The following is a 71,878-nucleotide window of genomic DNA, read 5'->3' as shown; positions in this document are numbered from 1 at the left end:
ACTAGAGAGATATACCTGCTGGAGCGTGTGCTACAGGTGGGAGATGCTATGGTGACCAGCGAGCTGAGATAAGGGGGGACTTTACCTAGCAGGGTCTTGTAGATGACATGGAGCCAGAGACTAGAGAGGATGACTGGTGGGTTGTACAGTACTATTTAACATGAGAGAGTAGAGACTAGAGAGGATGACTGGTGGGTTGTACAGTACTATTTAACATGAGAGAGTAGAGACTAGAGAGGATGACTGGTGGGTTGTACAGTACTATTTAACATGAGAGAGTAGAGACTAGAGAGGATGACTGGTGGGTTGTACAGTACTATTTAACATGAGAGAGTAGAGACTAGAGAGGATGACTGGTGGGTTGTACAGTACAGTGAATGTTTGATTCTGTGAGAAATAATTTCCAGGAGAATCCAGCTGGTCTCTTTCAAACATTTATCCAGAGCACAAACTGATCTGGGACCAGGATACAATAAATCAAATAATTATCTCCCCTCCCCCAGACTTTACTGGAGACGACCACCAGTCTGTTGAACCATGACCTCCACTGGTCCCTGTCTCACCTGCGAGCGGCGGTCAGCAGGGGGCTCCACCCCCGTCAGGACCACTGTAACATCTGCCTGCAGCAGTACAGGAGAAGTCAGGACAGCCCAGATGACATCATCATATTCAGGTCATCACCACAACACTCACATCCACATGTGTTCTCTACCACCACTGTCATGACATCATCATATTCAGGTCATCACCACAACACTCACATCCACGTGTGTTCTCTACCACCACTGTCATGACATCATCATATTCAGGTCATCACCACAACACTCACATCCACGTGTGTTCTCTACCACCACTGTCATGACATCATCATATTCAGGTCATCACCACAACACTCACATCCACGTGTGTTCTCTACCACCACTGTCATGACATCATCATATTCAGGTCATCACCACAACACTCACATCCACGTGTGTTCTCTACCACCACTGTCATGACATCATCATATTCAGGTCATCACCACAACACTCACATCCACGTGTGTTCTCTACCACCACTGTCATGACATCATCATATTCAGGTCATCACCACAACACTCACATCCACGTGTGTTCTCTACCACCACTGTCATGACATCCTCATATTCAGGTCATCACCACAACACTCACATCCACGTGTGTTCTCTACCACCACTGTCATGACATCCTCATATTCAGGTCATCACCACAACACTCACATCCACGTGTGTTCTCTACCACCACTGTCATGACATCCTCATATTCAGGTCATCACCACAACACTCACATCCACATGTGTTCTCTACCACCACTGTCATGACATCCTCATATTCAGGTCATCACCACAACACTCACATCCACATGTGTTCTCTACCACCACTGTCATGACATCATCATATTCAGGTCATCACCACAACACTCACAGTACTGTGTTCTGATAGAGGAGGAATGGTGTCAGATCTGTTTACAGTACAATGTTCTGATAGAGGATGAATGGTGTCAGATCTGTTTACAGTACAATGTTCTGATAGAGGAGGAATGGTGTCAGATCTGTTTACAGTACAATGTTCTGATAGAGGAGGAATGGTGTCAGATCTGTTTACAGTACTATGTTCTGAACCTGTCACCTCACTGAACATTTCCCAGGCTGGTGCTGTAGTGGAGGAGACATCACAGGTAATGCTGTTAACACCTTTTGTGTGTGTGTGTGTGTGTGTGTGTGTGTGTGTGTGTGTGTGTGTGTGTGTGTGTGTAGCTGCGGCCACCTGTACCACTGCCAGTGTCTGCAGAGGAAGGGGAGTGGCCACGCGGAGCCCAGGTTGCTGCAGGTCTGGAGCTGCTACAAGTGTATCTCCTCACAGAGAGGGAGGGGCGGGGACAGGGTCACCACGGAGACCGGGAGGGGGCGAAGCACCTCCCTCGCACAGGTCAGTCAGTGACATCACACAGAATATGACCTCAGACCTGTTAATGGGGTTGGTTGGTTGTGTGTTATTTTATAGTAGCTGCTCGTGAGAGGGGAGAGACAGGCTATGTGCACACTGCCCACAAAATGAGGTGGAAACTGAGCTGCACTTCCTGACCTCCTGCCTACACACATACTAGACACATATTTCCCTCAGATTACACAGACCCACAAAGAATTCGAAAACAAACCCAATTTTGGTAAACTCAGAAGTTTACATACACTCAATTAGTATCTGGTAGCATTGCTTTAACTTGGTATGGCTGCAATCCCGATATCGGGATAAGTGTCATCAATAACCGCTGAATAGCATAGCGCTACATACAATAAATATTACTACAAATATTTATATTCATGAAATCACAAGTGCAATATAGGAAAACACAGCTTATCCCTTTGTTAATCCACCTGTCATGTCAGATTTTGAAATTATGCTTTACAGCGAAAGCAATCCAAGCGTTTGTGTAAGGTTATCGATCGCATGACAAAACATTAAGTACACTTAGCATTAGGTAGCTCGGTCACGAAAATCAGAAAAGCATTCAAATTAATCGTTTACCTTTGATGACCTTCGGATGTTTTCACTCACGAGACTCCCAGTTACACAACAAATGTTCCTTATGTTCCATAAAGATTATTTTTAGATCCAAAATACCTCGGTTTGTTTGTTGAGTTATGTTCAGAAATCCACAGGAAAGAGCAGTCACGACAACGCAGACGAAAATTCCAAATAGTTTCCATAATGTCCACAGAAACATGTCAAATGTTTTTTATAATCACTCCTCAGGTTGTTTTTAAAATATATAATTGATAATATATCAACCACACATGTCTTTCACAGTAGGAGAGGGGAAAACAATGGCTGTCCAAATTCTGTTGCGCGAGCAAAAGTTATGTGACCACTTGACGCCATGTTATCGTTCTGGCTCATTTTTCAAAATAAAAGCCTGAAACTATGTCAAAGACTGTTGACACCTTGAGAAAGCGATAGGAAAAGGAATCGGGTTCATATCCCTGTAAATCCAGCAAAGGGAGGCTATGGAACATGGAGATTTTTAAAAAAGAAGCCACTTCCTGTTTTGATTTTCCTCAGGGTTTCGCCTGCAATATCAGTTCTGTTATACTCACAGACAATATTTTGACAGTTTTGGAAACTTTAGAGTGTTTTCTATCCAATACTAATAATAATATGCATATATTAGCAACTGAGACTGAGGAGCTGACCGTTTACAATGGGCACCTTTTCATCCAAGCTACTCAATACTGCCCCTGCAGCCATAAAAAATATATTTTTTAAAACTTGGGTCAAACGCTTCAGGTAGCCTTCCACAAGCTTCCCACAATAAGTTGGTTGAATGTTGGCCCTTCCTCCTGACAGAGCTGGTGTAACTGAGTCAGGTTTGTAGGCCTCCTTTTTGTAGGACCACGCTTTTTTAGTTCTGCCAACAAATTTTCTAGCAGATTGAGGTCAGGGCTTTGTGATGGCCACTCCAATACTTTGACTTTGTTGTCCTTAAGCCATTTTGCCACAACTTTGGGAGTATGCTTGTGGGGTCAATGTCAATTTGGAAGACCCATTTGCGACCAAGCTTTAACTTCCTAACTGATGTCTTGAGATGTTGCTTCAATATATCCACATCATTTTTCTCCCTCATGATGCCATCCATGTTGTGAAGGGCACCAGTCCCTCCTGCAGCAAAGCACCCCCACAACATGATGCTGCCACCCCCGTGCTTCACGGTTGGGATGGTGTTCTTCAGCTTGCAAGCCTCCCCCTTTCCTCCAAACATAACGATGGTCATTATGGCCAAACAGTTATATTGTTGTTTCATCAGACCAGAGGACATTTCTCCAAAAAGTACGATCTTTGTCCCCATGTGAAGTTGCAAACCGTAGTTGGCATTTTTATGGCGGTTTTGGAGCAGTGGCTTCTTCCTTGCTGAGCGGCCTTTCAGGTTATGTCGATATAGGACTCGTTTTACTGTAGATATAGATACTTTTGTACCTGTTTCCTCCAGCATCTTCACAACGTCCTTTGCTGTTGTTCTGGGATTGATTTGCACTTTTTGCAACAAAGTATGTTCATCTCTAGATGACAGAACGCATCTTCTTCCTGAGTAGCATGACGGCTGCGTGGTCCCATGGTGTTTATACTTGCGTACTATTGTTTGTACAGATGAACGTGGTACCTTTAGGCATTTGGAAATTGCTCCCAAGGATGAACCAGACTTGTGGAGGTCCACAATTTTTTCCCGATGTCTTGGCTGATATCTATTGATTTTCCCATGATGTCAAGCAAAGAGGCACTGAGTTTGAAGGTAGGCCTTGAAATACATCCACAGGTACTCCTCCAATTGACTCAAATGTTGTCAATTAGCCTATCAGAAGCTTCTAAAGACATGACATCGTTTTCTGGAATTTTCCAAGCTATTTAAAGGCACAGTCAACTTAGTGTATGTAAACTTCTGACCCACTGGAATTGTGATACAGTGAATTACAAGTGAAATAATCTGTCTGTAAACAATTGTTGGAAAAATTACTTGTGTCATACACAAAGTAGATGTCCTAAATGACTTGCCAGAACTATAGATTGTTAACAAGACATTTGTGGAGTGGTTGAAAAACGAGTTTTAATGACTCCAACCTAAGTGTATGTAAACGAGTTTTAATGACTCCAACCTGAGTGTATGTAAACTTCTGACTTCAACTGTAACCTTTAGAGAAGCAACACACAGCCAGACAACTGTCCTGCTAGATAACCTTTAGAGAAGCGACACACAACTAGACAACTGTCCTGCTAGATAACCTTTAGAGAAGTGACACACAACTGTCCTGCTAGATAACCTTTAGAGAAGCAACACACAACTAGACAACTGTCCTGCTAGATAACCTTTAGAGAAGCGACCCAAACTAGACAACTGTCCTGCTAGATAACCTTTAGAGAAGCAACACACAACTAGACAACTGTCCTGCTAGATAACCTTTAGAGAAGCGACACACAACTGTCCTGCTAGATAACCTTTAGAGAAGCAACACACAACTAGACAACTGTCCTGCTAGATAACCTTTAGAGAAGCAACACACAACTAGACAACTGTCCTGCTAGATAACCTTTAGAGAAGCGACACACAACTGTCCTGCTAGATAACCTTTAGAGAAGCAACACACAACTAGACAACTGTCCTGCTAGATAACCTTTAGAGAAGCGACACACAACCAGACAACTGTCCTGCTAGATAACCTTTAGAGAAGCGACACACAACCAGACAACTGTCCTGCTAGATAACCTTTAGAGAAGCGACACACAACTAGACAACTGTCCTGCTAGATAACCTTTAGAGAAGCAACACACAACCAGACAACTGTCCTGCTAGATAACCTTTAGAGAAGCGACACACAACTAGACAACTGTCCTGCTAGATAACCTTTAGAGAAGCAACACACAACTAGACAACTGTCCTGCTAGATAACCTTTAGAGAAGCGACACACAACCAGACAACTGTCCTGCTAGATAACCATTAGAGAAGCGACACACAACCAGACAACTGTCCTGCTAGATAACCTTTAGAGAAGCGACACACAACCAGACAACTGTCCTGCTAGATAACCTTTAGAGAAGCAACACACAACTAGACAACTGTCCTGCTAGATAACCTTTAGAGAAGGCGACAACACACCAGACAACTGTCCTGCTAGATAACTTTAGAGAAGCGACACACAACCAGACAACTGTCCTGCTAGATAACCTTTAGAGAAGCAACACAACACTAGACAACTGTCCTGCTAGATAACCTTTAGAGAAGCGACAAGCCAACTAGACAAACTGTCCTGCTAGATAACCTTTAGAGAAGCGACACACAACTAGACAACTGTCCTGCTAGATAACCTTTAGAGAAGCGACACACAAACTAGACAACTGTCCGTCTGCTAGATAACCTTTAGAGAAGCGACACACAACTAGACAACTGTCCTGCTAGATACCTTTAGAGAACGACACACAACTAGACAACTGTCCTGCTAGATAACCTTTAGAGAAGCAACACACAACTAGACCACTGTCCTGCTAGATAACCTTAGAGAAGCGACACACAGAGCTCTCTTCCTCTCTCCATCTGTCTGTCACTTCATTCTGTTTTCTGATGGTCACCCTCTCTTGTTGTTTTAGACCAACGTGATGTCCAGGGAGCTAGGGGAAGATGGAAAAAGGTAAGGACTGTTGTGGGTAACCTCTCATAGGTAGCATCCAGCCAGCCCATCTGTCTGTCTTACACTCTCTATCTCTCTCTCTGTCTGTTTTCTCCGTCTATTTAAATTCAATTTATTTATTGTCATGGAAACATGTTTACATTGCCTGTAGCAAGTGAAGTAGATAATAACAAAAGTGAATATAAACAATACAAAAATAGCTTTGTTCTTTCTCTCTCTCCTTCTCTCTCTCCTCTCTCCTCTCCTCTCTCCTCTCTCCTCTCTCCTCTCTCCTCTCCTCTCTCCTCTCTCCTCTCTCTTCTCTCCTTACTCTCTCTCCTCTCTCCTCTCTCCTCTCTCCTTACTCTCTCTCTCCTCTCCCTTACTCTCTCCGTCCTTCTCTCTCCTCTCTCCTCCTCTCTCCTCTCCTCCTGCATCTCCTCTCTCCTCGCAGCCTCTCTCCTCTCCCCTCTCTCCTCCTCCTCTCTCCTTACTCTCGCTCCTCTCTCCTCTCTCCTCTCATTCCTTAACTCTCTCTCCTCTCCTCCTTACGCTCTCTCCTTACTCTCTCCTTCTCTCTCTCCTCTCTCCCTCTCCTCCTCTCTCCTTTCTCTCTCTCCTCTCTCCTTTCTCTCTCTTCCTCTCTCCTTACTCTCTCCTCCGCTCTCCTTCGCTCTCTCCTCTCTCCTCTCTCCTCTCTCCTTACTCTCTCGTCCTCTCTCCCTCTCTCCGCTCATCTCTCTCCTTTCCTCTCCTCGCTCTCAGTCCTCTCTCCTTCTTTCTCTCTCTCTCCGCTCTTCCTCTCCTCTCTCCTCTCTCCTTCTCTCTCTCGCCGCATCTCCGTTCTCCTTACTCCCTCTCTTCCCTTCCCTCCTGCTTACTCGCTCCTCTCTCCTCTCTCCTTTCTCCTTTCTCTCTCTCCTCTCTCCTTTCTCCTTTCTCTCTCTCCTCTCTCCTCCTCCTCTCTCCTTTCTCTTCTCGTCTCCTCTCTCTCTCCTCTCCTCCTTCTCCTTACTCTCTCTCCTCTCTCTTTCTCTCCTCTTCCTCTCTCCCTCTTCCTCTCTCCTCTCCTCTCCCTGTCTCTCTCCTCCTCCTCTCTCCTTACTCTCTCCTTCTCTTCTTCTCTTCTCCTCTCTCCTTACTCTCTTACTCTCTCACTCTCCTCTCCTCTCTCCTTCTCCTCTCTCCTCTCCGCCTCTCTCATCGTTTCTCTCGCCTTCTCCTCTCTTCCTTTCTCTCTCTCTCTCTTCCTCTCTCCTTTCTCTCCTCTCCTTACTCTCTCCTTTCTCTCTCTTCTCTCTCCTTTCTTCGCTCCTTTCTCTCTCTTCCCTCCTGCTTACTCTCTCCTTTCTCTCTCTCCTCTCTCCTTACTCTCTCCTTTCTCTCTCTTCCCCTCTGCTTACTCTCTCTCCTCCTTTCTCTCTCTCCCTTCTCCTTACTCTCCTCCTTTCTTCTCTCTCTTCCCCATCCTGCTTACTCTCTCTCCTCTCCCTCCTCTCTCTCTCTCCTTCTCTCTCTCCTCTCTTCCTCTCTCCTTTCTCTCTCTCCCCTCCTGCTTACTCTCTCCTTTCTCTCTCTTTCCTTCCCCTCCCCTGCTTACTCTCTCCTTTCTCTCTCTTCCCCTCCTGCTTACTCTCTCCTCTCTCCTTCTCTCTCTCCTCTCTTCCTCTCTCCTTACTCTCTCCTTCTCTCTTCCCCTCCTCCTGCTTACTCTCTCCTTTCTCTCTCTCCTCTCTCCTTACTCTCTCCTTTCTCTCTCTCTTCCCCTCCTGCTTACTCTCTCCTTCTCCTCTCTCTCCTCTCTCTACTCTCTCCTTTCTCTCTCTTCCCCTCCTGCTTACTCTCTCCTTTCTCTCCTCTCATACTCTATTTCTGTCTTTCACCTACTTAGTCTATATCAACAGCCCTTCCCCCCAGGAGAATATAAAGAACAGTGATTAGTTTTGTTGGTGTTTTCTCCAGCTAGATATGTGTCTGACTGTAGCAGACCATTCTGCCATCTGAATGGCGTGTAATTGGTTTATTCAAATTAGTTGTCTAGTAAATAAATATCCAAACACTGAGTGGCTGAGTTTAATGAAGGTTCTGGAAACACTCTCTCACTCTCTGAGCGACTGAGTTTAATGAAGGTTCTGGAAACACTCAATCACTTGTCTCTCTCTCTCCCTCTTTCTCTCCCTCTCTCTCTCCCTCTTTCTCTCCCTTTCTTTCCCTTTCTCTCTCCCTCTCTCTCTTTCTCTCCTCTTTCTCTCTCTCCTCTCTCCTCCCTCTTTCTCTCCCTTTCTCTCTCCCCTCTTCTCTCCCTCTTTCTTTCTCTCCCCTTTCTCTCTCTCTCCCTTTTTCTTTCTCTCCCTCTTTCTCTCTCTCTCTCTCCCTCTTTCTCTCCCTCTCTCTCTCCCTCTTTCTCTCCCTCTCTCTCTCTTCTTTCTCTCCCTCTCTCTCCCTCTTTCTCTCCCGCTCTCTCCCTCTTTCTCTCTCCCTCTCTCTCTTTCTCTCCCTCTTTCTCTCCNTTCTCTCTTCCCCTCCTGCTTACTCTCTCTCCTCTCTCCTCTCTCCTCTCTCCTTTCTTCTCTCTCTCTCCTCTTCTCTCCTTCCTCTGCTGCCTCTCTCCTTCTCTGCTCTTCCCTCCTGCTTACGTTCGCTCCTTTCTCTCCCTTCCCGCTGCCTGCTTACTCTTCCTTTCTCTCTCTTCCCCTCACTGCTTACTCTCTCCTCTCTCCTTTCTCCTCTCCTCCTCTCGTCCTTACTCTCTCCTTTCTCTCTCTTCCCCTCCTCCTGTTACTCTCTCCTTCTGCTCTCTCCTCTCTCCTTACTACTCCGCTCCTTTCGTCTCTCTTCCTCACGCCCTGCTGACTCTCTCCTTTCTCTCTCTTCCTTCTCTCCTTACCTATCTCCTTTCTCTCTCTTCCCCTCCTGCTTACTCTCTCTCCTTTCTCTCTCTCATACTCTATTTCTGTCTTTCACCTACTTAGTCTATATCAACAGCCCTTCCCCCCCAGGAGAATATAAAGAACAGTGATTAGTTTTGTTGGTGTTTTCTCCAGCTAGATATGTGTCTGACTGTAGCAGACCATTCTGCCATCTGAATGGCGTGTAATTGGTATTTCAAATTAGTTGTCTAGTAAATAAATATCCAAACACTGAGTGGCTGAGTTTAATGAAGGTTCTGGAAACACTCTCTCACTCTCTGAGCGACTGAGTTTAATGAAGGTTCTGGAAACACTCAATCACTTGTCTCTCTCTCTCCCTCTTTCTCTCCCTCTCTCTCTCCCTCTTTCTCTCCCTTTCTTTCCCTTTCTCTCTCCCTCTCTCTCTTTCTCTCCCTCTTTCTCTCCCTCTCTCTCTCCCTCTTTCTCTCCCTTTCTCTCTCCCTCTTTCTCTCCCTCTTTCTTCTCCCTCTTTCTCTCTCTCTCCCCCTTTCTTTCTCTCCTTTTCATCTCTCTCTCTCTCCTCTTTCTCTACCTCTCTCTCTCCTATTTCTCTCCTCTCCTCTCTTTCTTCTCTCCCTTCTCTCCTATTTCTATCCCGCTCTCTCCTCATTTTTTTCTTTCTCTCCCCTCTATCATTTGCTCATTCTCTCCTCTTTCTCTCCCTCTCTCTTCCCTCTTTCTCCTCCCTTTTATTCTCATCTTTCTCTCACTCCTTTCTTTCTATACCTCTTTCTCGCTCTTCCCTCCTTCTTTCTTCTCCTCTTTCTTCTATTCTCCCCTCTTCTCTCATCTCTCTCCTCTTCTTCTTCTCTCTCTCTCTCTCCTCTTTTCTCTCCCTCTCTCTCTCCTCTTTCTCTCCCCTCTCTCTCTCTTCTTCTCTCCCTTTCTCTCACTACTTTCTTTCTCTCCCTCTTTCTTCTCTCTCTCCCTTTTTCTTTCCTCCTCTTTCTTCCCTCTCTCTCTCCCTCTTTCTCTCCCTCTCCTCTCCTCTTCTCTCCCTCTCTCTCTCCCTCTTTCTCTCCCTCTCTCTCTTCTTTCTCTCCTCTCTCTCCCCTCCTTTTCTCTCCCGCTCTCTCCCTCTTTCTTCTCCCTCTCTTCTCTTTCTCTCCTCTCTTTCTCTCCCTCTCTCTCTCCCTCTTCTCTCCCTCTTCTCTCTCCCTTTCTCTCCCTCTCTTCTCTCCTCTTTCTCTCTCTCTCCTTTCTTCTCCCTCTTCTCTCTCTCTCTCCCTCTTCTCTCCCTCTCTCTCTCCCTCTTTCTCTCCCTCTCTCTCTCTTCTTTCTCTCCCTCTCTCTCCCTCTTTCTCTCCCGCTCTCTCCCTCTTTCTCTCTCCCTCTCTCTCTTTCTCTCCCTCTTTCTCTCCCTCTCTCTCTCCCCCTTTCTCTCCCTTTCTCTCTCCCTCTTTCTCTCCCTCTTTCTTTCTCTCCCTCTTTCTCTCTCTCTCCCTCTTTCTTTCTCTCCCTCTTTCTCTCTCTCTCTCTCCCTCTTTCTCTCTCTCTCTCTCCTCTTCCTCTCCCTCCTCCTTCTCCCTCTTTCTCTCGCCTCTCCTCTTCTTCTTCTCTCCCTCTCTCTCCCTCTTTCCTCTCCCCGCCTTTTTTCTCTCCCTCTCTCTCCCGCTCTCTACCCTCTTTCTCTCCCTCTTCTCTCCCTCTTTCTTTCTCTCCCTCTTTCTTTTCTCTCCCTCTTTCTTTCTCTCCCTCTTTCTCTCCTCTTTCTCTCCCTCTTTCTCTCCCTCGTCTTGCTCTCCTATGCCTCCTCTCTCACTTGAATTCTCTCACTGTTATCTGTTAGTTATTTTCTCTTCTGTTATCCAGACTGTGGTGGCCTTGTGAAGATGCCTGTAGCTGGATGTTATTGCCTCTGCCTGTGTCCCAAATCAACCATGTTCCCTACGTAGTGCACTACAAACCTTACTGCACTCTATAGGTCATCTGGAGTACCATTTAGGATGCAGGCCTGTCTGTGGTGCCGGGTGTTACTATGGAACGTCCAGCAGGCTGTCTGTGTGGCGCCGGGCTGTTACTATGACGTCCAGCAGGCTGTCTGTGGCGCCGGATTGTTACTATGACGTCCAGCAGGCTGTCTGTGGCGCCGGTTTGTTACTATGACGTCCAGCAGGCTGTCTGTGGCGCCGGGTTGTTACTATGACATCCAGCAGGCTGTCTGTGGCGCCGGGTTGTTACTATGACGTCCAGCAGGCTGTCTGTGGCGCCGGGTTGTTACTATGACGTCCAGCAGGCTGTCTGTGGCGCCGGGTTGTTACTATGACGTCCAGCAGGCTGTCTGTGGCGCCGGGTTGTTACTATGACATCCAGCAGCCTGTCTGTGGTGTCTGGTTGTTACTATGACGGTGACGTCCAGCAGGCTGTCTGTCATAACCTGTTAATCCACCATGACTCATTTTAATCAAGCTACCACCACAGCAAGACCCTAACCTCACACACACCATACTCACACCATACACACACACACACCATACACACACACACACCATACACACACACACACACCATACACACACACACCATACACACACACACCATACACACACACACCATACACACACACACACCATACACACACACACACACACCATACACACACACCATAACCATACACACACACACACACCATACACACACACCATACACACACACACCATACACACACACCATACACACACACCATACTCACACACCATACTCACACACCATACTCACACACCATACACACACACCATACTCACACACCATACACACACACCATACACATACACACACACCATACACATACACACACACCATATACACACACACACACCATACACACACCATACATACATACACCAGACACACCTCACACACACACCATACATACATACACCAGACACACCTCACACACACACACACACCATACACACACACACACCATACACACACCATACACACACCACACACACATACACCAGACACACCTCACACACACACACCATACACACACCATACATACACCATACATACACCAGACACACCTCACACACACACCATACACACCTCACACCATACACACACACCATACACACACACACACCATACACACACACACACCATACACACACACACCATACACACACACACACTATACACACACACACACCATACACACACCATACACACACCATACATACATACACCAGACACACCTCACACACACACCATACACACACCATACATGCATACACCAGACACACCATACACACACACACCATATACACACACACCATACACACACACACACCCACTATACACACACACACACACCATACACACACCATACATACATACATATACCAGACACACACACACACACTATACACACACACACACCATACACACACCATACACACACCATACATACATACACCATACACACACACACACACACACACACACACACACACACACCATACACACACCATACACACACCATACACACACCATACATACACACACCAGACACACCATACACACACCATACATACATACACCAGACACACCATACACACACACACACACCATACACACACACACACACACACCATACACACACACACACCATACACACACACACACACACACTATACACACACACACACACTATACACACACACACACACCATACACACACCATACACACACACACACACAACCACAGAGAAATCCAGCGCCTTCAGAATGTTTCACACCCCTTGACTTATTCCACATGGTGTAGTTACAGCCTGAATTCAAAATGGATGACAGACATTTTAGCTCATTTGTTGAAAATGCAATACAGAAAAATCTCATGTACATATTAGTATTCCATCCTTTGTAATGACACTCCAAATTGAGCTCCGGTGGATCCAATTTCCTTTGATCATCCTCGATTGGAGTCCACCTGTGACCAATACAATTGTTTGGAATATGATTTAAACACCTGTCTCTATATAAGGTCCCACAGTTGACAGTGCATGTCAGAGCAGGAACTATACCATGAAGTCAGAGGAACTGGAGAAACTGTCCCTCGATCTCACGGATAGAACTGTGAGGAATCAGATACACTATATAGACAGCAGTATGTGGACACCCCTTCAAATGAGTGGATTTGGCCAGTTCAGCCACACCTGTTGCTGACAGTTGTATACAATCGAGCACACAGCCATGCAATCTCCATACAGCCATGCAATCTAGGCAGTTGAATGGCCTTACTGGAGAGCTCAGTGACTTTCAACGTGGCACCACTGTCATAGGATGCCACCTTTCCAACAAGTCAGTTCATCACATTTCTGCCCACCTAGAGCTGCCCCGGTCAACTGTAAGTGCTGTTATTGTGAAGTGGAAATGTCTAGGACAACAACCGTTCAGCTGCGAAATGGTAGGCCACACAAGCTGAAGCACGTTGTGCCTAAAAATCATCAGTCCACGGTTTGCAACACTCTCTATCGAGTTCCAAACTGCCTCTGGAAGCAAAATCAGCACAAGAGCTGTTCGTCGGGAGCTTCATGAAATGGATTTCTGTGGCCCTGTGCACAAAGCAAGGTCCATATAGAAATGGTTTGTTGCGATCGGTGTGGAAGAACGTGATTGGCCTGCACAGTGCCCTGACCTCAACCCCATCGAACACCTTTAGGATGAATTGGAACGCCGAGCTGCGAGCCAGGCCTTAATCACCCAACATCAGTGCCCGACTTCAATAATACTCTTGTGGCTGAATGGAAGCAAGTCCTCCTCAGCAATGTTCCAATATCTAATGGAAAGTCTTCCCAGAGGAGTGGAGGCTTTTATAGCAGCAAAGGGGGGTACCAACTCCATGTTAATGCCCATGATTTTGGAATGAGAGGTTTGATGAGCAGATGTCCACATACTTTTGATCATGTAGTGTATCTGTGGAAGGGTATAAAACCATTTCTAGAGTGTTGAAAGTTTCCAAGAGCACAGTGGTCTCCATTATTGGGAAATTGAACAAATATGGAACTAACCAGACTCTTTTCCTTTGAGCTGGCTGTCCGACCGACCAAACTGAGAAACCGGGCAAGAAGGACCTTGGTCAGGGAGTTGACCAAAAACCCAATGGCTGAGTTGGGAGAACCAGTCTCTACAGAACTTCACCAATCTGGGCTTTATGGGGGAGTGGCCAGACGGAAGCCACTCCTGAGAATAAGACGCGTGACATCACATCTGGTGTTTGCAAAAAAAAGTCATGTGAAAGACGTGTGAAAGATAAGGCAAAATATCCTGTGGTCTGATCAGACTGATATTGAACTCTTTGGCCTGAATGCAAAGCGCTATGTCTGGAGAGAACCAGGCACAGCTCATCACCTGTCTAACACCATCCCTAACGTGAAGCATGGTGGTGGCAGCATCATACTATGGGGATGCTTTTCAGCAGCAGGGACTGGGAGACTGGTAAGGATAGAGGGGAACAATGAATGGAGCCAAATACAGGCACATCCTTGATGAGAACCTACTTCAGAGTGCAAACAACCTTAGACTGGGGTGAAGATTTATGTTCCAACAGGACAATGACCCCAAGCATACAGCCCAAGCAACACTGGAATGGCTTCAGAACTAGAATGCGTAATTGAGTGGCCCAGCCAAAGCCCAGACTTGAATCCCATTGAAAACTTGTGGAAAGACTTGAAGATTGCTGTTTACTACCGCTTTCCATCTAACTTAACAGAGCTCGAGGATATCCCCAAATCCAGATGTACAAAGCTGATTCAGACATCCCCAAGACGACTCAAAGCTGATCCAGACATCCCCAAGACGACTCAAAGCTGATCCAGACTTCCCCAAGACGGCTCAAAGCTGATCCAGACTTCCCCAAGACGGCTCAAAGCTGATCCAGACATCCCCAAGACGACTCAAAGCTGATCCAGACTTCCCCAAGACGGCTCAAAGCTGATCCAGACTTCCCCAAGACGACTCAAAGCTGATCCAGACATCCCCAAGACGACTCAAAGCTGATCCAGACTTCCCCAAGACGACTCAAAGCTGATCCAGACTACCCCAAGACGACTCAAAGCTGATCCAGACATCCCCAAGACGACTCAAAGCTGATCCAGACATCCCCAAGACGACTCAAAGCTGATCCAGACTTCCCCAAGACGACTCAAAGCTGATCCAGACTTCCCCAAGACGACTCAATCGCCCCCAAAGGTGCTTTTACAAAGTATTGACCCAGGTGTGAACACAAAAATAATAATTCATGGGGTATTGTGTGTAGATGGGTGAGAGAAAACAAATCAATGTAATCCGTTTTGAATTCAGGCTGTAACACAACAAGATGTAGACGAAGTCAAGGGGAATTAACACGTTCTGATCCATCACACTATCAGTGCTTTGCTGTTCACCGTCCCAGAATCCCTCACATCTCTCTCTGTCAGCGTTTGAAAATGTCATCTCACCAATCAGACAACACACACACACCTGTTTAGCCTCCAGTCAATGATGTAAATGTCACTTCTACCCTGCATTTATCTTAAATAACTCTGACTTTTCAAAACAGATTATCTTTCTCTTGTTCCTCGTTGCCGTTCAGCCAATCTTCATGCAGGTCACGTTTGATGGGTTTTTCCTCAGGCGCTGGCATTTACAGTTATTAAAAAGATCCAAATCACCAGAGGGCCGTGGAAACAATGATTGTTTTATTCTGTTCTTTTTCTGTTAATTGAAGCCTGTCAACAGTGGAAGTCTTTGGAGCTACTATAGTGTCCTATAGATGAGAGATAATGATAGTGTCCTGGAGATGTGGATAGTGTCCTGGAGATGAGGGATGGGGATAGTGTCCTATAGATGAGAGATGTGGATAGTGTCCTGGAGATGTGGATAGTGTCCTGGAGATGAGGGATGTGGATAGTGTCCTATAGATGTGGATAGTGTCCTGGAGATGTGGATAGTGTCCTGGAGATGAGGGATGTGGATAGTGTCCTATAGATGTGGATAGTGTCCTGGAGATGAAAGATGTGGATAGTGTCCTATAGATGTGGATAGTGTCCTGGAGATGAAAGATGTGGATAGTGTCCTAGAGATGAGGGATGAGGATAGTGTCCTAGAGATGAGGATAGTGTCCTAGAGATGAGGATAGTGTCCTAGAGATGGGGATAGTGTCCTAGAGATGAGAGATGCGGATAGTGTCCTAGAGATGAGAGATGCGGATAGTGTCCTAGAGATGAGAGATGGGGATAGTGTCCTAGAGATGAGGGATGTGGATAGTGTCCTATAGATGTGGATAGTGTCCTGGAGATGAAAGATGTGGATAGTGTCCTATAGATGTGGATAGTGTCCTGGAGATGAAAGATGTGGATAGTGTCCTAGAGATGGGGATAGTGTCCTAGAGATGAGGGATGGGGATAGTGTCCTAGAGATGAGGATAGTGTCCTAGAGATGGGGATAGTGTCCTAGAGATGAGAGATGTGGATAGTGTCCTAGAGATGAGAGATGAGGATAGTGTCCGAGAGATGAGGATAGTGTCCTAGAGATGGGGATAGTGTCCTAGAGATGGGGATAGTGTCCTAGAGATGAGGATAGTGTCCTAGAGATGAGGATAGTGTCCTAGAGATGAGGATAGTGTCCTGAGATGAGGATAGTGTCCGAGAGATGAGGATAGTGTCCGAGAGATGAGGATAGTGTCCTAGAGATGAGGATAGTGTCCTAGAGATGGGGAATAGTGTCCTAGAGATGAGGATAGTGTCCTATAGATGTGGATAGTGTCCTGGAGATGAAAGATGTGGATAGTGTCCTATAGATGTGGATAGTGTCCTGGAGATGAAAGATGTGGATAGTGTCCTAGAGATGAGGGATGAGGATAGTGTCCTAGAGATGAGGATAGTGTCCTAGAGATGAGGATAGTGTCCTAGAGATGGGGATAGTGTCCTAGAGATGAGAGATGCGGATAGTGTCCTAGAGATGAGAGATGTGGATAGTGTCCTAGAGATGAGAGATGGGGATAGTGTCCTAGAAATGAGGGATGTGGATAGTGTCCTATAGATGTGGATAGTGTCCTGGAGATGAAAGATGTGGATAGTGTCCTATAGATGTGGATAGTGTCCTGGAGATGAAAGATGTGGATAGTGTCCTAGAGATGGGGATAGTGTCCTAGAGATGAGGGATGGGGATAGTGTCCTAGAGATGAGGATAGTGTCCTAGAGATGGGGATAGTGTCCTAGAGATGAGAGATGTGGATAGTGTCCTAGAGATGAGAGATGAGGATAGTGTCCGAGAGATGAGGATAGTGTCCTAGAGATGGGGATAGTGTCCTAGAGATGGGGATAGTGTCCTAGAGATGAGGATAGTGTCCTAGAGATGAGGATAGTGTCCTAGAGATGAGGATAGTGTCCTGAGATGAGGATAGTGTCCGAGAGATGAGGATAGTGTCCGAGAGATGAGGATAGTGTCCTAGAGATGAGGATAGTGTCCTAGAGATGGGGAATAGTGTCCTAGAGATGAGGATAGTGTCCTAGAGATGAGGATAGTGTCCTAGAGATTAGGATAGTGTCCTAGAGATGAGGATAGTGTCTTAGAGATGAGGATAGTGTCCTGAGATGAGGATAGTGTCCTAGAGATGAGAGATGAGGATAGTGTCCTAGAGATGAGGATAGTGTCCTAGAGATGAGGATAGTGTCCTAGAGATGTGGATAGTGTCCTAGAGATGTGGATAGTGTCCTAGAGATGAGGATAGTGTCCTAGAGATGTGGATAGTGTCCTAGAGATGAGGATAGTGTCCTAGAGATGAGGATAGTGTCCTGAGATGAGGATAGTGTCCTAGAGATGAGAGATGAGGATAGTGTCCTAGAGATGAGGATAGTGTCCTAGAGATGAGGATAGTGTCCTAGAGATGTGGATAGTGTCCTAGAGATGTGGATAGTGTCCTAGAGATGAGGATAGTGTCCTAGAGATGTGGATAGTGTCCTAGAGATGAGGATAGTGTCCTAGAGATGAGGATAGTGTCCTGAGATGAGGATAGTGTCCTAGAGATGAGAGATGAGGATAGTGTCCTAGAGATGAGGATAGTGTCCTAGAGATGGGGATAGTGTCCTAGAGATGGGGATAGTGTCCTAGAGATGAGGATAGTGTCCTAGAGATGAGGATAGTGTCCTAGAGATGAGGATAGTGTCTTAGAGATGAGGATAGTGTCCTGAGATGAGGATAGTGTCCTAGAGATGAGAGATGAGGATAGTGTCCTAGAGATAAGGATAGTGTCCTAGAGATGGGGATAGTGTCCTAGAGATGAGGATAGTGTCCTAGAGATGAGGATAGTGTCCTAGAGATGAGGATAGTGTCCTAGAGATGAGGATAGTGTCCTAGAGATGAGGATAGTGTCTTAGAGATGGGGATAGTGTCCTAGAGATGGGGATAGTGTCCTATAGATGAGGAGATGAGGATAGTGTCCTAGAGATGAGGATAGTGTCCTAGAGATGTGGATAGTGTCCTAGAGATGAGGATAGTGTCCTAGAGATGTGGATAGTGTCCTAGAGATGAGGATAGTGTCCTAGAGATGAGGATAGTGTCCTGAGATGAGGATAGTGTCCTAGAGATGAGAGATGAGGATAGTGTCCTAGAGATGAGGATAGTGTCCTAGAGATGGGGATAGTGTCCTAGAGATGAGGATAGTGTCCTAGAGATGAGGATAGTGTCCTAGAGATTAGGATAGTGTCCTAGAGATGAGGATAGTGTCCTAGAGATGTGGATAGTGTCCTAGAGATGTGGATAGTGTCCTAGAGATGAGGATAGTGTCCTAGAGATGTGGATAGTGTCCTAGAGTTGAGGATAGTGTCCTAGAGTTGAGGATAGTGTCCTAGAGATGAGGATAGTGTCCTAGAGATGAGAGATGAGGATAGTGTCCTAGAGATGAGGATAGTGTCCTAGAGATGGGGATAGTGTCCTAGAGATGAGGATAGTGTCCTAGAGATGAGGATAGTGTCCTAGAGATGTGGATAGTGTCCTATAGATGAGGAGATGAGGATAGTGTCCTAGAGATGAGGATAGTGTCCTAGAGATGAGGATAGTGTCCTAGAGATGTGGATAGTGTCCTAGAGATGTGGATAGTGTCCTAGAGATGTGGATAGTGTCCTAGAGTTGAGGATAGTGTCCTAGAGATGAGGATAGTGTCCTGAGATGAGGATAGTGTCCTAGAGATGAGAGATGAGAATAGTGTCCTAGAGATGAGGATAGTGTCCTAGAGATGGGGATAGTGTCCTAGAGATGGGGATAGTGTCCTAGAGATGAGGATAGTGTCCTAGAGATTAGGATAGTGTCCTATAGATGAGGATAGTGTCCTAGAGATGGGGATAGTGTCCTAGAGATGGGGATAGTGTCCTAGAGATGTGGATAGTGTCCTAGAGATGTGGATAGTGTCCTAGAGATGAGGATAGTGTCCTAGAGATGTGGATAGTGTCCTAGAGTTGAGGATAGTGTCCTAGAGATGAGGATAGTGTCCTAGAGATGAGGATAGTGTCCTAGAGATGAGTGTCCTTGAGATGGGGATAGTGTCCTAGAGATGAGAGATGTGGATAGTGTCCTAGAGATGAGAGATGGGGATAGTGTCCTATAGATGAGGATCGTGTCCTAGAGATGTGAATAGTGTCCTGAGATGAGGATAGTGTCCTAGAGATGAGAGATGAGGATAGTGTCCTAGAGATGAGGATAGTGTCCTAGAGATGAGGATAGGTCCTAGAGATGAGAGATGAGGATCGTGTCCTAGAGATGAGGATAGTGTCCTAGAGATGGGGATAGTGTCCTAGAGATGAGGATAGTGTCCTAGAGATTAGGATAGTGTCCTAGAGATGAGGATAGTGTCTTAGAGATGGGGATAGTGTCCTAGAGATGGGGATAGTGTCCTATAGATGAGGAGATGAGGATAGTGTCCTAGAGATGAGGATAGTGTCCTAGAGATGAGGATAGTGTCCTAGAGATGAGGATAGTGTCCTAGAGATGTGGATAGTGTCCTAGAGATGTGGATAGTGTCCTAGAGATTGAGGATAGTGTCCTAGAGATGTGGATAGTGTCCTAGAGTTGAGGATAGTGTCCTAGAGATGAGGATAGTGTCCTGAGATGAGGATAGTGTCCTAGAGATGAGAGATGAGGATAGTGTCCTAGAGATGAGGATAGTGTCCTAGAGATGGGGATAGTGTCCTAGAGATGGGGATAGTGTCCTAGAGATGAGGATAGTGTCCTAGAGATTAGGATAGTGTCCTAGAGATGAGGATAGTGTCTTAGAGATGGGGATAGTGTCCTAGAGATGGGGATAGTGTCCTATAGATGAGGAGATGAGGATAGTGTCCTAGAGATGTGGATAGTGTCCTAGAGATGTGGATAGTGTCCTAGAGATGAGGATAGTGTCCTAGAGATGTGGATAGTGTCCTAGAGTTGAGGATAGTGTCCTAGAGATGAGGATAGTGTCCTAGTGATGAGAGTGTCCTTGAGATGGGATAGTGTCCTAGAGATGAGAGATGTGGATAGTGTCCTAGAGATGAGAGATGGGGATAGTGTCCTATAGATGAGGATCGTGTCCTAGAGATGTGAATAGTGTCCAGAGATGAGGATAGTGTCCTAGAGATGAGAGATGAGGATAGTGTCCTAGAGATGAGGATAGTGTCCTAGAGATGGGGATAGTGTCCTAGAGATGAGGATAGTGTCCTAGAGATGAGGATAGTGTCCTAGAGATTAGGATAGTGTCCTAGAGATGAGGGTAGTGTCTTAGAGATGGGGATAGTGTCCTAGAGATGGGGATAGTGTCCTATAGATGAGGAGATGAGGATAGTGTCCTAGAGATGAGGATAGTGTCCTAGAGATGTGGATAGTGTCCTAGAGATGTGGATAGTGTCCTAGAGATGAGGATAGTGTCCTAGAGATGTGGATAGTGTCCTAGAGTTGAGGATAGTGTCCTAGAGATGAGGATAGTGTCCTAGAGATGAGAGTGTCCTTGAGATGGGGATAGTGTCCTAGAGATGAGAGATGTGGATAGTGTCCTAGAGATGAGAGATGGGGATAGTGTCCTATAGATGAGGATCGTGTCCTAGAGATGTGAATAGTGTCCTGAGATGAGGATAGTGTCCTAGAGATGAGAGATGAGGATAGTGTCCTAGAGATGAGGATAGTGTCCTAGAGATGAGGATAGTGTCCTAGAGATGAGAGATGAGGATAGTGTCCTAGAGATGAGGATAGTGTCCTAGAGATGGGGATAGTGTCCTAGAGATGAGGATAGTGTCCTAGAGATGAGGATAGTGTCCTAGAGATTAGGATAGTGTCCTAGAGATGAGGATAGTGTCTTAGAGATGGGGATAGTGTCCTAGAGATGGGGATAGTGTCCTATAGATGAGGAGATGAGGATAGTGTCCTAGAGATGAGGATAGTGTCCTAGAGATGAGGATAGTGTCCTAGAGATGAGGATAGTGTCCTAGAGATGGGGATAGTGTCCTAGAGATGGGGATAGTGTCCTAGAGATGAGGATAGTGTCCTAGAGATGAGGATAGTGTCTTAGAGATGAGGATAGTGTCCTGAGATGAGGATAGTGTCCTAGAGATGAGAGATGAGGATAGTGTCCTAGAGATAAGGATAGTGTCCTAGAGATGGGGATAGTGTCCTAGAGATGAGGATAGTGTCCTAGAGATGAGGATAGTGTCCTAGAGATGAGGATAGTGTCCTAGAGATGAGGATAGTGTCCTAGAGATGAGGATAGTGTCTTAGAGATGGGGATAGTGTCCTAGAGATGGGGATAGTGTCCTATAGATGAGGAGATGAGGATAGTGTCCTAGAGATGAGGATAGTGTCCTAGAGATGTGGATAGTGTCCTAGAGATGAGGATAGTGTCCTAGAGATGTGGATAGTGTCCTAGAGATGAGGATAGTGTCCTAGAGATGAGGATAGTGTCCTGAGATGAGGATAGTGTCCTAGAGATGAGAGATGAGGATAGTGTCCTAGAGATGAGGATAGTGTCCTAGAGATGGGGATAGTGTCCTAGAGATGAGGATAGTGTCCTAGAGATGAGGATAGTGTCCTAGAGATTAGGATAGTGTCCTAGAGATGAGGATAGTGTCCTGAGATGAGGATAGTGTCCTAGAGATGAGAGATGAGGATAGTGTCCTAGAGATGAGGATAGTGTCCTAGAGATGGGGATAGTGTCCTAGAGATGAGGATAGTGTCCTAGAGATGAGGATAGTGTCCTAGAGATTAGGATAGTGTCCTAGAGATGAGGATAGTGTCCTAGAGATGTGGATAGTGTCCTAGAGATGTGGATAGTGTCCTAGAGATGAGGATAGTGTCCTAGAGATGTGGATAGTGTCCTAGAGTTGAGGATAGTGTCCTAGAGTTGAGGATAGTGTCCTAGAGATGAGGATAGTGTCCTAGAGATGAGAGATGAGGATAGTGTCCTAGAGATGAGGATAGTGTCCTAGAGATGGGGATAGTGTCCTAGAGATGAGGATAGTGTCCTAGAGATGAGGATAGTGTCCTAGAGATGAGGATAGTGTCCTAGAGATGAGGATAGTGTCCTAGAGATTAGGATAGTGTCCTAGAGATGAGGATAGTGTCTTAGAGATGGGGATAGTGTCCTAGAGATGGGGATAGTGTCCTATAGATGAGGAGATGAGGATAGTGTCCTAGAGATGAGGATAGTGTCCTAGAGATGAGGATAGTGTCCTAGAGATGTGGATAGTGTCCTAGAGATGTGGATAGTGTCCTAGAGATGTGGATAGTGTCCTAGAGTTGAGGATAGTGTCCTAGAGATGAGGATAGTGTCCTGAGATGAGGATAGTGTCCTAGAGATGAGAGATGAGAATAGTGTCCTAGAGATGAGGATAGTGTCCTAGAGATGGGGATAGTGTCCTAGAGATGGGGATAGTGTCCTAGAGATGAGGATAGTGTCCTAGAGATTAGGATAGTGTCCTATAGATGAGGATAGTGTCCTAGAGATGGGGATAGTGTCCTAGAGATGGGGATAGTGTCCTAGAGATGAGGATAGTGTCCTAGAGATGTGGATAGTGTCCTAGAGATGAGGATAGTGTCCTAGAGATGTGGATAGTGTCCTAGAGTTGAGGATAGTGTCCTAGAGATGAGGATAGTGTCCTAGAGATGAGGATAGTGTCCTAGAGATGAGTGTCCTTGAGATGGGGATAGTGTCCTAGAGATGAGAGATGTGGATAGTGTCCTAGAGATGAGAGATGGGGATAGTGTCCTATAGATGAGGATCGTGTCCTAGAGATGTGAATAGTGTCCTGAGATGAGGATAGTGTCCTAGAGATGAGAGATGAGGATAGTGTCCTAGAGATGAGGATAGTGTCCTAGAGATGAGGATAGTGTCCTAGAGATGAGAGATGAGGATCGTGTCCTAGAGATGAGGATAGTGTCCTAGAGATGGGGATAGTGTCCTAGAGATGAGGATAGTGTCCTAGAGATGAGGATAGTGTCCTAGAGATTAGGATAGTGTCCTAGAGATGAGGATAGTGTCTTAGAGATGGGGATAGTGTCCTAGAGATGGGGATAGTGTCCTATAGATGAGGAGATGAGGATAGTGTCCTAGAGATGAGGATAGTGTCCTAGAGATGAGGATAGTGTCCTAGAGATGAGGATAGTGTCCTAGAGATGTGGATAGTGTCCTAGAGATGTGGATAGTGTCCTAGAGATGAGGATAGTGTCCTAGAGATGTGGATAGTGTCCTAGAGTTGAGGATAGTGTCCTAGAGATGAGGATAGTGTCCTGAGATGAGGATAGTGTCCTAGAGATGAGAGATGAGGATAGTGTCCTAGAGATGAGGATAGTGTCCTAGAGATGGGGATAGTGTCCTAGAGATGGGGATAGTGTCCTAGAGATGAGGATAGTGTCCTAGAGATTAGGATAGTGTCCTAGAGATGAGGATAGTGTCTTAGAGATGGGGATAGTGTCCTAGAGATGGGGATAGTGTCCTATAGATGAGGAGATGAGGATAGTGTCCTAGAGATGTGGATAGTGTCCTAGAGATGTGGATAGTGTCCTAGAGATGTGGATAGTGTCCTAGAGATGAGGATAGTGTCCTAGAGATGTGGATAGTGTCCTAGAGTTGAGGATAGTGTCCTAGAGATGAGGATAGTGTCCTAGTGATGAGAGTGTCCTTGAGATGGGGATAGTGTCCTAGAGATGAGAGATGTGGATAGTGTCCTAGAGATGAGAGATGGGGATAGTGTCCTATAGATGAGGATCGTGTCCTAGAGATGTGAATAGTGTCCAGAGATGAGGATAGTGTCCTAGAGATGAGAGATGAGGATAGTGTCCTAGAGATGAGGATAGTGTCCTAGAGATGGGGATAGTGTCCTAGAGATGAGGATAGTGTCCTAGAGATGAGGATAGTGTCCTAGAGATTAGGATAGTGTCCTAGAGATGAGGGTAGTGTCTTAGAGATGGGGATAGTGTCCTAGAGATGGGGATAGTGTCCTATAGATGAGGAGATGAGGATAGTGTCCTAGAGATGAGGATAGTGTCCTAGAGATGTGGATAGTGTCCTAGAGATGTGGATAGTGTCCTAGAGATGAGGATAGTGTCCTAGAGATGTGGATAGTGTCCTAGAGTTGAGGATAGTGTCCTAGAGATGAGGATAGTGTCCTAGAGATGAGAGTGTCCTTGAGATGGGGATAGTGTCCTAGAGATGAGAGATGTGGATAGTGTCCTAGAGATGAGAGATGGGGATAGTGTCCTATAGATGAGGATCGTGTCCTAGAGATGTGAATAGTGTCCTGAGATGAGGATAGTGTCCTAGAGATGAGAGATGAGGATAGTGTCCTAGAGATGAGGATAGTGTCCTAGAGATGAGGATAGTGTCCTAGAGATGAGAGATGAGGATAGTGTCCTAGAGATGAGGATAGTGTCCTAGAGATGGGGATAGTGTCCTAGAGATGAGGATAGTGTCCTAGAGATGAGGATAGTGTCCTAGAGATTAGGATAGTGTCCTAGAGATGAGGATAGTGTCTTAGAGATGGGGATAGTGTCCTAGAGATGGGGATAGTGTCCTATAGATGAGGAGATGAGGATAGTGTCCTAGAGATGAGGATAGTGTCCTAGAGATGAGGATAGTGTCCTAGAGATGAGGATAGTGTCCTAGAGATGGGGATAGTGTCCTAGAGATGGGGATAGTGTCCTAGAGATGAGGATAGTGTCCTAGAGATGAGGATAGTGTCTTAGAGATGAGGATAGTGTCCTGAGATGAGGATAGTGTCCTAGAGATGAGAGATGAGGATAGTGTCCTAGAGATAAGGATAGTGTCCTAGAGATGGGGATAGTGTCCTAGAGATGAGGATAGTGTCCTAGAGATGAGGATAGTGTCCTAGAGATGAGGATAGTGTCCTAGAGATGAGGATAGTGTCCTAGAGATGAGGATAGTGTCTTAGAGATGGGGATAGTGTCCTAGAGATGGGGATAGTGTCCTATAGATGAGGAGATGAGGATAATGTCCTAGAGATGAGGATAGTGTCCTAGAGATGTGGATAGTGTCCTAGAGATGAGGATAGTGTCCTAGAGATGTGGATAGTGTCCTAGAGATGAGGATAGTGTCCTAGAGATGAGGATAGTGTCCTGAGATGAGGATAGTGTCCTAGAGATGAGAGATGAGGATAGTGTCCTAGAGATGAGGATAGTGTCCTAGAGATGGGGATAGTGTCCTAGAGATGAGGATAGTGTCCTAGAGATGAGGATAGTGTCCTAGAGATTAGGATAGTGTCCTAGAGATGAGGATAGTGTCCTAGAGATGTGGATAGTGTCCTAGAGATGTGGATAGTGTCCTAGAGATGAGGATAGTGTCCTAGAGATGTGGATAGTGTCCTAGAGTTGAGGATAGTGTCCTAGAGTTGAGGATAGTGTCCTAGAGATGAGGATAGTGTCCTAGAGATGAGAGATGAGGATAGTGTCCTAGAGATGAGGATAGTGTCCTAGAGATGGGGATAGTGTCCTAGAGATGAGGATAGTGTCCTAGAGATGAGGATAGTGTCCTAGAGATGAGGATAGTGTCCTAGAGATTAGGATAGTGTCCTAGAGATGAGGATAGTGTCTTAGAGATGGGGATAGTGTCCTAGAGATGGGGATAGTGTCCTATAGATGAGGAGATGAGGATAGTGTCCTAGAGATGAGGATAGTGTCCTAGAGATGAGGATAGTGTCCTAGAGATGTCGATAGTGTCCTAGAGATGTGGATAATGTCCTAGAGATGTGGATAGTGTCCTAGAGTTGAGGATAGTGTCCTAGAGATGAGGATAGTGTCCTGAGATGAGGATAGTGTCCTAGAGATGAGAGATGAGGATAGTGTCCTAGAGATGAGGATAGTGTCCTAGAGATGGGGATAGTGTCCTAGAGATGGGGATAGTGTCCTAGAGATGAGGATAGTGTCCTAGAGATTAGGATAGTGTCCTATAGATGAGGATAGTGTCCTAGAGATGGGGATAGTGTCCTAGAGATGGGGATAGTGTCCTAGAGATGAGGATAGTGTCCTAGAGATGTGGATAGTGTCCTAGAGATGAGGATAGTGTCCTAGAGATGTGGATAGTGTCCTAGAGTTGAGGATAGTGTCCTAGAGATGAGGATAGTGTCCTAGAGATGAGGATAGTGTCCTAGAGATGAGTGTCCTTGAGATGGGGATAGTGTCCTAGAGATGAGAGATGTGGATAGTGTCCTAGAGATGAGAGATGGGGATAGTGTCCTATAGATGAGGATCGTGTCCTAGAGATGTGAATAGTGTCCTGAGATGAGGATAGTGTCCTAGAGATGAGAGATGAGGATAGTGTCCTAGAGATGAGGATAGTGTCCTAGAGATGAGGATAGTGTCCTAGAGATGAGAGATGAGGATAGTGTCCTAGAGATGAGGATAGTGTCCTAGAGATGGGGATAGTGTCCTAGAGATGAGGATAGTGTCCTAGAGATGAGGATAGTGTCCTAGAGATTAGGATAGTGTCCTAGAGATGAGGATAGTGTCTTAGAGATGGGGATAGTGTCCTAGAGATGGGGATAGTGTCCTATAGATGAGGAGATGAGGATAGTGTCCTAGAGATGAGGATAGTGTCCTAGAGATGAGGATAGTGTCCTAGAGATGAGGATAGTGTCCTAGAGATGAGGATAGTGTCCTAGAGATGTGGATAGTGTCCTAGAGATGTGGATAGTGTCCTAGAGATGAGGATAGTGTCCTAGAGATGTGGATAGTGTCCTAGAGTTGAGGATAGTGTCCTAGAGATGAGGATAGTGTCCTGAGATGAGGATAGTGTCCTAGAGATGAGAGATGAGGATAGTGTCCTAGAGATGAGGATAGTGTCCTAGAGATGGGGATAGTGTCCTAGAGATGGGGATAGTGTCCTAGAGATGAGGATAGTGTCCTAGAGATGAGGATAGTGTCCTAGAGATTAGGATAGTGTCCTAGAGATGAGGATAGTGTCTTAGAGATGGGGATAGTGTCCTAGAGATGGGGATAGTGTCCTATAGATGAGGAGATGAGGATAGTGTCCTAGAGATGTGGATAGTGTCCTAGAGATGTGGATAGTGTCCTAGAGATGTGGATAGTGTCCTAGAGATGAGGATAGTGTCCTAGAGATGTGGATAGTGTCCTAGAGTTGAGGATAGTGTCCTAGAGATGAGGATAGTGTCCTAGTGATGAGAGTGTCCTTGAGATGGGGATAGTGTCCTAGAGATGAGAGATGTGGATAGTGTCCTAGAGATGAGAGATGGGGATAGTGTCCTATAGATGAGGATCGTGTCCTAGAGATGTGAATAGTGTCCAGAGATGAGGATAGTGTCCTAGAGATGAGAGATGAGGATAGTGTCCTAGAGATGAGGATAGTGTCCTAGAGATGGGGATAGTGTCCTAGAGATGAGGATAGTGTCCTAGAGATGAGGATAGTGTCCTAGAGATGAGGATAGTGTCCTAGAGATTAGGATAGTGTCCTAGAGATGAGGGTAGTGTCTTAGAGATGGGGATAGTGTCCTAGAGATGGGGATAGTGTCCTATAGATGAGGAGATGAGGATAGTGTCCTAGAGATGAGGATAGTGTCCTAGAGATGTGGATAGTGTCCTAGAGATGTGGATAGTGTCCTAGAGATGAGGATAGTGTCCTAGAGATGTGGATAGTGTCCTAGAGTTGAGGATAGTGTCCTAGAGATGAGGATAGTGTCCTAGAGATGAGAGTGTCCTTGAGATGGGGATAGTGTCCTAGAGATGAGAGATGTGGATAGTGTCCTAGAGATGAGAGATGGGGATAGTGTCCTATAGATGAGGATCGTGTCCTAGAGATGTGAATAGTGTCCTGAGATGAGGATAGTGTCCTAGAGATGAGAGATGAGGATAGTGTCCTAGAGATGAGGATAGTGTCCTAGAGATGAGGATAGTGTCCTAGAGATGAGAGATGAGGATAGTGTCCTAGAGATGAGGATAGTGTCCTAGAGATGGGGATAGTGTCCTAGAGATGAGGATAGTGTCCTAGAGATGAGGATAGTGTCCTAGAGATTAGGATAGTGTCCTAGAGATGAGGATAGTGTCTTAGAGATGGGGATAGTGTCCTAGAGATGGGGATAGTGTCCTATAGATGAGGAGATGAGGATAGTGTCCTAGAGATGAGGATAGTGTCCTAGAGATGAGGATAGTGTCCTAGAGATGAGGATAGTGTCCTAGAGATGTGGATAGTGTCCTAGAGATGTGGATAGTGTCCTAGAGATGAGGATAGTGTCCTAGAGATGAGGATAGTGTCCTAGAGATGTGGATAGTGTCCTAGAGTTGAGGATAGTGTCCTAGAGATGAGGATAGTGTCCTGAGATGAGGATAGTGTCCTAGAGATGAGAGATGAGGATAGTGTCCTAGAGATGAGGATAGTGTCCTAGAGATGGGGATAGTGTCCTAGAGATGGGGATAGTGTCCTAGAGATGAGGATAGTGTCCTAGAGATGAGGATAGTGTCCTAGAGATTAGGATAGTGTCCTAGAGATGAGGATAGTGTCTTAGAGATGGGGATAGTGTCCTAGAGATGGGGATAGTGTCCTATAGATGAGGAGATGAGGATAGTGTCCTAGAGATGTGGATAGTGTCCTAGAGATGTGGATAGTGTCCTATAGATGAGGAGATGAGGATAGTGTCCTAGAGATGAGGATAGTGTCCTAGAGATGTGGATAGTGTCCTAGAGATGTGGATAGTGTCCTAGAGATGAGGATAGTGTCCTAGAGATGTGGATAGTGTCCTAGAGATGAGGATAGTGTCCTAGAGATGAGGATAGTGTCCTAGAGATGAGGATAGTGTCCTAGAGATGAGAGTGTCCTTGAGATGGGGATAGTGTCCTAGAGATGAGAGATGTGGATAGTGTCCTAGAGATGAGAGATGGGGATAGTGTCCTATAGATGAGGATCGTGTCCTAGAGATGTGAATAGTGTCCTGAGATGAGGATAGTGTCCTAGAGATGAGAGATGAGGATAGTGTCCTAGAGATGAGGATAATGTCCTAGAGATGAGGATAGTGTCCTAGAGATGAGAGATGAGGATAGTGTCCTAGAGATGAGGATAGTGTCCTAGAGATGGGGATAGTGTCCTAGAGATGAGGATAGTGTCCTCGAGATGAGGATAGTGTCCTAGAGATTAGGATAGTGTCCTAGAGATGAGGATAGTGTCTTAGAGATGGGGATAGTGTCCTAGAGATGGGGATAGTGTCCTATAGATGAGGAGATGAGGATAGTGTCCTAGAGATGAGGATAGTGTCCTAGAGATGAGGATAGTGTCCTAGAGATGTGGATAGTGTCCTAGAGATGTGGATAGTGTCCTAGAGATGAGGATAGTGTCCTAGAGATGTGGATAGTGTCCTAGAGTTGAGGATAGTGTCCTAGAGATGAGGATAGTGTCCTGAGATGAGGATAGTGTCCTAGAGATGAGAGATGAGGATAGTGTCCTAGAGATGAGGATAGTGTCCTAGAGATGGGGATAGTGTCCTAGAGATGGGGATAGTGTCCTAGAGATGAGGATAGTGTCCTAGAGATGAGGATAGTGTCCTAGAGATGAGGATAGTGTCCTAGAGATTAGGATAGTGTCCTAGAGATGAGGATAGTGTCTTAGAGATGAGGATAGTGTCTTAGAGATGGGGATAGTGTCCTAGAGATGGGGATAGTGTCCTATAGATGAGGAGATGAGGATAGTGTCCTAGAGATGTGGATAGTGTCCTAGAGATGTGGATAGTGTCCTAGAGATGTGGATAGTGTCCTAGAGATGAGGATAGTGTCCTAGAGATGTGGATAGTGTCCTAGAGTTGAGGATAGTGTCCTAGAGATGAGGATAGTGTCCTAGTGATGAGAGTGTCCTTGAGATGGGGATAGTGTCCTAGAGATGAGAGATGTGGATAGTGTCCTAGAGATGAGAGATGGGGATAGTGTCCTATAGATGAGGATCGTGTCCTAGAGATGTGAATAGTGTCCAGAGATGAGGATAGTGTCCTAGAGATGAGAGATGAGGATAGTGTCCTAGAGATGAGGATAGTGTCCTAGAGATGGGGATAGTGTCCTAGAGATGAGGATAGTGTCCTAGAGATGAGGATAGTGTCCTAGAGATTAGGATAGTGTCCTAGAGATGAGGGTAGTGTCTTAGAGATGGGGATAGTGTCCTAGAGATGGGGATAGTGTCCTATAGATGAGGAGATGAGGATAGTGTCCTAGAGATGAGGATAGTGTCCTAGAGATGTGGATAGTGTCCTAGAGATGTGGATAGTGTCCTAGAGATGAGGATAGTGTCCTAGAGATGTGGATAGTGTCCTAGAGTTGAGGATAGTGTCCTAGAGATGAGGATAGTGTCCTAGAGATGAGAGTGTCCTTGAGATGGGGATAGTGTCCTAGAGATGAGAGATGTGGATAGTGTCCTAGAGATGAGAGATGGGGATAGTGTCCTATAGATGAGGATCGTGTCCTAGAGATGTGAATAGTGTCCTGAGATGAGGATAGTGTCCTAGAGATGAGAGATGAGGATAGTGTCCTAGAGATGAGGATAGTGTCCTAGAGATGAGAGATGAGGATAGTGTCCTAGAGATGAGGATAGTGTCCTAGAGATGGGGATAGTGTCCTAGAGATGAGGATAGTGTCCTAGAGATGAGGATAGTGTCCTAGAGATTAGGATAGTGTCCTAGAGATGAGGATAGTGTCTTAGAGATGGGGATAGTGTCCTAGAGATGGGGATAGTGTCCTATAGATGAGGAGATGAGGATAGTGTCCTAGAGATGAGGATAGTGTCCTAGAGATGAGGATAGTGTCCTAATCAAATCAAATCAAATCAAATTTATTTATATAGCCCTTCGTACATCAGCTGATATCTCAAAGTGCTGTACAGAAACCCAGCCTAAAACCCCAAACAGCAAGCAATGCAGGTGGAGAAGCACGGTGGCTAGGAAAAACTCCCTAGAAAGGCCAATACCTAGGAAGAAACCTAGAGAGGAACCAGGCTATGTGGGGTGGCCAGTCCTCTTCTGGCTGTGCCGGGTGGAGATTATAACAGAACATGGTCAAGATGTTCAATGTTCATAAATGACCAGCATGGTCGAATAATAATAAGGCAGAACAGTTGAAACTAGAGCAGCAGCACAGTCAGGTGGAAGTTGAAACTGGAGCAGCAGCATGGCCAGGTAGACTGGGGACAGCAAGGAGTCATCATGTCAGGTAGTCCTGGGGCATGGTCCTAGGGCTCAGGTCAGTTGAAACTGGAACAGCAGCATGGCCAGGTGGACTGGGGACAGCAAGGAGTCATCATGTCAGGTAGTCCTGGGGCATGGTCCTAGGGCTCAGGTCCTCCGAGAGAGAGAAAGAAAGAGAGAAGGAGAGAATTAGAGAACGCACACTTAGATTCACACAGGACACCGAATAGGACAGGAGAAGTACTCCAGATATAACAAACTGACCCCAGCCCCCCGACACATAAACTACTGCAGCATAAATACTGGAGGCTGAGACATCTGGAGGCTGAGACATGGATAGTGGATAGTGTCCTAGAGATGTGGATAGTGTCCTAGAGATGAGGATAGTGTCCTAGAGATGTGGATAGTGTCCTAGAGTTGAGGATAGTGTCCTAGAGATGAGGATAGTGTCCTAGAGATGAGAGTGTCCTTGAGATGGGGATAGTGTCCTAGAGATGAGAGATGTGGATAGTGTCCTAGAGATGAGAGATGGGGATAGTGTCCTATAGATGAGGATCGTGTCCTAGAGATGTGAATAGTGTCCTGAGATGAGGATAGTGTCCTAGAGATGAGAGATGAGGATAGTGTCCTAGAGATGAGGATAGTGTCCTAGAGATGAGGATAGTGTCCTAGAGATGAGGATAGATCCTAGAGATGGGGATAGTGTCCTATAGATGAGGCTCGTGTCCTAGAGATGTGAATAGTGTCCTGAGATGAGGATAGTGTCCAAGAGATGAGAGATGAGGATAGTGTCCTAGAGATGAGGATAGTGTCCTAGAGATGAGGATAGATCCTAGAGATGAGGATAGTGTCCTAGAGATGAGGATAGTGTCCTAGAGATGTGAATAGTGTCCTAGAGATGTGAATAGTGTCCTAGAGATGAGGATGGTGTCCTAGAGATGAGGATGGTGTCCTAGATATGAGGATAGTGTCCTAGAGATGTGGATAGTGTCCTAGAGATGAGGATAGTGTCCTAGAGATGGCTGATCCATGCTGATGTGTTGTGTTGTGGCTGATCCATGCTGATGTGATGTGTTGTGCCTTATCCATGCTGATGTGTTGTGTTGTGGCTGATCCATGCTGATGTGTTGTGGCTCATGTGTTGTGTTGTGGCTGATCCATGCTGATGTGTTGTGTTGTGGCTGATCCATGCTGATATGTTGTGGCTGATGTGTTGTGTTGTGGCTGATCCATGCTGATGTGTTGTGGCTGATCCATGCTGATGTGTTGTGGCTGATCCATGCTGATGTGATGTGTTGTGGCTGATCCATGCTGATGTGATGTGTTGTGGCTGATCCATGCTGATGTGTTGTGGCTGATCCATGCTGATGTGTTGTGTTGTGGCTGATCCATGCTGATGTGTTGTGTTGTGGCTGATCCATGCTGATATGTTGTGGCTGATGTGTTGTGTTGTGGCTGATCCATGCTGATGTGTTGTGGCTGATCCATGCTGATGTGTTGTGGCTGATCCATGCTGATGTGATGTGTTGTGGCTGATCCATGCTGATGTGATGTGTTGTGGCTGATCCATGCTGATGTGTTGTGGCTGATCCATGCTGATGTGATGTGTTGTGGCTGATCCATGCTGATGTGTTGTGTTTTGGCTGATCCATGCAATGTGATATGTTGTGGCTGATCCATGCTGATGTGATGTGGCTGATCCATGCTGATGTGTTGTGGCTGATCCATGCTGATGTGTTGTGGCTGATCCATGCTGATGTGTTGTGGCTGATCCATGCTGATGTGTTGTGTTGTGGCTGATCCATGCTGATGTGATGTGTTGTGGCTGATCCATGCTGATGTGTTGTGGCTGATCCATGCTGATGCTGATGTGTTTTGGCTGATCCATGCTGTTGTGTTGAGGCTGATCCATGCTGTTGTGTTGTGTTGTGGCTGATCCATGCTGATGTGTTGTGGCTGATCCATGCTGATGTGTTGTGTTGTGGCTGATCCATGCTGATGTGTTGTGTTGTGGCTGATCCATGCTGATGTGTTGTGTTGTGGCTGATCCATGCTGATATGTTGTGGCTGATGTGTTGTGTTGTGGCTGATCCATGCTGATGTGTTGTGGCTGATCCATGCTGATGTGTTGTGGCTGATCCATGCTGATGTGATGTGTTGTGGCTGATCCATGCTGATGTGATGTGTTGTGGCTGATCCATGCTGATGTGTTGTGGCTGATCCATGCTGATGTGATGTGTTGTGGCTGATCCATGCTGATGTGTTGTGTTTTGGCTGATCCATGCAATGTGATATGTTGTGGCTGATCCATGCAATGTGATATGTTGTGGCTGATCCATGCTGTTGTGTTGTGGCTGATCCATGCTGATGTGATGTGGCTGATCCATGCTGATGTGTTGTGGCTGATCCATGCTGATGTGTTGTGGCTGATCCATGCTGATGTGTTGTGGCTGATCCATGCTGATGTGTTGTGTTGTGGCTGATCCATGCTGATGTGATGTTTGTGGCTGATCCATGCTGATGTGTTGTGGCTGATCCATGCTGATGCTGATGTGTTTTGGCTGATCCATGCTGTTGTGTTGAGGCTGATCCATGCTGTTGTGTTGAGGCTGATCCATTTTGATGTGATGTGGCTGATCCATGCTGATGTGTTGTGTTGTGGCTGATCCATGCTGATGTGTTGTGGCTGATCCATGCTGATGTGTTGTGTTGTGGCTGATCCATGCTGCTGTGTTGTGTTGTGGCTGATCCATGCTGATGTGTTGTGTTGTGGCTGATCCATGCTGATGTGTTGTGGCTGATCCATGCTGATGTGTTGTGGCTGATCCATGCTGATGTGTTGTGTTGTGGCTGATCCATGCTGATGTGTTGTGTTGTGGCTGATGTGTTGTGTTGTGGCTGATCCATGCTGATGTGTTGTGTTGTGGCTGATCCATGCTGATGTGATGTGTTGTGGCTGATCCATGCTGATGTGTTGTGGCTGATCCATACTGATGTGATGTGTTGTAGGTGTTTGCTGAGACCACGTTGGACCCCCAGCAGAGTCAGTCCTGGGACCAGCTACGATGTCTCTACAGAGGACCTTCCAGGGTAGGTCTGCTACTCCTTTCTGCGTTTCTCCCTCTCCTCTCTCATGTTATTTTTCTCTCTGCATTGAACGTGGAAGACGTCACCGTCCGTAAGTGGAAACACTAAAGGATTAGCTGGCATCAATACTTCCTATTGCTGACTGGGCTTAATGATGGAGAGAGACAGGCAGGCAGAGAGACAGGCAGGCAGAGAGACAGGCAGGCAGAGAGACAGGCAGGCAGAGAGACATGCAGGCAGGCAGAGAGACATGCAGGCAGGCAGAGAGACATGCAGGCAGGCAGAGAGAGAGAGACAGTCAGAGAGAGAGAGAGACAGTCAGAGAGAGACAGGCAGAGAGAGAGACAGGCAGGCAGAGAGAGAGAGACAGACTGGCAGGCAGAGAGACTGGCAGGCAGAGAGACTGGCAGGCAGAGAGACTGGCAGGCAGGCAGAGAGAGAGAGAGAGACAGTCAGAGAGAAACAGGCAGGCAGAGAAACAGGCAGGCAGAGAGACAGGCAGGCAGGCAGAGAGAGAGACAGAGAGAGAGAGACAGGCAGGTAGAGGGAGACAGACAGGCAGGCAGAAAGAGACAGGCAGGTAGGCAGAGAGTGTTCTGTTCTGTTCAATGGAAATATCCCCTCCTCTCCTCTCTTTCTCTCCTCCCTCCACTCCTCCTCTCTCTTCCTCTCCCATCCTTCTGTTCTGTTCAGGGGAAATATCCCCCTCCTTCTCTCCTCCCTCCCTCTCCTCTCCTCCCTCCCTCTCCTCCCTCCCTCTCCTCTTTTCCCTCCCTCTCCTCCCTCCCTCCCTCTCCTCCCTCCCTCTCCTCTTTTCCCTCCCTCTCCTTATCAGCCCTTCCTCTCCTCTCCTCCCTCCCTTTCCTTATCCCTTCTCTCCTTATCAGTCCTCCCTCCCTCCCTCCCTCCCTCCCTCCCTCCCTCCCTCCCTCCCTCCCTCCCTCCCTCCCTCCCTCCCTCCCTCCCTCCCTCCCTCCCTCCCTCCCTCTCCTTATCCCTCCCTCCCTCTCCTTATCAATCCTCTCCTCCCCCTCTCCTTATCAATCCTCTCCTCCCCCTCTCCTTATCCCTCCTCTCCTCCCCCCTCTCCTTATCCCTCCTCTCCTCCCCCCTCTCCTTATCCCTCCTCTCCTTATCCCTCCTCTCCTGCCCCCTCTCCTTATCAGTCCCCCCTCTCCTTATCAGTCCCCCCCTCTCCTTATCCCTCCTCTCCTCCCCCTTTCCTTATCAGTCCCCCCTCTCCTTATCCCTCCTCTTCTCCCCCTCTCCTTATCCCTCCTCTCCTCCCCCTCTCCTTATCCCTCCTCTCCTCCCCCTCTCCTTATCAGTCCCCCCCTCTCCTTATCCCTCCTCTCCTCCCCACTCTCCTTATTAGTCCTCTCCTCCCCCTCTCCTTATCCCTCCTCTGCTCCCCCCTCTCCTTATCAGTCCTCTCCTCCCTCCCTCCTCTTCTCCCTCCCTCTCCTAATTTTCCCTCTAGGTTGTTAAAATCTGTGTCTTATCCTCCCACATGAGTATATAATGAACAGAGAGAGAGCCTCCTCTATTCCGTCCCCTTATTAATTCAATTTGGTTTACCGGGGCGTAATAACACACACACGCACACACACACACTGTCATTCATTCTTCATTAATTAATGTACCTCAGCCTCTGTGCTCATTACCATCCTGATATAAACTGTGTTGAGAGCTGAACCAACAATAACAGAGTGAGTGACCTTTGAAGTTGAGTGTGGAGAATGAATTCTCAATGTAAGCAGCCAATGAGACTGTTGCCAATAGGGTCCTAACCCCGCCCATGTTGGCCAGGGTTGGGTTCAATTCAGTCGTTTTCAATTCAATCCATTATATTCACATCAATGAAATTCAATGAATGAATTGAAAAAATATGATTATCTTGGGACAATGGCAACAACCAGTAGTGTTGGGACTCTGTCGTCGTGGAGATGTTGTTACCATGGCGACATGTTCCCATCTTTGACCCTAATCCTTTCAGAGTTAGAAGAGCCCTTCTGATAGATTTGATGGTTGCACACACACATACACACACAGAGAGTATAACACTCCAACCAACATCTGTCTGAGGTCTGAACAAGTGAATGATACGAGAAGACAGAAACACACATACTCAAACACACACAGATGGGTGGCTGAGTACCATGTGGCTTCCCTTAGAGATAATGACATGATGAAGACTGTCAAACTGTAAGAATATAGCCCATCAATAGAGAGGAGGGAGGGAGGGAGGGAGGGAGGGAGGGAGGGAGGGAGGGAGGGAGGGAGGGAGGGGGAGGGAGGAGGGAGAGGTGGACAGAGGGAGGGAGGGAGAGAGGTGGACAGAGGGAGGAGGAGAGAGAGGTGGACAGAGGAGGGAGGGAGAGAGAGGTGGACAGAGGGAGGGAGGGAGAGAGAGGTGGACAGAGGGAGGGAGGGAGAGAGAGGTGGACAGAGGGAGGGAGAGAGAGGTGGACAGAGGGAGGGAGAGAGAGGTGGACAGAGGGAGGGAGAGAGAGGTGGACAGAGGGAGGGAGAGAGAGGTGGACAGAGGGAGGGAGAGAGAGGTGGACAGAGGGAGGGAGAGAGAGGTGGACAGATGGAGGGAGAGAGAGGTGGACAGAGGGAGGGAGAGAGAGGTGGACAGAGGGAGAGAGGTGGGACAGAGGAGAGAGGGGTGGACAGAGGGTGGACAGAGGAGAGAGAGGTGGACAGAGGGAGAGAGAGGTGGACAGAGGAGAGAGAGGTGGACAGAGGGAGAGAGAGGTGGCCAGAAGGGAGAGAGAGGTGACAAGGGAGAGGAGGTGGACAGAGGGAGAGAGAGGTGGACAGAGGGAGAGAGAGGTGGACAGAGGGAGAGAGAGGTGGACAGAGGGAGAGAGGTGGACAGAGGGAGAGAGAGGTGGACAGAGGAGAGAGAGGTGGACAGAGGGAGAGAGAGGTGGACAGAGGAGGAGAGGTGACAGAGGAGAGAGAGGTGGACAGAGGGAGAGGAGAGGTGGACAGAGGAGAGGAGAGGTGGACAGAGGGAGAGCGTGAGATGGACAGAGAGAGAGCGTGAGATGGATAGAGAGAGAGAGGAGATGGACGAGAAGAGGAGGGAGATGGACAGAGAGATGATATATATAGAGAGGAGAGAGAGAGGGAGAGAGAGAGAGGTGGACAGAGGGAGAGAGAGGTGGACAGAGGGAGAGAAGAGAGGTGGACAGAGGAGAGAGAGAGAGGTGGACAGAGGGAGAGAGAGGGAGGTGGACAGAGGGAGAGAGAGGTGGACAGAGGGAGAGAGAGGTGGACAGAGGGAGAGAGAGGTGGACAGAGGGAGAGAGAGGTGGACAGAGGGAGAGAGAGGTGGACAGAGGGAGAGAGAGGTGGACAGAGGGAGAGAGAGGTGGACAGAGGGAGAGAGAGGTGGACAGAGGGAGAGAGGGAGGTGGACAGAGGGAGAGAGGGAGGTGGACAGAGGGAGAGAGGGAGGTGGACAGAGGGAGAGAGGGAGGTGGACAGAGGGAGAGAGGGAGAGGTGGACAGAGGGAGAGAGGGAGAGGTGGACAGAGGGAGAGAGGGAGAGGTGGACAGAGGGAGAGAGAGAGAGGTGGACAGAGGGAGAGAGAGAGAGGTGGACAGAGGGAGAGAGAGAGAGGTGGACAGAGGGAGAGAGAGGGAGGTGGACAGAGGGAGAGAGAGGTGGACAGAGGGAGAGAGAGGTGGACAGAGGGAGAGAGAGGTGGACAGAGGGAGAGAGGTGGAGAGAGGGAGAGAGAGGTGGAGAGAGGAGAGAGAGGTGGACAGAGGGGAGAGAGGGAGGTGGACAGAGGGAGAGAGGAGGTGGACAGAGAGGAGAGAGGGAGGTGGACAGAGGGAGAGAGGAGAGGTGGACAGAGGGAGAGAGGGAGAGGTGGACAGAGGGAGAGAGAGAGAGGTGGACAGAGGGAGAGAGAGAGAGGTGGACAGAGGGAGAGAGAGAGAGGTGGACAGAGGGAGAGAGAGAGAGGTGGACAGAGGGAGAGAGAGAGAGGTGGACAGAGGAGAGAGAGAGAGAGGTGGACAGAGGGAGAGAGAGAGAGGTGGACAGAGGGAGAGAGAGAGAGGTGGACAGAGGGAGAGAGAGAGAGGTGGACAGAGGGAGAGAGAGGGAGATGGACAGAGGGAGAGAGAGGGAGAGAGAGGGAGATGGACAGAGAGAGAGAGAGGTGTGTATCAAACATCCTGTCTGGGTTAAAACCCTGTATCAAACATCCTGTCTGGGTTAAAACCCTGTATCAAACACCCTGTCTGGGTTAAAACCCTGTATCAAACATCCTGTCTGGGTTTAAACCCTGTATCAAACATCCTGTCTGGTGGAGGGTTAAAACCCTGTATCAAACACCCTGTCTGGGTTAAACCCTCTATCAAACAGCCTCCCCTCTCTTCTATCACCAGTCAGTGGGTGTTGTGGTTCCTTCCGTTGTGATCATTAGCAGCTTCACACCTAAAGTCTTACTCTGTCCTCTCCCTTCTCTCTTCAATTATTTCTCTCCCCTCCACCTTCTCTCTCTAATTCTCTCTCTCCCCCTCTGCCTTCTCTCTAATTCTCTCGCTCTCCCCTCCTCCACCTTCTCTCTAATTCTCTCTCTCCCCCCTCCACCTTATCTCTAATTCTCTCTCTCCCCTCCACCTTATCTCTATAATTCTCTCGCTCTCCCCTCCACCTTCTCTCTAATTCTCTCGCTCTCCCCTCCTCCACCTTCTCTCTAATTCTCGCTCTCCCCTCCTCCACCTTCTCTCTAATTCTCTCTCTCCCCCTCCACCTTCTCTCTAATTCTCTCGCTCTCCCCCCTCCACCTTCTCTCTAATTCTCTCTCTCTCCCCTCCACCTTCTCTCTAATTCTCTCTCTCTCCCCCTCCACCTTATCTCTCTAATTCTCTCGCTCTCCCCCCTCCACCTTCTCTCTAATTCTCTCTCTCTCCCCTCCACCTTCTCTCTAATTCTCTCTCTCCCCCTCCACCTTATCTCTCTAATTCTCTCTCTCTCCCCTCCACCTTCTCTCTAATTTTCTCTCTCTCCCCTCCACCTTCTCTCTAATTCTCTCTCTCCCCTCCACCTTCTCTCTAATTCTCTCTCCCTCCACCTTCTCTCTAATTCTCTCTCTCTCCCCCCCTCACCTTATCTCTCTAATTCTCTCGCTCTCCCCCCTCCACTTCCTCTAATTCTCTCTCTCTCCCCTCCACCTATCTCTAATTCTCTCTCCCCCCCTCCACCCTTATCTCTCTAATTCTCTCTCTCCCTCCACCTTCTCTCTAATTCTCTTCTCTCCCCTCCACCTTCTCTCTAATTCTCTCTCTCCCCTCCACCTTCTCTCTAATCTCTCTCTCCCCTCCTCCACCTTCTCTCTAATTCTCTCTCTCCCTCACCTTCTCTAATTCTCTCTCTCCCCTCCACCTTCTCTCTAATTATCTCTCTCCCCTCCACCTTCTCTCTAATTCTCTCTCTCCCCCTCCACCTTCTCTCTAATTATCTCTCTCCCCTCCACCTTCTCTCTAATTCTCTCTCTCTCTCCCCCCAACTTCTCTCTAATTCTCTCTCTCCCCTCCACCTTCTCTCTAATTCTCTCTCTCTCTCCCCTCCAACTTCTCTCTAATTATCTCTCTCCCCCCCAACTTCTCTCTAATTATCTCTCTCCCCCTCACCTTCTCTCTAATTCTCTCTCTCTCTCCCTCATTCCTTCCTTTCCTCTCTCTCTGGTGGTCCCTCTCCTCTCTAATTCTCTGTCTCTCCCCTCTACCTTATCTCTCTAATTCTCTCTCCCCTCTACCTTATCTCTCTAATTCTCTCTCCCCTCTGCCTTCTCTCTAATTAGCTTTCTCTCTCTCTCTCTCTCTCTCTCTCCCTCTCTGTCTCTCTCTCTCCCTCATTCCTTCCTTTCCTCTCTCTCTGGTGGTCCCTCTCCTCTCTAATTCTCTCTCACTCCCTTCATTGTACATCATACCTCCATAAGTGTCCAGCAGATTTAATTAAAACATGGCGTCATCTCCCTCTGTCATTTTCCATGCCTGGCTTTCAAGTAGGCTGCTTCTGCTGATTGCAGAACTCCAATGTTCCCTTTCCACTGTCTGATTAGCCTATTCAAAGAGAGGTAGCTCCACTCCTTCCTCTCTCCCCTCTTCCCCACTCCCCTTCCTCTCCCTCCTATTAATAGGATATACATCCTGCATATGGTTCCTGTATTCTACTGTACAATGTTCTATACCCTGTACCATTCATATGCAATCTCTTCTCATTCTGTAGCAGTCAGCCTCCTCTCTCTTCTCATTCTGTAGCAGTCAGCCTCCTCTCTCTTCTCATTCTGTAGCAGTCAGCCTCCTCTCTCTTCTCATTCTGTAGCAGTCAGCCTCCTCTCTCTTCTCATTCTGTAGCAGTCAGCCTCCTCTCTCTTCTCATTCTGTAGCAGTCAGCCTCCTCTCTCTTCTCATTCTGTAGCAGTCAGCCTCCTCTCTCTTCTCATTCTGTAGCAGTCAGCCTCCTCTCTCTTCTCATTCTGTAGCAGTCAGCCTCCTCTCTCTTCTCATTCTGTAGCAGTCAGCCTCCTCTCTCTTCTCATTCTGTAGCAGTCAGCCTCCTCTCTCTTCTCATTCTGTAGCAGTCAGCCTCCTCTCTCTTCTCATTCTGTAGCAGTCAGCCTCCTCTCTCTTCTCATTCTGTAGCAGTCAGCCTCCTCTCTCTTCTCATTCTGTAGCAGTCAGCCTCCTCTCATTCTGTAGCAGGTCAGCCTCCTCTCATTCTCAGCCTCCTCTCATTCTAGCAGAGTCAGCCCTCCTCTCATTCTGTAGCAGTCAGCCTCCTCTCTCTTCTCATTCTGTAGCAGTCAGCCTCCTCTCTCTTCTCATTCTGTAGCAGTCGCCTCCTCTCTCTTCTCATTCTGTAGCAGTCAGCCTCCTCTCTCTCTCATTCTGTAGCAGGTCAGCCACCTCTCTCTTCTCATTCTGTAGCAGTCAGCCTCCTCTCTCTTCTCATTCTGTAGCAGTCATCCTCCTTCTCTCTCTCATTCTGTAGCAGTCAGCCTCCTCTCCCTCCTATAGATGTCGGCAGCCTCTTCTCCCTCCTATAGATGTTAGTCAGCCACCTCTCCCTCCTATAGATTGTCAGTCAGCCTCCTCTCCCTCCTATAGATGTCAGTCAGCCTCCTCTCCCTCCTATAGATGTCAGTCAGCCTCCTCTCCCTCCTATAGATGTCAGTCAGCCTCCTCTCCCTCCTATAATGTCCGGGGCGAGCCTCCTCTCCCCTCCTATAGATGTCGGTCAGACCTCCTCTCCCTCCTATAGATGTCGGTCAGCCTCCTCTCCCTCCTATAGATGTCGGTCAGCCTCCTCTCCCTCCTATAGATGTCGGTCAGCCTGTCTCCTCTCCCTCCTATAGCCTCCTCTCCCTCCTATAGATGTCGGTCATCCAGTCTCCTCTCCTTCCTATAGCTGTCAGTCAGCCTGTCTCCTCTCCCTCCTATAGATGTCAGTCAGCCTGCCTCCTCTCCCTCCTGTAGATGTCAGTCGCCTCTCCCTCCTGTAGATGTCAGTCGCCTCTCCCTCCTGTAGATGTCAGTCTCCTCTCCCTACTGTAGATGTCGGTCAGCCTCCTCTCCCTCCTATAGATGTCGGTCATCCTGTCTCCTCTCCTTCCTATAGATGTCGGTCATCCTGTCTCCTCTCCTTCCTATAGATGTCAGTCAGTCTGCCTTCTCGCCCTCCTGTAGATGTCAGTCAGCCTCCTCTGCCTTCCTGTAGATTGAGATGTAGAAGAGATGGAGAGAGGGATGGAGTAGAGAGAAGTAAGAGATGGAGAAGTGATGGAAGTAGAGAGAGAGATGGAGAAAGAGAGATGGAGAGAGGGATGGAGAGAGAGAAGTAAGAGATGGAGAAGTGATGGAGTAGAGAGAGAGATGGAGAAGAGAGAGATGGAGAGAGGGATGGAGAGAGAGAAGTAAGAGATGGAGAAGTGATGGAGTAGAGAGAGAGATGGAGAAGAGAGAGATGGAGAGAGAGAAGTAAGAGATGGAGAAGTGATGGAGTAGAGAGAGAGATGGAGAAGAGAGAGATGGAGAGAGGGATGGAGTAGAGAGAAGTAAGAGATGGAGAAGTGATGGAGAAGAGAGAGAGATGGAGAAGAGAGAGATGGAGAGAGGGATGGAGAGAGAGAAGTAAGAGATGGAGAAGTGATGGAGAAGAGAGAGAGATGGAGAAGAGAGAGATGGAGAAGAGAGAGATGGAGAAGAGAGAGAGATGGAGAAGAGAGAGATGGAGAGAGAGAAGTGATGGAGAAGAGAGAGAGAGAGAGAAGTGATGGAGAAGTGAGAGATGGAGAGAAGTGATGGAGAAGAGAGAGATGGAGAATCACTGTGGTGTTGGAAAGGGGAGAGTATGAAGAGGAAGGTGTCATGATCGCAGAAGAACAGAAATTAAAGGCCTATCTCTCTCTCTCTGTCTCTCTGTGTCTCTCTCTCTGTCTCCTCTCTCTGTCTCTTTGTCTCTCTCTCTCTCTGTCTCTCTCTCTGTGTGTCTGTCTCTCTGTGTCTGTGTGTCTCTCTCTCTCTGTCTCTCTGTGTCTCTCTCTCTGTGTCTCTGTGTCTCTGTCTCTGTCTCTCTCTGTCTCTGTGTGTCTCTGTGTCTCTGTCTCTCTGTCTCTCTGTCTCTTTATTTTCCTATCCCTCACCAGTTTTTTACCCTGACACTAACCCCATGCATCATCTCTCTGATCGTTATCATGTCTGGTCTTGTCCTCATTCTGTAGCAGTCAGCCTCCTCTCTCTTCTCATTCTGTAGCAGTCAGCCTCCTCTCTCTTCTCATTCTGTAGCAGTCAGCCTCCTCTCTCTTCTCATTCTGTAGCAGTCAGCCTCCTCTCTCTTCTCATTCTGTAGCAGTCAGCCTCCTCTCTCTTCTCATTCTGTAGCAGTCAGCCTCCTCTCTCTTCTCATTCTGTAGCAGTCAGCCTCCTCTCTCTTCTCATTCTGTAGCAGTCAGCCTCCTCTCTCTTCTCATTCTGTAGCAGTCAGCCTCCTCTCTCTTCTCATTCTGTAGCAGTCAGCCTCCTCTCTCTTCTCATTCTGTAGCAGTCAGCCTCCTCTCTCTTCTCATTCTGTAGCAGTCAGCCTCCTCTCTCTTCTCATTCTGTAGCAGTCAGCCTCCTCTCTCTTCTCATTCTGTAGCAGTCAGCCTCCTCTCTCTTCTCATTCTGTAGCAGTCAGCCTCCTCTCTCTTCTCATTCTGTAGCAGTCAGCCTCCTCTCTCTTCTCATTCTGTAGCAGTCAGCCTCCTCTCTCTTCTCATTCTGTAGCAGTCAGCCTCCTCTCTCTTCTCATTCTGTAGCAGTCAGCCTCCTCTCTCTTCTCATTCTGTAGCAGTCAGCCTCCTCTCTCTTCTCATTCTGTAGCAGTCAGCCTCCTCTCTCTTCTCATTCTGTAGCAGTCAGCCTCCTCTCTCTTCTCATTCTGTAGCAGTCAGCCTCCTCTCTCTCTCATTCTGTAGCAGTCAGCCTCCTCCTCTTCTCATTCTGTAGCAGTCAGCCTCCTCTCATTCTGTAGCAGTCAGCCTCCTCTCTCTTCTCATTCTGTAGCAGTCAGCCTCCTCTCTCTTCTCATTCTGTAGCAGTCAGCCTCCTCTCTCTTCTCATTCTGTAGCAGTCAGCCTCCTCTCTCTTCTCATTCTGTAGCAGTCAGCCTCCTCTCTCTTCTCATTCTGTAGCAGTCAGCCTCCTCTCTCTTCTCATTCTGTAGCAGTCAGCCTCCTCTCTCTTCTCATTCTGTAGCAGTCAGCCACCTCTCTCTTCTCATTCTGTAGCAGTCAGCCTCCTCTCTCTTCTCATTCTGTAGCAGTCAGCCTCCTCTCTCTTCTCATTCTGTAGCAGTCAGCCTCCTCTCCCTCCTATAGATGTCGGTCAGCCTCTTCTCCCTCCTATAGATGTTAGTCAGCCACCTCTCCCTCCTATAGATGTCAGTCAGCCTCCTCTCCCTCCTATAGATGTCAGTCAGCCTCCTCTCCCTCCTATAGATGTCAGTCAGCCTCCTCTCCCTCCTATAGATGTCTGTCAGCCTCCTCTCCCTCCTATAGATGTCGGTCAGCCTCCTCTCCCTCCTATAGATGTCGGTCAGCCTCCTCTCCCTCCTATAGATGTCGGTCAGCCTCCTCTCCCTCCTATAGATGTCGGTCAGCCTGTCTCCTCTCCCTCCTATAGCCTCCTCTCCCTCCTATAGATGTCGGTCATCCAGTCTCCTCTCCTTCCTATAGCTGTCAGTCAGCCTGTCTCCTCTCCCTCCTATAGATGTCAGTCAGCCTGCCTCCTCTCCCTCCTGTAGATGTCAGTCGCCTCTCCCTCCTGTAGATGTCAGTCGCCTCTCCCTCCTGTAGATGTCAGTCTCCTCTCCCTACTGTAGATGTCGGTCAGCCTCCTCTCCCTCCTATAGATGTCGGTCATCCTGTCTCCTCTCCTTCCTATAGATGTCGGTCATCCTGTCTCCTCTCCTTCCTATAGATGTCAGTCAGTCTGCCTTCTCGCCCTCCTGTAGATGTCAGTCAGCCTCCTCTGCCTTCCTGTAGATTGAGATGTAGAAGAGATGGAGAGAGGGATGGAGTAGAGAGAAGTAAGAGATGGAGAAGTGATGGAGTAGAGAGAGAGATGGAGAAAAGAGAGATGGAGAGAGGGATGGAGAGAGAGAAGTAAGAGATGGAGAAGTGATGGAGTAGAGAGAGAGATGGAGAAGAGAGAGATGGAGAGAGGGATGGAGAGAGAGAAGTAAGAGATGGAGAAGTGATGGAGTAGAGAGAGAGATGGAGAAGAGAGAGATGGAGAGAGAGAAGTAAGAGATGGAGAAGTGATGGAGTAGAGAGAGAGATGGAGAAGAGAGAGATGGAGAGAGGGATGGAGTAGAGAGAAGTAAGAGATGGAGAAGTGATGGAGAAGAGAGAGAGATGGAGAAGAGAGAGATGGAGAGAGGGATGGAGAGAGAGAAGTAAGAGATGGAGAAGTGATGGAGAAGAGAGAGAGATGGAGAAGAGAGAGATGGAGAAGAGAGAGATGGAGAAGAGAGAGATGGAGAAGAGAGAGAGATGGAGAAGAGAGAGATGGAGAGAGAGAAGTGATGGAGAAGAGAGAGAGAGAGAGAAGTGATGGAGAAGTGAGAGATGGAGAGAAGTGATGGAGAAGAGAGAGATGGAGAATCACTGTGGTGTTGGAAAGGGGAGAGTATGAGAGGAAGGTGTCATGATCGCAGAAGAACAGAAATTAAAGGCCTATCTCTCTCTCTCTGTCTCTCTGTGTCTCTCTCTCTGTCTCTCTCTCTCTGTCTCTTTGTCTCTCTCTCTCTCTGTCTCTCTCTCTGTGTGTCTGTCTCTCTGTGTCTGTGTGTCTCTCTCTCTCTGTCTCTCTGTGTCTCTCTCTCTGTGTCTCTGTGTCTCTGTCTCTGTCTCTCTCTGTCTCTGTGTGTCTCTGTGTCTCTGTCTCTCTGTCTCTCTGTCTCTTTATTTTCCTATCCCTCACCAGTTTTTTACCCTGACACTAACCCCATGCATCATCTCTCTGATCGTTATCATGTCTGGTCTTGTCCTCCAGTTGGCCATCCTGTCGGAAATCTCCCACTGCCATGGCAACGAGAAGGCGGGCCTCCTAAACCCCTCCCAACCAGGAACAGGAAGTATATTCCACAGCGAGAACTTCCAGCTCAAACTCTCCCCACCGCCATCGGTCGAAGAGTAGCTTGCCTACAGCCATGTTCAGTATGATGACGTTGTGGAACTTTCAGATAGAAATATTTTGTGTAGAACAGACACGATGTCCTGGTCAGGTAGAATAGGCTGTTCCGTCTATTTGTTATATTTCTGACTGAAGACACCCCTGTTGTTTCTGTTGTTGATTAAACACTACCACGGATTATACTCTTGTTGATCAAAACTACGTTGTCCACTGTCTGGGCGGATATTTGAAATGGTATCGATCAAATGTTATGTTTCTGTCTGCAAAATGTCCATAAATAAACCAATTTGTAACGTTTCATTTGTGTGTTGCTTGTGGCACTTCAACGAGGCTGATGGATAACCTTTATCAGCTGTGAAAACTCTTCAACGAGGCTGATGGATAACCTTTATCAGCTGTGAAAACTCTTCAACGAGGCTGATGGATAACCTTTATCGGCTGTGAAAACTCTTCAACGAGGCTGATGGATAACCTTTATCGGCTGTGAAAACTCTTCAACGAGGCTGATGGATAACCTTTATCAGCTGTGAAAACTCTTCAACGAGGCTGATGGATAACCTTTATCAGCTGTGAAAACTCTTCAACGAGGCTGATGGATAACCTTTATCGGCTGTGAAAACTCTTCAACGAGGCTGATGGATAACCTTTATCAGCTGTGAAAACTCTTTATTGTTGCGTTGCTGATTTTTGTACTTTATTTACAGATTTTACAGACATGAGAACAGAAAAATAGTACAACCCTCACCCCCTCATTCCCTTTCCTTCCTTCCTTCCTTCCTTCCTTCCTTCCTTCCTTCCTTCCTTCCTTCCTTCCTTCCTTCCTTCCTTCCTTCCTTCCTTCCTTCCTTCCTTCCTTCCTTCCTTCCCTCCCTACAGGTTACTGTACCAGTTAATACTATAGTGAATTGGTCAGGTTACTGTACCAGTTAACACTATAGTGAATTGGTCAGGTTACTGTACCAGTTAACACTATAGTGAATTGGTCAGGTTACTGTACCAGTTAACACTATAGTGAATTGGTCAGGTTACTGTACCAGTTAATACTATAGTGAATTGGTCAGGTTACTGACGTTACTGTACCAGTTAATACTATAGTGAATTGGTCAGGTTACTAACGTTACTGTACCAGTTAACACTATAGTGAATTGGTCAGGTTACTAACGTTACTGTACCAGTTAATACTATAGTGAATTGGTCAGGTTACTGTACCAGTTAATACTGTAGTGAATTGGTCAGGTTACTGACGTTACTGTACCAGTTAATACTATAGTGAATTGGTCAGGTTACTGTACCAGTTAACACTATAGTGAATTGGTCAGGTTACTGACGTTACTGTACCAGATAATACTATAGTGAATTGGTCAGGTTACTAACGTTACTGTACCAGTTAACACTATAGTGAATTGGTCAGGTTACTGTACCAGTTAACACTATAGTGAATTGGTCAGGTTACTGACGTTACTGTACCAGTTAATACTATAGTGAATTGGTCAGGTTACTAACGTTACTGTACCAGTTAACACTATAGTGAATTGGTCAGGTTACTGTACCAGTTAACACTATAGTGAATTGGTCAGGTTACTGTACCAGTTAACACTATAGTGAATTGGTCAGGTTACTGTACCAGTTAACACTATAGTGAATTGGTCAGGTTACTGTACCAGTTAATACTATAGTGAATTGGTCAGGTTACTGACGTTACTGTACCAGTTAATACTATAGTGAATTGGTCAGGTTACTAACGTTACTGTACCAGTTAACACTATAGTGAATTGGTCAGGTTACTAACGTTACTGTACCAGTTAATACTATAGTGAATTGGTCAGGTTACTGTACCAGTTAACACTATAGTGAATTGGTCAGGTTACTGTACCAGTTAACACTATAGTGAATTGGTCAGGTTACTGTACCAGTTAACACTATAGTGAATTGGTCAGGTTACTGTACCAGTTAACACTATAGTGAATTGGTCAGGTTACTGTACCAGTTAACACTATAGTGAATTGGTCAGGTTACTGTACCAGTTAATACTATAGTGAATTGGTCAGGTTACTGACGTTACTGTACCAGTTAATACTATAGTGAATTGGTCAGGTTACTAACGTTACTGTACCAGTTAACACTATAGTGAATTGGTCAGGTTACTAACGTTACTGTACCAGTTAATACTATAGTGAATTGGTCAGGTTACTGTACCAGTTAATACTGTAGTGAATTGGTCAGGTTACTGACGTTACTGTACCAGTTAATACTATAGTGAATTGGTCAGGTTACTGTACCAGTTAACACTATAGTGAATTGGTCAGGTTACTGACGTTACTGTACCAGATAATACTATAGTGAATTGGTCAGGTTACTAACGTTACTGTACCAGTTAACACTATAGTGAATTGGTCAGGTTACTGTACCAGTTAACACTATAGTGAATTGGTCAGGTTACTGACGTTACTGTACCAGTTAATACTATAGTGAATTGGTCAGGTTACTAACGTTACTGTACCAGTTAACACTATAGTGAATTGGTCAGGTTACTGTACCAGTTAACACTATAGTGAATTGGTCAGGTTACTGTACCAGTTAACACTATAGTGAATTGGTCAGGTTACTGTACCAGTTAACACTATAGTGAATTGGTCAGGTTACTATACCAGTTAACACTATAGTGAATTGGTCAGGTTACTGTACCAGTTAACACTATAGTGAATTGGTCAGGTTACTGTACCAGTATGAATTGGAAGTTACAGGTCTGTGAGAGCCAGAAATCTTGCACAATTGGTGGCTGACTAAATACTTTTTTGCCCCACTGTACATCATCAGGTAGCTGACCCCCCAGGCCTTATGGTCAGTACCGTGCTGCTATATATCATCAGGTAGCTGACCCCCCAGGCCTTATGGTCAGTACCGTGCTGCTATATATCATCAGGTAGCTGACCCCCCAGGCCTTATGGTCAGTACCGTGCTGCTATATATCATCAGGTAGCTGACCCCCCAGGCCTTATGGTCAGTACCGTGCTGCTATATATCATCAGGTAGCTGACCCCCCCAGGCCTTATGTAGTAGTACCGTGCTGCTATATATCATCAGGTAGCTGACCCCCCAGGCCTTATGGTCAGTACGGTGCTGCTATATATCATCAGGTAGCTGACCCCCCAGGCCTTATGTAGTAGTACCGTGCTGCTATATATCATCAGGTAGCTGACCCCCCAGGCCTTATGGTCAGTACGGTGCTGCTATATATCATCAGGTAGCTGACCCCCCAGGCCTTATGGTCAGTACGGTGCTGCTATATATCATCAGGTAGCTGACCCCCCCAGGCCTTATGGTCAGTACGGTGCTGCTATATATCATCAGGTAGCTGACCCCCCCAGGCCTTATGGTCAGTACCGTGCTGCTATATATCATCAGGTAGCTGACCCCCCAGGCCTTATGGTCAGTACCGTGCTGCTATATATCATCAGGTAGCTGACCCCCCCAGGCCTTATGGTCAGTACCGTGCTGCTATATATCATCAGGTAGCTGACCCCCCAGGCCTTATGTAGTAGTACCGTGCTGCTATATATCATCAGGTAGCTGACCCCCCAGGCCTTATGTAGTAGTACCGTGCTGCTATATATCATCAGGTAGCTGACCCCCCAGGCCTTATGGTCAGTACCGTGCTGCTATATATCATCAGGTAGCTGACCCCCCCAGGCCTTATGGTCAGTACCGTGCTGCTATATATCATCAGGTAGCTGACCCCCCAGGCCTTATGTAGTAGTACCGTGCTGCTATATATCATCAGGTAGCTGACCCCCCCAGGCCTTATGGTCAGTACCGTGCTGCTATATATCATCAGGTAGCTGACCCCCCAGGCCTTATGGTCAGTACCGTGCTGCTATATATCATCAGGTGGCTGACCCCCCAGGCCTTATGGTCAGTACCGTGCTGCTATATATCATCAGGTAGCTGACCCCCCAGGCCTTATGGTCAGTACCGTGCTGCTATATATCATCAGGTAGCTGACCCCCCAGGCCTTATGTAGTAGTACCGTGCTGCTATATATCATCAGGTAGCTGACCCCCCCAGGCCTTATGGTCAGTACCGTGCTGCTATATATCATCAGGTAGCTGACCCCCCAGGCCTTATGTAGTAGTACCGTGCTGCTATATATCATCAGGTAGCTGACCCCCCAGGCCTTATGGTCAGTACCGTGCTGCTATATATCATCAGGTAGCTGACCCCCCAGGCCTTATGGTCAGTACCGTGCTGCTATATATCATCAGGTAGCTGACCCCCCAGGCCTTATGGTCAGTACCGTGCTGCTATATATCATCAGGTAGCTGACCCCCCAGGCCTTATGTAGTAGTACCGTGCTGCTATATATCATCAGGTAGCTGACCCCCCCAGGCCTTATGGTCAGTACCGTGCTGCTATATATCATCAGGTAGCTGACCCCCCAGGCCTTATGTAGTAGTACCGTGCTGCTATATATCATCAGGTAGCTGACCCCCCAGGCCTTATGTAGTAGTACCGTGCTGCTATATATCAGACTGACTCACTGAGACCCTGAATGGGTTGAAGACTGACTCACTGAGACCCTGAATAGGTTGAAGACTGACTCACTGAGACCCTGAATGGGTTGAAGACTGACTCACTGAGACCCTGAATGGGTTGAAGTCTGAGGAGTTTGTGCGCGTGAGAGACAAGATTGTTCTGGTCCTCAAAGGACCCATTCACCCTCCAGAGCTTGGGTCGGGTCTGAGAAGGACACATTCACCCTCCAGAGCTTTGGTCGGGTCTGAGAAGGACACATTCACCCTCCAGAGCTTTGGGTCGGGTCTGAGAAGGACACATTCACCCTCCAGAGCTTTGGGTCGGGTCTCAGAAGGACCCATTCACCCTCCAGAGCTTTGGTCGGGTCTGAGAAGGACCCATTCACCCTCCAGAGCTTTGGTCGGGTCTGAGAAGGACCCATTCACCCTCCAGAGCTTGCGTCAGGTCTGAGAAGGACACATTCACCCTCCAGAGCTTTGGGTCGGGTCTGAGAAGGACACATTCACCCTCCAGAGCTTGCGTCAGGTCTGAGAAGGACACACACCTGACAGTTCTCAGCATTCCTGGTTCTGACAACTGAGAGAAAAGCCTCTAAGGTCTAATACATGTAAACAGTGTGCTATTATATTATCTGTGTTCTCCATGACTCTCCTACTCTTTTAAAACGGCAGAGGAATGGGTCAGTCTCTGGTTTTCTGGATTTTAGTTTTAGTCAAATTCCAGAGGTGGTTGTTGTAGCTTGTCTCCTTCGGTTCACTTCATGCGATGAGTCATTCTCAGAATGCGTCCCAAATGGCACCCTATGCCCTACCCTAACCCCTAGCGCCCTGGTCAAAAGTCATGCACTATATAGGGAATAGGGTGTAATTTGGGCGGCACACTCAGTTCTCTCAAACTGTTATTTATTCATCAAGTCAGAGCGGCCTTCTGTGTCACGCACAGAGAGACACTTTAATGTCCCTGCCTGCCTGACAGCTACCATCCAAATTGGCCTGTTCAGTCTCTCTCTCTCTCACTCTCACTCTCTCTCTGGCTCTTCCTATTTATCTCTCTCACTCTTTCCCCCCCCATCTTCTCTCATTCTCTCTCTTTCTCTCACTGTCTCGCTTTCCCCCATCTGTGAGCAGAGAGAGACAGAGCGAATCCGCCCTCAAAGATGTCAAACATGACCCCCAGCCAGCATGGTCCCCCCGGCCGGGCGGCAGCGTGGCAGAGAGTGGGGTGCAGACATCACCAGTCTTTTCTCTATGAGGTGGTAATTATGATTAATGCTCTGGTCATTTCCCTCAGAGGCAGCTTGAACGCCTGCCACCAATCAGCCACCGCCGTTGTTCTAGAGACAAAAGGAGTGATGAATGGCTGGTTGCCAGGCACTGGTAGGGAGAGAGAGAGGGAGGGAGAGAGAGAGGGAGAATGGAGGCAGACAGTGAGGTAGAGGGAGAATGGAGGCAGGCAGTGAGGTAGAGAGGGAGAATGGAGGCAGACAGTGAGGTAGAGAGAGAGAGAGAGAATGGATGCAGACAGTAAGGCAGAGAGAGAGGGAGAATGGAGGCAGATAGTGAGGTAGAGAGAGAGAGAGAGAGAGAGAGAATGGATGCAGACAGTAAGGTAGAGAGAGAGGGAGAATGGAGGCAGACAGTGAGGTAGAGAGAGAGAGGGAGAAGGGAGGCAGGCAGTGAGGTAGAGAGAGAGGGAGAATGGATGCAGACAGTGAGGTAGAGAGAGAGAGAGAATGGAGGCAGACAGTGAGGTAGAGAGAGAGAGAGAATGGAGGCAGACAGTGAGGTAGAGAGAGGTGAGAATGGAGGGAGACAGTGAGGTAGGGAGAGAGGGAGAATGGAGGCAGACAGTGAGGTAGAGAGAGAGGGAGAATGGAGGCAGACAGTGAGGTAGAGAGAGAGAGAATGGATGCAGACAGTGAGAGAGGGAGAATGGAGGCAGGCAGTGAGGTAGAGAGAGGGAGAAGGGAGGCAGGCAGTGAGGTAGAGAGAGAGGGAGAATGGAGGCAGACAGTGAGGTAGGGAGAGAGGGAGAATGGAGGCAGGCAGTGAGGTAGAGAGAGGGAGAATGGAGGCAGGCAGTGAGGTAGAGAGAGGGAGAATGGAGGCAGGCAGTGAGGTAGAGAGAGGGAGAAGGGAGGCAGGCAGTGAGGTAGAGAGGGAGAATGGAGGGAGACAGTGAGGTAGGGAGAGAGGGAGAATGGAGGCAGACAGTGAGGTAGAGGGAGAATGGAGGCAGGCAGTGAGGTAGAGAGAGAGGGAGAATGGAGGCAGACAGTGAGGTAGAGAGAGAGAGAGAGAGAGAGAGAGAGAGAGAGAGAATGGATGCAGACAGTAAGGTAGAGAGAGAGGGAGAATGGAGGCAGGCAGTGAGGTAGAGAGAGGGAGAATGGAGGCAGGCAGTGAGGTAGAGAGAGGGAGAAGGGAGGCAGGCAGTGAGGTAGAGAGGGAGAATGGAGGGAGACGGTGAGGTAGGGAGAGAGGGAGAATGGAGGCAGACAGTGAGGTAGATGGAGAATGGAGGCAGGCAGTGAGGTAGAGAGAGAGGGAGAATGGAGGCAGACAGTGAGGTAGAGAGAGAGAGAGAGAGAATGGATGCAGACAGTAAGGTAGAGAGAGAGGGAGAATGGAGGCAGATAGTGAGGTAGAGAGAGAGGGAGAATGGAGGCAGACAGTGAGGTAGAGGGAGAATGGATGCAGACAGTAAGGTAGAGAGAGAGGGAGAATGGATGCAGACAGTAAGGTAGAGAGAGAGGGAGAATGGAGGCAGACAGTGAGGTAGAGAGAGAGGGAGAATGGATGCAGACAGTGAGGTAGAGAGAGAGAGAGAATGGAGGCAGACAGTGAGGTAGAGAGAGAGAGAGAATGGAGGCAGACAGTGAGGTTGAGAGAGAGAGAGAATGGATGCAGGCAGTGAGGTAGAGAGAGAGAGAATGGAGGCAGACAGTGAGGGAGAAGGGAGGCAGGCAGTGAGGTAGAGAGAGGGAGAATGGAGGCAGACAGTGAGGTAGAGAGAGAGGGAGAATGGAGGCAGGCAGTGAGGTAGAGAGAGGTGAGAATGGAGGCAGGCAGTGAGGTAGAGAGAGGTGAGAATGGAGGCAGGCAGTGAGGTAGAGAGAGGGAGAAGGGAGGCAGGCAATGAGGTAGAGAGGGAGAATGGAGGGAGACAGTGAGGTAGGGAGAGAGGGAGAATGGAGGCAGACAGTGAGGTAGAGAGAGAGAGAGAGAATGGAGGCCTCTCCTCTCTCTATCTATACTCTGTACCTGTCCTCTCCTCTCTCTATCTACACTCTGACCCCGTCCTCTCCCTATCTACACTCTGACCCCATTCTCTCCATGTCCTCTCCTCTGGCTGTGACCCCATCCTCTCCATGTCCTCTCCTCTGGCTGTGGAGAGAGTGATCTCAAGGATGGAGGTGACATGTTCTGTCCATTAGGGCTGGTATGTCTGTCACAGCATCAATATTGTCATGACTGTCTTGTGAGGATCCAAATACAGTAGGTCAGATCAGCTTTGCAGAGGGGGACGAGGGAACTGGTTGGGGTTAACACCTCACACCCTGTTGTAAATCAAGGACAGGACATTCAGCATCTCCCTCTCCAATGTTCACCAGAGGAATGTGCCTTTATTTTCAAATAAATCGTCTTCAGGATCCGCCACTTTTTTTCCTCAATTTTCACCTAAATGACCTACCCAAATCTAATGGCCTGTAGCTCAGGCCCTGAAGCAAGGATATGCATATTCTTGGTATCATTTGAAAGGAAACACTTTGAAGTTTGTGGAAATGTGAAATGAATGTAGGAGAACATAACACAGTAGATCTGGTCAAAGACAATCTTTCTTTTGTATTTTTTTTGTACCATCATCTTTGAAATGCAAGAGAAAGGCCATAATGTATTATTCCAGCCCTGCTGCAATTTAGATTTTGGCCACTAGATGGCAGCAGTGTATGTGCAAAGTGTTAGACTGATCCGATGAACCATTGCGTTTCTGTTCAGAATGTTGTATCAAGACCGCCCAAATGTGCCAAATTTGTTTATTAATAACTGTTCATGTTTAAAACTGTGCCTCTCCTCAAATCAAATCAAATCAAATCAAATGTATTTATATAGCCCTTCGTACATCAGCTGATATCTCAAAGTGCTGTACAGAAACCCAGCCTAAAACCCCAAACAGCAAGCAATGCAGGTGTAGAAGCACGGTGGCTAGGAAAAACTCCCTAGAAAGGCCAATACCTAGGAAGAAACCTAGAGAGGAACCAGGCTATGTGGGGTGGCCAGTCCTCTTCTGGCTGTGCCGGGTGGAGATTATAACAGAACATGGCCAAGATGTCAAATCGGAGGGTCTGCTGTCCGGACCTCTGGCAGTCTCTATGGGGGTGCCACAGGGTTCAATTCTTGGACCGACTCTCTTCTCTGTATACATCAATGAGGTCGCTCTTGCTGCTGGTGAGTCCCTGATCCACCTCTACGCAGACGACACCATTCTGTATACTTCCGGCCCTTCTTTGGACACTGTGTTAACAACCCTCCAGGCAAGCTTCAATGCCATACAACTCTCCTTCCGTGGCCTCCAATTGCTCTTAAATACAAGTAAAACTAAATGCATGCTCTTCAACCGATCGCTACCTGCACCTACCCGCCTGTCCAACATCACTACTCTGGACGGCTCTGACTTAGAATACGTGGACAACTACAAATACTTAGGTGTCTGGTTAGACTGTAAACTCTCCTTCCAGACCCATATCAAACATCTCCAATCCAAAGTTAAATCTAGAATTGGCTTCCTATTTCGCAACAAAGCATCCTTCACTCATGCTGCCAAACATACCCTTGTAAAACTGACCATCCTACCAATCCTCGACTTTGGCGATGTCATTTACAAAATAGCCTCCAATACCCTACTCAGCAAATTGGATGCAGTCTATCACAGTGCAATCCGTTTTATCACCAAAGCCCCATATACTACCCACCATTGCGACCTGTACGCTCTCGTTGGCTGGCCCTCGCTTCATACTCGTCGCCAAACCCACTGGCTCCATGTCATCTACAAGACCCTGCTAGGTAAAGTCCCCCCTTATCTCAGCTCGCTGGTCACCATAGCATCTCAAATCAAATCAAATCAAATCAAATTTATTTGTCACATACACATGGTTAGCAGATGTTAATGCGAGTGTAGCGAAATGCTTGTGCTTCTAGTTCCAACAATGCAGTAATAACGAACAAGTAATCTAACTAACAATTCCAAAAAAAACTACTGTCTTATACACAGTGTAAGGGGATAAAGAATATGTACATAAGGATATATGAATGAGTGATGGTACAGAGCAGCATAGGCAAGATACAGTAGATGATATCGAGTACAGTATATACATATGAGATGAGTATGTAAACCAAGTGGCATAGTTAAAGTGGCTAGTGATACATGTATTACATAAGGATGCAGTCGATGATATAGAGTACAGTATCTACGCATGCATATGAGATGAATAATGTAGGGTAAGTAACATTATATAAGGTAGCATTGTTTAAAGTGGCTAGTGATATATTTACATCATTTCCCATCAATTCCCATGATTAAAGTGGCTGGAGTAGAGTCAGTGGCATTGACAGTGTGTTGGCAGTAGCCACTCAATGTTAGTGGTGGCTGTTTAACAGTCTGATGGCCTTGAGATAGAAGCTGTTTTTCAGTCTCTCGGTCCCAGCTTTGATGCACCTGTACTGACCTCGCCTTCTGGATGACAGCGGGGTGAACAGGCAGTGGCTCGGGTGGTTGATGAAAGGCTTGTCTGAGGTGAGTCTGGCTGGGTGGTGGTGGTGTCAGGAGAATGAGACTGTCTACCATGAAACAATGGAATAATGGATCTCTCAACAGGAGAATGAGACTGTCTACCATGAAACAATGGAGTAATTCACCTCTCAACAGGAGAATGAGACTGTCTACCATGAAATAATGGATCTCTCAACAGGAGAATGAGACTGTCTACCATGAAACAATGGAGTAATTCACCTCTAAACAGGAGAATGAGACTGTCTACCATGAAACAATGGATCTCTCAACCGGAGAATGAGACTGTCTATCATGAAACAATGGAGTAATTCACCTCTCAACAGGAGAATGAGACTGTCTATCATGAAACAATGGAGGAATTCACCTCTCAACAGGAGAGCTCAGTGTTTAGAAACAGGCTTGTGGTATGAGGTGGCTGGTTGAGTGGAGGGGTACCAGGTGAATGATACTTGTCTGTTGTAGTCTGAGTGGTTTGTGGATTGATTGCGTAGGTTTGCATTATATGGAACAATACCCCCATCCCTCTAAAGGCCCGAGAGAATGATATGCTCAGTGGTTAGAAACACGACTGCAGTGGTAACTGATGGTGTCAGAGTGGTGTGTAGATGGATAGACAACACTGAAGCCTGCTGGACCCCACTGTCAGAGTGGTGTGTGGATGGATAGACAACACTGAAGCCTGCTGGACCCTACTGTCAGAGTGGTGTGTAGATGGATAGACAACACTGAAGCCTGCTGGACCCTACTGTCAGAGTGGTGTGTAGATGGATAGACAACACTGAAGCCTGCTGGACCCCACTGTCAGAGTGGTGTGTGGATGGATAGACAACACTGAAGCCTGCTGGACCCTACTGTCAGAGTGGTGTGTAGATGGATAGACAACACTGAAGCCTGCTGGACCCTACTGTCAGAGTGGTGTGTAGATGGATAGACAACACTGAAGCCTGCTGGACCCTACTGTCAGAGTGGTGTGTAGATGGATAGACAACACTGAAGCCTGCTGGACCCTACTGTCAGAGTGGTGTGTAGATGGATAGACAACACTGAAGCCTGCTGGACCCCACTGTCAGAGTGGTGTGTAGATGGATAGACAACACTGAAGCCTGCTGAACCCTACTGTCAGAGTGGTGTGTGGATGGATAGACAACACTGAAGCCTGCTGGACCCTACTGTCAGAGTGGTGTGTAGATGGATAGACAACACTGAAGCCTGCTGGACCCTACTGTCAGAGTGGTGTGTAGATGGATAGACAACACTGAAGCCTGCTGGACCCTACTGTCAGAGTGGTGTGTGGATGGATAGACAACACTGAAGCCTGCTGGACCCTACTGTCAGAGTGGTGTGTAGATGGATAGACAACACTGAAGCCTGCTGGACCCTACTGTCAGAGTGGTGTGTGGATGGATAGACAACACTGAAGCCTGCTGGACCCTACTGTCAGAGTGGTGTGTAGATGGATAGACAACACTGAAGCCTGCTGGACCCTACTGTCAGAGTGGTGTGTAGATGGATAGACAACACTGAAGCCTGCTGGACCCCACTGTCAGAGTGGTGTGTGGATGGATAGACAACACTGAAGCCTGCTGGACCCTACTGTCAGAGTGGTGTGTAGATGGATAGACAACACTGAAGCCTGCTGGACCCTACTGTCAGAGTGGTGTGTGGATGAATAGACAACACTGAAGCCTGCTGGACCCTACTGTCAGAGTGGTGTGTGGATGGATAGACAACACTGAAGCCTGCTGGACCCTACTGTCAGAGTGGTGTGTGGATGGATAGACAACACTGAAGCCTGCTGGACCCTACTGTCAGAGTGGTGTGTGGATGGATAGATACCACTGAAGCCTGCTGGACCCTACTGTCATAGATAACACTGAAGCCTGCTGGACCCTACTGTCAGAGTGGTGTGAGTGTATGGAACTAAACACTATTAAACTGGATAGATGTCTGTCTGAGTGTGGAACTAAACACTATTAAACTGGATAGATGTCTGTCTGAGTGTGGAACTAAACACTATTAAACTGGATAGATGTCTGTCTGAGTGTGGAACTAAACACTATTAAACTAGATAGATGTCTGTCTGAGTGTGGAACTAAACACTATTAAACTGGATAGATGTCTGTCTGAGTGTGGAACTAAACACTATTAAACTGGATAGATGTCTGTCTGAGTGTGGAACTAAACACTATTAAACTGGATAGATGTCTGTCTGAGTGTGGAACTAAACACTATTAAACTGGATAGATGTCTGTCTGAGTGTGGAACTAAACACTATTAAACTAGATCGATCTCTCTGTCTTATTGGCTTTGAATCATATAATATTTCCTCTTCTCAAAATGGTGTTTATTTCTGTAAAGTATTTACACATGACTTGACGCAAGTCCTGGATGCTGTGTGTGTGTGTGTGTGTGTGTGTGTGTGTGTGTGTGTGTGTGTGTGTGTGTGTGTGTGTGTGTGTGTGTGTGTGTGTGTGTGTCAGAACTAGGTCCAAAGCAAAGAGGCAGAGCTAACACAGTTCTTTAGAAGTGCACCTGGTTTGTTTTTCCAAATGTGTTATTCTGCCTAAGGGATAGACAGGATGAGAGAGGGAGAGACCGGAAGAGAGAGGGAGAGACTGGATGAGAGGGAGAGACTGGATGAGAGGGAGAGACAGGATATGACAGGGAGAGACCAGAAGAGAGAGGGAGAGACCGGAAGAGAGAGGGAGAGACCGGAAGAGAGAGGGAGAGACTGGATGAGAGGGAGAGACAGGATATGACAGGGAGAGACCGGAAGAGAGAGGGAGAGACTGGAAGAGACTGAAAGAGAGAGGGAGAGACAGGAAGAGAGAGGGAGAGACAGGATGAGAGAGGGAGAGACAGGAAGAGAGAGGGAGAGACAGGATGAGAGAGGGAGAGACAGGATGAGAGAGGGAGAGACAGGAAGAGATAGGGAGAGACAGGAAGAGAGAGGGAGAGACAGGGAGAGACAGGAAGAGAGAGGGAGAGACAGGATATGACAGGGAGAGACCGGAAGAGAGATGGAGAGACCGGAAGAGAGAGGGAGAGACAGGAAGAGAGAGGGAGAGACAGGAAGAGAGAGGGAGAGACAGGATGGGAGAGGGAGAGAGGGAGAGACAGGATGAGAGAGGGAGAGACAGGATGAGAGAGGGAGAGACAGGATGAGAGAGGGAGAGACCGGAAGAGAGAAGGAGAGACCGGAAGAGAGAGGGAGAGACCGGAAGAGAGAGGGAGAGACCTGAAGAGAGAGGGAGAGACAGGAAGAGAGAGGGAAAGACCAGATGAGAGATGGAGAGACAGACAGGATGAGAGAGGGAAAGACCAGATGAGAGAGGGAGAGACAGACAGGATGAGAGAGGGAGAGACAGACAGGAAGAGAGAGGGAGAGACAGGAAGAGAGAGGGAGAGACAGGATGAGAGAGGGAGAGACATGATGAGAGAGGGAGAGACAGGATGAGAGAGGGAGAGACAGGATGAGAGAGGGAGAGACCGGAAGAGAGAGGGAGAGACCGGAAGAGAGAGGGAGAGACAGGATAAGAGAGGGAGAGACCGGAAGAGAGAGGGAGAGACAGGAAGAGACTGAAAGAGAGAGGGAGAGACAGGATGAGAGAGGGAGAGACAGGAAGAGAGAGGGAGAGACAGGAAGAGAGAGGGAGAGACAGGAAGAGAGAGGGAGAGACAGGAAGAGAGAGGGAGAGACAGGAAGAGAGAGGGAGACAGGATGAGAGAGGGAGAGACAGGATGAGAGAGGGAGAGAGGAAGAGAGAGGGAGAGACAGGAAGAGAGAGGGAGAGACAGGAAGAGAGAGGGAGAGACAGGATGAGAGAGGGAGAGACAGGAAGAGAGAGGGAGAGACAGGAAGAGAGAGGGAGAGACAGGATGAGAGAGGGAGAGACAGGATGAGAGAGGGAGAGACAGGATGAGAGAGGGAGAGACAGGATGAGAGAGGGAGAGAGGAAGAGAGAGGGAGAGACAGGAAGAGAGAGGGAGAGACAGGAAGAGAGAGGGAGAGACAGGAAGAGAGAGGGAGAGACAGGAAGAGAGAGGGAGAGACAGGAAGAGAGAGGGAGAGACAGGATGAGAGGGAGAGACAGGATATGACAGGGAGAGACTGGAAGAGAGAGGGAGAGACCGGAAGAGAGAGGGAGAGACAGGAAGAGAGAGGGAGAGACAGGAAGAGAGAGGGAGAGACAGGAAGAGAGAGGGAGAGACAGGATGAGAGAGGGAGAGACCGGAAGAGAGAAGGAGAGACCGGAAGAGAGAGGGAGAGACAGGAAGAGAGAGGGAGAGACAGGAAGAGACAGGAAGAGAGAGGGAGAGAGAGGGAGAGACCGGAAGAGAGAGGGAGAGAGAGGGAGAGAGGGAGAGACAGGAAGAGAGAGGGAGAGACAGGAAGAGAGGGAGAGACAGGATGGGAGAGAGAGGGAGAGACAGGAAGAGAGAGGGAGAGAGCGGAAGAGAGAGGGAGAGACAGGATGAGAGAGGGAGAGACAGGATGGGAGAGGGAGAGAGAGGGAGAGACAGGAAGAGACAGGATGAGAGAGGGAGAGACAGGAAGAGAGAGGGAGAGACAGGAAGAGAGAGGGAGAAACAGGATGAGAGGGGAAGAAAACAAGAGATATACTCCCCGAGGCTTTCCATGCAGGAGGCTGCTACTGTAACAGTGGTGTGTGCGTGCGTCTGTTTATCATTATATTCCTTCCCCCTCTTCTCCTCCCTCCATCCACCCTTCTCTCCGTCATCATCTTTCCCTCTTACCTCCAGACCACCCACCACCCACCACACACCACCCACACAGAGAGAGAACCACTTCATTTCACCCCCATTAGGGAGAATATTCATGAGCACATTAACAATGACTGTTTTCTTCTTCTCTCACTCATTTTCCCCGCCTGAGGTAGATTTTGATAGCTTGAGAAAACCAGGGAAATAATGTTGTCTTTCTTTCTCCTGTGTGCGAAGCGTGTCGACGGACCAATTAAATGGAAATACGCTCCAATAATTGTTGTGGGTTTGAGTTGGGAAACAGGAGTCTGATAAGAGAGTGTTTTTCTGAGTAGCTGGCCAAGCCTTCTGGACTGAGACGATTTGGGAACCTATTATGATTGACAAGTGATGTGAATGGCTTTCTCCCCTCTAGGGAGAAGCTCTATCTCTCTCTCCTGTCTCCCAGGCTCTCTCTCTCTCATTCTATTTATCTCTCTCATTCTATTCTCTCTCTCATTCTATCTCGCTCTCTCATTCTATTCTCTCTCTCATTCTATCTCTCTCTCTCATTCTATTCTCTCTCATTCTATTCTCTCTCATTCTATTTCTCTCTCTCATTCTATCTCTCTCTCTCATTCTATCTCTCTCATTCTATTTCTCTCTCATTCTATTTCTCTCTCTCATTCTATTCTCTCTCCTGTCTCCCAGGCACTCTCTCATTCTATTCTCTCTCATTCTATCTCTCTCATTCTATTCTCTCTCTCATTCTATTTCTCTCTCTCATTATATTCTCTCTCCTGTCTCCCAGGCACTCTCTCTCTCATTCTATTTCTCTCTCTCATTCTATTTCTCTCTCATTCTATTTCTCTCTCTCATTCTATTTCTCTCTCTCATTCTATTTCTCTCTCTCATTCTATTTCTCTCTCATTCTATTTCTCTCTCTCATTCTATTTCTCTCTCTCATTCTATTTCTCGTTTCTTTCTCTCCAGAAGATAAAGAGAGAGGTCACATAAGTGACAAGAGGATAGAACATGATGGAAATGTTTTGTGCTGTTCTAATAACCAATTTCTGTGTTCATGTAAGTGACTGACTGAACGAATCCTCACTTACCAGTATCTGCAATTTGGCAGTAGGCCCAGACCTTGTTTTGAGAAGGAAAGGTGTCTCCGTTTATAATCTCATTACAGAGGTACAGATCAGGGAGTCAGAGGGTTAATCCCCAGGGAGAAATCCCCACCATCCAGCAGACCCAATCTGGTGACGTGTGTTATTGAAGCAGGACAACAACAAAGACAAGAAAACAACAGCAGTACAACATATCACTGGAGGTGGGAAAACTTCAAATCATTTAGAGTAACTGTCATCCATTACCAACATATTTTATTCCTTTTGCTGACAGGCATGTGGAGAAAACTATTAGCATATTTACCAAAGGGCCCCAGGGGACCGGTAATTCCTCCTTTAGACACATGACTCACATCATGATGGGTGGATAGAGAGAGAGGTGTCTTTGTAGAGCAGATGTCTCTATCTCCTGGTGGTTCTGTCTGCTATCTCCTGGTGGTTCTGGCCCCTATCTCCTGGTGGTTCTGACTGCTATCTCCTGGTGGTTCTGACTGCTATCTCCTGGTGGTTCTGGCTCCTATCTCCTGGTGGTTCTGACTGCTATCTCCTGGTGGTTCTGACTGCTATCTCCTGGTGGTTCTGGCTCCTATCTCCTGGTGGTTCTGGCCCCTATCTCCTGGTGGTTCTGACTGCTATCTCCTGGTGGTTCTGTCTGCTATCTCCTGGTGGTTCTGTCTGCTATCTCCTGGTGGTTCTGACTGCTATCTCCTGGTGGTTCTGGCTCCTATCTCCTGGTGGTTCTGGCTCCTATCTCCTGGTGGTTCTGGCTCCTATCTCCTGGTGGTTCTGGCTGCCATCTAATGCATGGTGGTGAGAAACACACTAGAGTGGAAAAGATGAATGCTTCATGGGAGCAGAGAGGAAGGAGGGAGGGGAGTAGAGGGGGAGTAGAGGGGGAGGGGGGAGGGGAGTAGAGGGGGAGGGGAGTAGAGAGGAGTAGAGGGAGGGGAGTAGAGAGGAGTAGAGGGGGAGGGGAGTAGAGAGGAGTAGAGGGGAGGAGAGTAGAGGGGAGTAGAGGGGGAGGGGAGTAGAGAGGTGTAGAGGGAGGGGAGTAGAGGGGTAGGAGTCGAGGGGGAGTCGAGGGGGAGGGGAGTAGAGGGGAAGGAGGGAGGGGAGTAGAGGGGGAGGGGAGTAGAGGGGAAGGAGAGAGGGGAGGGGAGTAGAGGGGGAGGGGAGCAGAGAGGAAGGAGGGAGGGGGGTAGAGGGGAAGGAGGGAAGGGGAGGGGAGCAGAGGGTAAGGAGGGAAGGAGGGAGAGGGAGGGGAGTAGAGGGGACGGAGGGAGGGGGGAGGGGAGTAGAGGGGAAGGAAGAGAAGAGAGTTGTGATTGGGGAAGAGGCGGGAAGGGGAGGGGAGAGAGAGGGAGAGGGAAGGGAAGGAGGAAGTGGTGGATGGGAGGGAAGAGAGGGGTGGCAAGGTCAATGAACTCCACTGTTGACAGTGAGGTAATACTGTACTGTATTAATCCTATATCTCTACTGTTGACAGTGAGGTAATACTGTACTGTATTAATCCTATATCTCTACTGTTGACAGTGAGGTAATACTGTACTGTATTAATCCTATATCTCTACTGTTGACAGTGAGGTAATACTGTACTGTATTAATCCTATATCTCTACTGTTGACAGTGAGGTAATACTGTACTGTATTAATCCTATATCTCTACTGTTGACAGTGAGGTAATACTGTACTGTATTAATCCTATATCTCTACTGTTGACAGTGAGGTAATACTGTACTGTATTAATCCTATATCTCTACTGTTGACAGTGAGGTAATACTGTACTGTATTAATCCTATATCTCTACTGTTGACAGTGAGGTAATACTGTATTGTATTAATCCTATATCTCTACTGTTGACAGTGAGGTAATACTGTACTGTATTAATCCTATCCTATATCTCTACTGTTGACAGTGAGGTAATACTGTACTGTATTAATCCTATATCTCTACTGTTGACAGTGAGGTAATACTGTACTGTATTAATCCTATATCTCTACTGTTGACAGTGAGGTAATACTGTACTGTATTAATCCTATATCTCTACTGTTGACAGTGAGGTAATACTGTACTGTATTAATCCTATATCTCTACTGTTGACAGTGAGGTAATACTGTACTGTATTAATCCTATATCTCTACTGTTGACAGTGAGGTAATACTGTACTGTATTAATCCTATATCTCTACTGTTGACAGTGAGGTAATACTGTACTGTATTAATCCTATATCTCTACTGTTGACAGTGAGGTAATACTGTACTGTATTAATCCTATATCTCTACTGTAGCTGATGGATGTATTGTAATGCTGTTTTAGAGATATATGCTGATAGAAATGTTAAAATGACAAACTCACTTCTTGGGACTCAATCACCACACAAAACACACAAGGCAGCCTCTTTTAGTGAAAACATTTATTAGAAAAATCAGATCATGGTTAGCTTGATATTCCCTCTGTAATATGTGATCATTTGACTGTATGTGTACAGATGTAGGATCTTCATTTGAGCCAGTTTGCTACAGTATGAAATGAACCCTGCATCAACAGGAAATGTGAATTATTACGTGGATTTGAATGAATTTACATTTTTGTCGGGGTTGATAGATGTTTTGTAAGGGAAAATCAAGTCTGAAATTCAAAGTGGAAATTAGAAACTTCAGAAGCCTTTTAAAACCTCAAATACACAACAAGTTGTACATTTCCTGCATTGCAGGAAAGTTGTCCTGCAACACGGTGATCAAATTAAGATCCTGCATCTGTATTTACAGTGATGTTTTAAAGCGTATATATTTTATCCCTGATGTTACGATTCTCTTTCAGAGAGGAATAGAAATTCACCCACAAAGCGTGTATATATATGTGTGTGTGTGCGTGTGTCTGTGTATATATATATATGTGTGTGTGTGTGTGTGTGTGTTTGTGTGTATATATATGTGTGCGTGTGTTTGTGTGTATATATATATATATATATATATATATATGTGTGTGTGTGTGTGTGTGTGTGTATATATATATATGTGTATATATATGTGTGTGTGCGTGTGTATATATATGTGTGTATATATATGTATATGTGTGCGTGTGTTTGTGTGTGTGTATATATATATATATATATATATGTGTGTGTGTGTGTGTGTGTGTGCGTGTCTATAGTTTCTGTGTGTTAATAGATCAGAAAGGTGTGCTTTGTTCAAGACCCTCAACATGTGATTGGAGCAATCATTTAGAGACAGACAAGACACACAGCGGGTCTTGTTGTTGTTGTTTTGTGGTGGTCAGAACAATGTCCCACTGCTACTGCTACTGCTCTGCATTGTGTCTGTAATACACTGAGATTCCTGTCCTGGGCTGTGACTCCTCAGGAAGTTACATGTACAGGGTCTGTGTTCACATTTCAGATATAGTCAGATGATTGTCAGAAAGCCTTGGCAGGACACTGGGTGTGTCTGGACGCTGTAACCCCTCCTCCACCGGTGTAGATAAGTCCTGTTATAGGTTATCTGTGTTGTTTGTGTTGTTTGTGGGTGTGGCCTGTAAACATGTGCATTGTTGTAAAAGACTTCAGATGTTAATATGCTCGTGATGTCACAGATTCATCATCACACATGTCCCCTTCCTCTCTTAACCCCCATCCACCCCCCATCTCCTATCTTAACCCCCATCCACCCCCCATCTCCTCTCTTAACCCCCATCCACCCCCCATCTCCTCTCTTAACCCCCATCACCCCTCACCTCCTCTCTTAACCCCCATCCACCCCCCACCTCCTCTCTTAACCCCCATCCACCCCCCACCTCCTCTCTTAACCCCCATCCACCCCCCCATCTCCTCTCTTAACCCCCCATCTCCTCTCTTAAACCCCCATCCACCCCCCATCTCCTCTCTTAACCCCCATCCATCCCCCATCTCCTCTCTTAACCCCCATCCACCCCCATCTCCTCTCTTAACCCCCATCCACCCCCTCTCCTCTCTTAACCCCCATCCACCCCCCACCTCCTCTCTTAACCTCCATCCACCCCCACCTCCTCTCTTAACCCCCATCCACCCCCCACCTCCTCTCTTAACCCCCATCCACCCCCACCTCCTCTCAACCCCCATCCACCCCCATCTCCTCTCTTAACCCCCATCCACCCCCCACCTCCTCTCTTAACCCCCATCTCCTCTCTTAACCCCCATCCATCCCCATCTCCTCTCTTAACCCCCATCCACCCCCATCTCCTCTCTTAACCCCCATCCACCCCTTCTCCTCTCTTAACCCCCATCCACCCCCCACCTCCTCTCTTAACCTCCATCCACCCCCATCTCCTCTCTTAACCCCATCTCCTCTCCCCCATCTCCTCTCTTAACCCCCATCCACCCCCCATCTCCTCTCTTAACCCCCATCCACCCCCATCTCCTCTCTTAACCCCATCTCCTCTCTTAACCCCCATCCACCCCCCATCTCCTCTCTTAACCCCCATCTACCCCCCATCTCCTCTCTTAACCCCCATCTCCTCTCTTAACCCCCATCCACCCCCATCTCCTCTCTTAACCCCCCTCTCCTCTCTTAACCCCATCTCCTCTCTTAACCCCCATCCACCCCCCATCTCCTCTCTTAACCCCCATCCACCCCCCCTCTCCTCCCTTAACCCCATCTCCTCTCTTAACCCCCATCCACCCCCATCTCCTCTCTTAACCCCCATCGCCTTTCTTAACCCCCATCCACCCCCCATCTCCTCTCTTAACCCCCATCCACCCCCCATCTCCTCTCTTAACCCCCATCCACCCCCCATCTCCTCTCTTAACCCCCATCCACCCCCACTCTCCTCTCTTAACCCCCATCCACCCCCCCCTTCCTCTCCTGTGTTTGTGATGTAAGCTTGTGAAGATACTTCTTAGTACACAAGTGATGTAACACGTGGAATGTGTACCAAATGGCACCCTTTTTTCTACATATTCCCTACTATCCCCTATGGGCCCTGGTCTAAAGTAGTGCACTATCCCCTATGGGTCCTGGTCTAAAGTAGTGCACTATCCCCTATGGGTCCTGGTCTAAAGTAGTGCACTATCCCCTATGGGCCCTGGTCTAAAGTAGTGCACTATCCCCTATGGGCCACAGTCAAAAGTAGTGCACTATCCCCTATGGGTCCTGGTCTAAAGTAGTGCACTATCCCCTATGGGCCCCTGGTCTAAAGTAGTGCACTATCCCCTATGGGCCCTGGTCTAAAGTAGTGCACTATCCCCTATGGGCCCTGGTCTAAAGTAGTGCACTATATAGAGAATAGGGTGCCATTTGGGTTTCAACCTTGATTGTTGTGTAAAAAGCAGTAGCCTCATGACTCAGAATGTGTTTGGTCACATCGTGCTCTTCATGGACTAGATCACATCCACTTATTCCTACATTTGTGCTCTTGTTCATTTGTGGGTTCTTTCAGCTGACTACTGGTCTGGAAAGATAAGTGAAATCCCTCCAGAGTAGAATGCGGTTGGTACACCATGCTATAAAAGGGTGAAAGGCCATAGGTAACCATGCTATAACAGGGTGAAAGGTCAAAGATAACCATGCTATAACAGGTGAAAGGTCAAAGTTCATAGGTAACAGGTCACTGTTTTGATGTTGTACGATTAGTATAAGTTAGAGGAATGTTGACAGGCTAGTGTGTGTGTGTGTGTGTGTGTGTGTGTGTGTGTGTGTGTGGCTCTAAGCTGAACCGGCTAGATCACTGTCTCATCGTCTCCATTTCAACGCGACAGTGCAAGTTGTCTCACACAGTTGTCTCGATCTTCTCAATAATCTCCACCATAGACTTGGACGGAGAGAGCAGAGAACACTCATCTTGATTCCACATACTTAGTGGACTAGACTCTCCATCACTACTTAACTCTTCATCCTCCTCCACTTCCTCCTCGTCTTCCTCCTCTTCCTCAGAACCCTCGTCACATGACTCCATGTAATGGCCGCCCAGCGCATTTATCCCAGAATCCTCAGAGCTGGACGGGGAGGAGCAGTGGTCTATTTTGGGGGTGGTGACCTTGTCCCCCAGGGCACTGGGCTTGGTGCCCTGGGGGTGTGGTCTGGGCTGGAGGTGTGGGTGGTGTCTGGGGGTCCGTTGGGGGTGGGGTTTGGACCAGGGGTGAGGGGGATGTGATTGAGGCGGGCTGGGCATGGTCGAAGGTTGAGGTCTCTGGACATAGCACATCTTCCCATTGATGCGTTTGACCATGTAGTCGTCCACGAAGAGGTCTGAGATGATGCAGAACTTTGGCGACTCCGGGCAGGGCGGGGCTTGGAAGGCGGGGGCGGTCATGAGGAAGCGTTCGGCCAATGAGACTGTCAGGTCCATGGTATGGTGGTGGTCTGTGGGCGTGGCAGGCACTGGGGTGCTGGGGAGGCGGCACACGTTGGTCATCGGCTGGTACACATATTTACCTAGAGAAGGGAAGAGAGAGAGTGAGAGAAGGGGGGAGAGAGAGAGAGAAGCAAAATCACAGTCTATTTAAACAGATCAATACTCAATCATGAGGCATCAAAGCCAAAGGAACTGAGTAACATTAAGAAATGCTATAGATGGAAAGAATGCAGTTTGGAAACCTACCAAAAAACAATTAGGCAACAACAAATTCAATCCCTTTTAGACAATTTCCTGGGTAAAACGTTCCACTGTAATAGTGAAGGTGTAAACTTGGCAGTAGAAAATCTTAACAGTATATTTGACCTCTCAGCTTCCCTATCAATCTAAAAATCTCAAATAGAAAACAATAATGACAAATGGTTTGATGAAGAATGCAAAAATCTAAGAAAGAAATTGAGAAACCTGTCCAACCAAAAACATAGAGACCCGGAAAACCTGAGTCTACGCCTTCACTATGGTGAATCACTAAAACAATACAGAAATACACTACGGAAAAAGAAGGAACAGCACGTCAGAAATCAGCTCAATGCAATTGAAGAATCCATAGACTCTAACCACTTCTGGGAAAATTGGAAAACACTAAACAAACAACAACACGAAGAATTATCTATCCAAAATGGAGATGTATGGGTAAACCACTTCTCCAATCTTTTTGGCTCTATAACAAAGAATAAAGAGCAAAAACATATACATGATCAAACACAGATCTTAGAATCAACTATTAAAGACTACCAGAACCCACTGGATTCTCCAATTACATTGAAAGAGTTACAGGACAAAATAAAAACCCTCCAACCCAAAAAGGCCTGTGGTGTTGATGGTATCCTCAATGAAATGATCAAATATACAGACAACAAATTCCAATTGGCTATACTAAAACTCTTTAACATCATACTTAGCTCTGGCATCTTCCCCAATATTTGGAACCAAGGACTGATCACCCCAATCCACAAAAGTGGAGACAAATTTGACCCCAATAACTACCGTGGAATATGTGTCAACAGTAACCTTGGGAAAATCCTCTGCATTATTATTAACAGCAGACTCGTACATTTCCTCAATGAAACAATGTACTGAGCAAATGTCAAATTGGCTTTTTACCAAATTACCGTACAACAGACCATGTATTCACCCTGCACACCCTAATTGACAACCAAACAAACCAAAACAAAGGCAAAGTCTTCTCATGCTTTGTTGATTTCAAAAAGCCTTCGACTCAATCTGGCATGACGGTCTGCTATACAAACGGATGGAAAGTGGTGTTGGGGGTAAAACATACGACATTATAAAATCCATGTACACAAACAACAAGTGTGCGGTTAAAATTGGCAAAAAAACACACATTTCTTCACACAGGGTCGTGGGGGTTAGACAGGGATGCAGCTTAAGCCCCACCCTCTTCAACATATATATCAACGAATTGGCGCGGGCACTAGAAAAGTCTGCAGCACCCGGCCTCCCCCTGCTAGAATCCGAAGTCAAATGTCTGCTGTTTGCTGATGATCTGGTGCTTCTGTCACCAACCAAGGAGGGCCTACAGCAGCACCTAGATCTTATGCACAGATTCTGTCAGACCTGGGCCCTGACAGTAAATCTCAGTAAGACCAAAATAATGGTGTTCCAAAAAAGGTCCAGTCACCAGGACCACAAATACAAATTCCATCTAGACACTGTTGCCCTAGAGCACACAAAAAACTATACATACCTTGGCCTAAACATCAGCACCACAGGTAACTTCCACAAAGCTGTGAACGATCTGAGAGACAAGGCAAGAAGGGCATTCTATGCCATCAAAAGAAACATAAATTTCAACATACCAATTAGGATTTGGCTAAAAATACTTGAATCAGTCATAGAGCCCATTGCCCTTTATGGTTGTGAGGTCTGGGGTCCGCTCACCAACCAAGACTTCACAAAATGGGACAAACACCAAATTGAGACTCTGCACGCAGAATTCTGCAAAAATATCCTCCGTGTACAACGTAGAACACCAAATAATGCATGCAGAGCAGAATTAGGCCGATACCCACTAATTATCAAAATCCAGAAAAGAGCTGCTAAATTCTACAACCACCTAAAAGGAAGCGATTCACAAACCTTCCATAACAAAGCCATCACCTACAGAGAGATGAACCTGGAGAAGAGTCCACTAAGCAAGCTGGTCCTGGGGCTCTGTTCACAAACACAAACACACACTACAGAGCCCCAGGACAGCAGCACAATTAGACCCAACCAAATCATGAGAAAACAAAAAGATAACTACTTAACACATTGGAAAGAATTAACAAAAAAACAGAGCAAACTAGAATGCTATTTGGCCCTACAGAGAGAGTACACAGCGGCAGAATACCTGACCACTGTGACTGACCCAAAATTAAGGAAAGCCTTGACTATGTACAGACTCAGTGAGCATAGCCTTGCTATTGAGAAAGGCCGCCGTAGGCAGACATGGCTCTCAAGAGAAGACAGGCTATGTGCTCACTGCCCACAAAATGAGGTGGAAACTGAGCTGCACTTCCTAACCTCCTGCCCAATGTATGACCATATTAGAGAGACATATTTCCCTCAGATTACACAGATCCACAAAGAATTCGAAAACAAATCCAATTTTGAAAAACTCCCATATCTACTGGGTGAAATTCCACAGTGTGCCATCACAGCAGCAAGATTTGTGACCTGTTGCCACGAGAAAAGGGCAACCAGTGAAGAACAAACACCATTGTAAATACAACCCATATTTATGCTTATTTATTTTATCTTGTGTCCTTTAGCCATTTGTACATTGTTAGAACACTGTATATATATATATATA

At 47.3% G+C, this 71,878-nt stretch overlaps 2 protein-coding genes and 1 long non-coding RNA gene across 3 annotated transcripts in view; 2 read left to right on the top strand and 1 right to left on the bottom strand.

The window, feature by feature from the left end:
* Positions 1-6,194, top strand: part of LOC109878476 (vacuolar protein sorting-associated protein 8 homolog) — a 93,244-nt gene extending 87,050 nt beyond the window's left edge. Inside the window, 3 exon segments of the mRNA XM_031813331.1 lie at positions 504-673; positions 1,774-1,945; positions 6,150-6,194. Coding sequence (XP_031669191.1) covers positions 504-673; positions 1,774-1,945; positions 6,150-6,194 — 387 coding nt within the window.
* A 28,456-nt stretch (positions 6,195-34,650) lies between these two features.
* On the top strand, positions 34,651-46,818 carry LOC116359789 (uncharacterized). The gene is made up of 2 exons (XR_004206763.1): positions 34,651-34,814; positions 46,380-46,818. It is a non-coding gene; the product is annotated as an uncharacterized LOC116359789 (long non-coding RNA).
* A 21,035-nt stretch (positions 46,819-67,853) lies between these two features.
* LOC109886542 (UPF0524 protein C3orf70 homolog A-like) overlaps positions 67,854-71,878 on the bottom strand; it is a 30,072-nt gene continuing 26,047 nt past the window's right edge. Inside the window, exon 2 of the mRNA XM_031813650.1 lies at positions 67,854-69,083. Coding sequence (XP_031669510.1) covers positions 68,419-69,083 — 665 coding nt within the window. The 3' untranslated portion in view covers positions 67,854-68,418. The remainder of the gene's footprint in view (positions 69,084-71,878) is intronic.

The sequence above is a fragment of the Oncorhynchus kisutch genome, unplaced genomic scaffold (genome assembly GCF_002021735.2).
Source record: "Oncorhynchus kisutch isolate 150728-3 unplaced genomic scaffold, Okis_V2 Okis05a-Okis16b_hom, whole genome shotgun sequence".
NCBI lineage: Eukaryota > Metazoa > Chordata > Actinopteri > Salmoniformes > Salmonidae > Oncorhynchus > Oncorhynchus kisutch.
Note: the sequence above shows the minus strand (reverse complement) of the source record. Positions and strands in the feature narration are given on the sequence as shown.